Below are 61,688 nucleotides of genomic sequence, written 5' to 3'. Positions count from 1 at the left end.
TGTGTGGCTTAGCATTATCCTCACCTAGAATGTGTTGATGTTACTCTCTTTCAATGTGTGCACACGCCATTAGCAATTCGGTGCATCCCATTTTATAATTGCCCATTGTTTATCGTTTTTAGAAAGATAAAGTTAAAATTCTGTCTTATGATAATGCTGCAGGAAGAATCTTTAAAATATTAGGCACTCCAAAATTGTTGACTTAGTATGATCGGGGATCCTTCAGATTGTTGGGAATAACTAGCAATTCATAGGGCCCCACAAGAGGATGTCGGGACAAGAACGTTTTCATGTTGGCGGTCATGCTTTCCAAAAATGACTCCCTGCATGGTTATACCAAACACAGAGAAAACAAACAAGTTGTAATACAATACACACAAACAAAGTGCACTGCATGAAAAAAATAGATACTAAACGAAAATATTCAGTAATACAAAGAAACCACATACTATAAACAGGAAGAGTCGATAATAAACCAAAACAAATAACAATACATGGAAAGCCAATATAATACATGAAAACACGTGAAAGTAACTGTATCCCCCGCATTTACATGATGGGAAGGAAGAGCCCAACACTCACATCTCACCTAGAATGGGTTCCCAAAACATCAGCGCTGTGAACTGAAGCACAAGTCTTCCTTTGTAATGGGCCACAGGAAAGAAGGCTTAAATTTTCACACTGGAACTCCGTCCTTAAAAGATAAAACAAAAGCCAAATGAGAAGAGCTCTTCTCACTACTTTGTGAAGAAGAGAGAAGAGAGAAGAGAGAAGAGAGAAGAGGAGAGGAGAGCTATATGGGAACAAGTATAATTTTAAAAAAAATATGGAGAAAAAGCTAGAAAAAAGCTTCATTTGTGATTATCCGTACTACACTTTAAATAGTAGATGTGACATGGCCGGAATTTGAAGCCTATCTTCTCAAACTCTAACAAAGCAATTCAAGTAATATACAAAACCATGTTGACAGAGTTTACGGGGAAGACGAATGGATAAATATCTTAAAAGTCGTGGAATCATTTGGAATAATGCAATGCTAGAGAGACTGTTTAGGAAGTATAAAACCTTCCAAGGATTTATAGGTAATTTTCCCTAGTTATATTACTGGGTTCAAAATTACAGCAAGTGACACCCTCCATACCCACAAGGAACGAATTTCCATTCAACATTCAGATGCGGCCATTCAAAGCATAACAACGAAATTAGAGATTAGTAGTAAACCTGAGCATCAAACAAAAAGCAATAGCATTAATTTGAAGAGCTAAAAATGTTAAATAACAAGCATTAATAACATTAATATTAGAGGTGCTTGTACTGTATAAATAGATAGAAAAGATGGCGTAAACCATAAAATGGAATTAAAGTCCACATGCCTTCTCCAGTCCAGGCTGCCTTTGGAGAAACCAAGTGAAAACTACACTATTACACAAGCATTTGTCAAAAAAAAAAATAAAATAAAAATGATCGAGGAGTATTTGATTTCCAAACTTTTGTTATCTTTGTCACTTTGTAAACTCAGGTGAAGATACAATAATGGAGCACTGCAATTCCATGAGACGAAAATTCTAGGCTAAATGCCAATTTCCGGAAACAAACTCAAATGCCGGGTTAGATTGCAGCATGCCTCAATCAATAACATAGTTTGGTGCCACTGCTAAAATCCTGTTCTCACTGGAGGATTTCTTAGTTTTAGTGCCGTCTGAGGTCTCTGCCAAACTTCCATCATCTATGACTATTAAATGTCCTTCCCTTTGTATGAGTCTCTGCATTTAAGCCGGTTTTCATTAATCTCATGCCCTTAAAACTAGATGGGTAATCAACTACATTTGAATGAATTTAATTTTTCATAGAGCATTCCTTGGTCTCATCTTTAATGAACAATGAGCATGCATACCTCAATGATAGCTTTAATGCATGTTACTTCTTCTACAACCTCTTCTGTTGAACTATATGCTCCTTGGGCATTTTGCTGATCAACATACCAAACAATAAGGTCTCCTTGCTTCATCCCAGCCAGGCCACTTCCTGCAAAGGGAATTTAATATAAATGGAAAGAGCCCTTGTATCTTTGTGTTAAAGGTAAAATGTCATTTGCAATTACAATCAACAAACCATGCAAGGGCCAAGGCACAAGGTTTTGATATTCCTTTTATCACTAAAGTAGGTAAATTACAATATCATGTAGTTTTGAAAGTACCATGTGGATGATAGTGCCTCGTGACATTGCTTCCACTATGCAAAAATTCATATCCTTCTCTTATGAACAACTAAATAATTTCTCAAGATTATGCACTTCCAACAGTATTGTTTACATCATCACCATCTAGTAAATCTAAGCAGCAAACTCCATCAAATAAAGGACTGATAAATGTAACGCTAATTTGACATTACATATCAAGCTTATTGTATTGCCAAGACATCACCTGTTACAAATGAAAAAAAGTGGCTGCAAGCAACACCTGCTTACAGGGTATTGATTGTATGCACTTCCAATACCCATAAAAATCTCATCTAGCTAATATCAAGGTTTCAAATGCATACCCACCTAACATGCATAAGCAGCAAACTCATTAGAATAAAAAGTGATGGCTACCGAAAGGATGCCAGTGGTGGATGACTAAGAGGACTACAAATGATAAGTTAATAACAAAAAAATCACATTCTTAATAGAAAGAAGGAAGTATTAAAATCCTGAAATGAAAAACATTTGTTGCTAATGTGATCATATCAATGATATTTCATCCTACCAAGGTAGAAGTGGAGATCTACCATTTTGGGAGTATTAAATTCTATTCAAAAAGCTATGAAACGATAACATTACTAAAATAAAAGACAAGTATGCAACAAAGGTGAATATTCATACCATCTTGCATAACCGACTCTTCATGTTGTCTCAGGCGCATAACCAGAGCTTGGGTAACCCTCTGAAAATGCTCTTGGGTAATAACTAATTTCTTTTTTTGTTGTGTTTCAGACTGTTGTTGAGCTTCACTCTGCTGACCACCAGCTACAATGTCCATAGACATATATGATCTATCTTTTCAGACAAGTAACTCCTTAATGTTTATGTTGATAATAAGGTTACCTTCACTTGCTGATTCCTGTCCACCATTTGCAGGAGTTGCTTGCTCTGTGCCCTGATCAGGTCCTTGACTGCCATCTCCATCTTGGTCTTGGAAATCAGAGAGATCTATCTCACTTGATTCAACACTGCAAAGAGGAATGCATCTTCAACGGGTTATAAATGGTGTAGCAGAACACAAAGAAAGTTACAGAAATTAGACATATTCTTACCTGATAATGGATGTTTTCAGCAGCCTTACCGCCATTCGAACATGAGCAGGAAGCACCTATATTATGAGTAACGGAAAGGAGTTTAAAGTTTCAAAATTTACTCTATGATGCTGCACTTTTAGGATTACAAATACATTAAACACAGGCTAAAGAGAAGCTTCAGGGCACAAGTGCAATGACATCACAAAATATTCTAAAATGATTTGTCTATTTTTAGGATATTTGATTGTATATTTTTAGGGTACACTTGCCTTACAAATATTCTCCTCAATTATAGTTTCATAAAAATAGGCCTATACTCTTGTATTACAAATGCAACAATCAATGAAATACCTTTTCACTACTAATAACTTGTATAATTTTGAGGCACAATTGTCTTCCAAATATTTTCCTTATTTAGTGTCCTACTATAAGTTAAATAGTAGTGAAAAGGTATTTCATTGATTGTTGCGTTTGTAGTACAAGAGTATAGGCCTATTTATATGAAACTATAATTTAGGAGAATAGTTATAAGGCAATTACACCTTAAAAATATGCAATCAAATATCCTAAAAATAGGCCAAAATCATCTAAGACTATTACCACTTCATCCAAGTGACTTCGAGCAATGGCTTCAGATAGCCGAATCAATGCTTCCAGCTGCCTAACAGTCATTCTATAAGCAACTCTGCTTCCAGGAGTACTATCACCTCTGCGAAGGGCTACATATGATTCCACAAGCACCTTCCTTGCTTCTGGGCTTAGCTGTGTGAGGCAAATATCATCTAAGAAACAGAATATGGAATATTGACTGTTTTTAACAGACAAGATAAACTCAAAAGAAGATTATTAAACCTGAGGCTTCAGTGATTTCGCAAATGCAATATAACGCTTCAACTGTGCTGTGGTAAATTCTGGAGCAAGTGCATTTTCAAGTTTTTGATGAACTCTCACAATATGGTGGGCGATGCTATAATCAGTATGCTCATCTGGCTCATCAATCATAACATACACTAGATCAAACCTAGAAAGTATAGCAGGAGGCAGAGCCACATTGTACTGCACAGAATAAGTTGATAGAGAATCAATAAAGATGATCCAGTGAAGATAAAAAAATCATGATATTGTCAAAATGCAGGCCATAGAAACAACATATTTAAGAAACCTACATCTGAAAGGAACATAAGGTACTAATATTACTCTAAATCTGAGTACAAAGGCATAAAGTTTTAATCATATAAGCTAACCTTCAGTGGTTTGGACTTGTCATAGCGTCCACCAGTAGGATTTGCTGCTGCCAAAATAGAAGTCCTAGCATTTAACGTTGCTTGAATACCTGCTTTTGTGATGCTTATAGTCTGCTGCTCCATAGCTTCATGTATGGCGACCTTAAGTTCAATGAGAAGGTTCAGAATACAATCTCAGATATAGAATCAGTATAATAAAAAAAAAAAGAGTACCTGGTCCCGTATATCCATTTTATCAAACTCGTCAATACAACATATACCATTATCGGCAAGCATTAAAGCACCAGCCTGCAAAATACAATTACATTATTTCCTAACTGCAAGAATAAATAAGATATCCAATCAGACTAACATTTTTTATTCAGGATATTTTCTCAACGTATGGACACTCCATAATTTTCTTGTTAAAGACAAACTGCATCATGAAATTAAGTTCTGACTTAGATGACAGAGCCAACTAAATAACTTTCCTTAAAATCCAAAAGCATCACTTCTATTCCAAATTTAAAGCTGCAAGGATGAAATCTTTAATCTTTATACAGCCTGAAAGGTCAAAACAAGCATATCACAGACTAATACTAACATTAGCAGCATCCAACAAAACTTGGTTGATGATTAGTATGCTTTGAGGCAGACCGAACTCAATCTAGATGCAGTTCAAGAATAATTCGGATTACAACTATTTATAAACTAGTGTGACTCAATCTACTGGATTATTATAAATGTGCCTTTTGCAGGCTTGCTAGTCAAACATTTTAAGAAAAGATCAATATACCACAAACTAAACAATGGAGTAAAAATTTCAATTTGTATAAGTACAATAGCTTATCTTAGGAATAAGAAAAAAGAAAAATCCTTTTAGAGGGTGAAAACCATCATAACATTTCCCAGGAATTAAAAAAAAAAAAAGCTTCCAGATAGTGGCAACTAGTGTATCAATTTATAGCATGCTAGCATTAAAGTCAAGTTAATGAGGACTTTGAAGAATATATAATGGACAAACAACATTACCTCAATACAGAACTCCCCGGTCTCTGGTTCTTTAGCTACAGTCGCTGTCAACCCAGCAGCTGATGAGGACTTTCCAGATGTGTAAACAGATCGGGGAACCAGGCCAGCCGTGTACCTGCTTAATTAATATCATTACTAAAAATGATTGCCAACACAAATTGCAAAGGAGCAGATGATTGCGATCAGCATTTATGAAACAGTGAAGCAAGAATAAAAGGGTAATTTATATTCATGGTCTTTACACCAAAGTCAGTACTCCATTCAATTTGTGCATCAATTTAGAATTTGAGGGAGCAATAGACAGAACTATATATATATATATATATATAAAAAACTGAATCCAAAAATCACAATTTGAGCCTACACTTTTAACAGTCATTAGACAAAAAGACGGCTACAGACAAACCTCGCTGTCAGTGTCTCTTTCCCTGACTACAGAGGGCAGGTAAGTTAAGCTTGCTTTAGTTTGCCAGAGAGATGCTGTCCAATTGCTTGCTTAATGTTTCAGAGAAACAAATTATGGAGGTGTTATACGGACTAAATAGTTCAAACTACTAACATCTATCAACTTGTGGTCCTTTGATGCTATGCCAAACTTGATGTAAACTTAATTTAATGGCTCAGATTGATGATACTCACCCCTATGATCTACAAAAGCAAAGTCTTCAATTCTGTTGATAACATGATTTATCAGGAGCTTGAGACTAGATTGAAGGAAATCAAAAGAAGTTAGTACTGCCACCCAAACAAAGTGGATTACTACAAAGTACAAACATTTAGTCCATATATTATAAGAGAAAGAAGCCAACAGCTAAACCTCATTGGCACTGTTCAATTCCATGATTCTATAAGAACAAGGAACTTGAACTAGCTTTAGTTTATCAGGCATGAAGTAAAAATCTTTTTTTTAATGTTTTTGAGAAAAAAAAATTATGGAGCTGTTACATGGGCTAAATAGTTTAAACTCATGGCAGCAAGCAGCCTTTGGTCCTTGATGTTATATTTACTTGACTTAAACTTATATGATGGTTCACGCTAATGCCATCTTGCCCTATGATCAACAATAGCAAAGATTTCAATCATGTTGGTGACTTAATGTAGTGGGTGGCAAAGATTAAAGATTCATGGAAATCAAAGAATTTAGTGCAGCATGTCAAATAGGTTGAATACATACTTAGGAATGACAAAATCAAGGCAGAGAGATGAATTACATCATTCACATTAAACAACAACTTCAGCAATGAAAAAGATATCAGCATACTCACTTTAAAAATTGAGACTTTGCACAACTGGGATCTCCAACAATACACAAATTTATATCACCTCTGAGGTTGATTCCTTCATGAGTTACCTTGTGAACACCTCCCAAAAGCATTAGGAGAACAGCCCTCTTGATTTCTTGGTGACCAAATACACTAGGGCATATGCTATCAACTAGTTTGTTAAAGAAATCAGGGATGTTCTTCAAACTTCTAAACTCCTCCTCTTCTTCTTTCTGAAAATCACAGTAAGTAATTGGATCAACTTTTTGTGAGGAAAGGCATATAATTGCGTTCAATAAAAGATACAAAAACATATGGATTTCATCCATCAAGCAAATAACTCTGGTAGTCTTTATAACATGGAAGGTGAACATTTCAAAGAAGACATATAGGAACAGTCAACACATTTAAAAGCAATCTAGTAAACATAAAAAAAGTGAAAGAACCTTTTACATTTTTGCCTAAACACAGAAGATGCAGGGGTAAGTTGATATTATTTTGTTGAGTGAGATGCAACGGATTATATTCCCATATAAGAAAGTGCATTAGAAATGAACCAGAGGAAACTAACAAATGAAAAACAAAAATACAGCCATCTTAGATTACAATCATTATGCATCTAGGAAGGATAAAACCCATACCACCTTTCACAACCTAATATTACAGCATAGACTACTGAAGATCACATAACTTAATTGGGGTGGCAGAGATATAATAAAGAATTTAACCAGAACCAGAGCTTACTGTAAATTCTTGTTTATCATAATCATCTCCATCCATCTTCCTCTCTCTAGAAAAATCACCATCTCTTCTACCATCTGACACCTGAGAACTCAAGAGACGAGAAAATAATATGCAAACCGAAGGGTGTTGAGTAGCAATATCATCCAGACAGCTTAAAGAGTTTGACTAAGATTTTAGGACAACTCAGACCTGGACTGAGTTAGCAATAAAAGCAAGGCGATAGGAGAGATCTCTGACTCCCAAAGCCCGGAGACCCCTCACACCTCCATGACCACCAGATGGGTTCTGATGCTGTGGTGCTTCCCTCCGGCACTCTGCTCTTTCACCAGGAGAAGTTAGTGCCATTACATCTGGCACCGCAACAACAGTTCCCGTAAAGATGACCCTACATAAAAGCAAAATAAACAAAATCACAGTAGAAGCCAAACAGAGCATTGTCAAAACACATGATCCAAGCCAAAAATGAAATTACGTGTCTCCGGCCCTTGCATGCTCAACAATCTCATGTCGAAGTATGACATCCAGGGACCGAGGAAGAGAGCCAGCAGGTATCTCCTTGGATGTTTCCTGCATCCGAACTCTCTGCCAATCTGTAAACTTGCTCTCTTGCCGGAGCAAAGCCCATTTTGTACGATTTGAACATGTGGCATTCAAGCATATTATGGGCTGCAAAACCACATGATGAACATTAATCACAAAAGCTATCAGTAACATCAACAAATAGTTGAACAATGAACTCTGTCATGCTTTATAGGACACAGCCAGAAGGCAATTGAACAATAAGCATAAGAAGAAATTTGTTGTACTATAAAAAATCAAGAACAATTTGATCCACCTCAGTATATTTGTATTGCTGTTCCACATTCTTGATGACTCCTCCGCAATCAAGGCACTTAAATGTTCCCAGCAAAAGCTCAGGGCGCACCTCACTTGTCCTAGTTACAACCCCCATAACCGATGTCAGCTTACCAATCTCCGATGTTGTCAAATCTCTCAATCTGCAATTTATAATAACCTTCATTATAATAAATTATAAGGAACAAACAAACAAACCAAAAAAGAAAAAAAATCACAACTTTTAAGTGGCAACCTCTTCAATAAAGGAATGTTATAGAAAGCTATGTTAATGTCACGAAAGGAACCATCATCAGAGACCAAGGCGGGTCTATTCTCACTTGATTTATGCTCCATTGCAAACCTCTTGCAAGCATTCCTTAAACTTGGCTCAAATCTGACAAACCTCCAAAAAAAAATTTAGTCTTGGACATTCTTCTCATCTGAATAGCAGAAAAACTAAACAGGAATTGAAAAACAGAACCTGAGATACTCCTCAGAGATTGCTTTCTGGAGCACCTCGTTGAATTTCATAACATGGGTGAAATCCACATACATTGTGGTGGATTCCTTGTCCCGCATGGCGTCGATCTCTGTCTCATAGTACGGCTCCGCAGCATTCGGATTAAGCTTGAACCTTTGATTGATCAAAGATCAACGGATCACACAAAATCACAAAGTGAGAAACCAGAGAAATTGAAAGCAAACCCTAGGAAAGTGGAATGCCATACCTCTTGAGGAATTCCAGGAAAATGTTCTCCACCCTCACTGCCTTCTCATCCACGAAGAAGCTCCCAGACTCCATTGCCACCCTTGACCTCTTCCTCGACCTCTCTCTCTCTCTCGCTCTCTCTCTCTCTCTGGATCTAAACAAAGTGCCCTCTTCGGTGCACTGGCGGGAAATTGGAGGAGATGGCGCCAATATAGGACCATTTTGGCGGGAAATTGAGGCGGTGGGACCTACCGCCCTCTTCTCGCTATAACGATTACGTGGCAAGTAGAGATTCACTAGTTATGATGTTTGCTGCAACGAATGGTTCAGATGATCATTCCATGGCAAAGATCGAACGGTTCACAATTCATCATCGCCGATTACAATCGTGCGGTTAATGTCAAACTTGGCGAAACCCTAACCCTAGTCCTTAAAACAGAGAGCACATCGCGCCGCCGGCAGTCTGGTCTTCGCTTTTGTTCCGGTTCCTCGATCGAGCTTTGCGTGCCACGATGGTAAGCACTCAGATATTCTGAATTTGGTTTTGATGATTTTTCGTTCCTTTTGTTCCTTAGATTTTGTGTTTGTTGTTAGATTTAAAGGTATGCATTGTTCTCTTGAGTTTCATTTTTAGGGAAATGTTTAATGGTCAAAATGTTTTTGCTTGTTTGATAATTTTGGTTTAGTGTTTTTGATTTCTTTGATGTAAAATTTTATGGATGGTGGTGTTTGATTTGGGCAATGATTTTGTTACTGTTTGTTATGTAATTTTCATCATGTTAGTAGTATCAAGATATGAACTTTTGCTATCAATTGATCAATGTGGACTTTTTGATTGCTTTGTTTTTTATTGTACATATAGGCTTGAGTTTCTTGATAATATGAGCACCATTTTGGTTTAAAATTGGATGTTTGATGAGTCCTCCTTTATTGTTTTTGAAAATTTTTCATTATGTAAAATTTAATTATTATAACCTTTAATTTAAGCATAGTTTGTATCATTGTTGTTCTGTAATTTTTATCATTTGTTGTATTATGCAGATTTGAACTCTTATTTCTTAAAGATCAAAACTAATCTTTTAACTGCTTTGTTATCATTGGACATATAGGTCTGAGGTTCCTGATAATGCAAGTACCAATTTGGTTTGATGTAGAATGCATCTATCTTAAACATTGTTTCTACTTTGATTTCTCTTTCATTTTTGTTGTTTCATTGCGATACTTGAAACGACTCTTTGCATTAATTTTCTTGATCAAGTAAAAATTTGGCTCATCAGTTAAGATGCTTTTTTGCTCCATTACAATTTGAATGAGTTCAGATGACAAATTTTCTTGTCTTGCTTCTAGTCATGTGACTCATGTTTTTCCTTGGTTAAACCACACAAACAAGAACTTGTGGACTTTTCGTTGTAATGAAATTTAAATATGTTATTAGAATGAGCCAAAGGAAAATTGTACAATTAGAAAGTTCTCTTGATCTACCTTCTTGTAAATTTGTGCAGACGAAGAGAACTAAGAAGGCTGGAATCGTAGGAAAATATGGTTAGTGCAATCATAAACCTCCTATCCTTTGGGAAAAATTATTTTTGGAGGCTAATTAGCTTTTAATTCTTTTTCATCTGGCTTATCTTATTGAATGGCATCTGTATTTCAGGTACAAGATATGGTGCCAGTTTGCGGAAACAAATTAAGAAAATGGAAGTCTCTCAACATGCAAAATATTTCTGTGAGTTCTGTGGAAAGGTATCACCTCATTTTCTTCTTCAATGGGATCTGTTCTAATTTCAATTTAATCTTGTCTATTTATCAGTTATCTTTGATAATATCACGGGCATAAATTTGACAATTAATATCCTATGTTTAATCTGATATAGAAGAAAGAAATAAAGTAGAGATGATGGCTACCCTTTTGTTCACTCTTTCACTGATGCATGCTTTGCTTTTGTTCTACCAATGTGATTGTGGCGTTGATTTGTAGTATGCCGTGAAAAGAAAAGCAGTTGGGATTTGGGGATGCAAGGACTGTGGGAAGGTGAAGGCTGGAGGAGCTTATACTTTGAAGTAAGTTGCTGTTCCTTAATTTCTGATGATGAATTCATCGACATGTATTCTTTTGTATAATTTATTCGTCCATGTCAGTACCGCCAGCGCTGTTACTGTGAGGAGCACCATTCGCCGCCTGAGAGAACAGACTGAAAGCTGATTGCCAGTATGGAAACATCAAGGACTTATCTTCTCTTTCGTTTTTTTTTTCAATAGTTCAGTTAAGCAAGAGGACGTGCTTGTTTCAGATTTTAGTTAACATTTAATTATCGGCATGAGACTTGGTAGTATTTCGGCAATATTGTCCTTTTGGAATGGAGTGAATTCCTTAGTTATGTTTTCCTGTTGGTTTTGTTTCCTTTGCTGAGACTCGACATTTATATGACCTCTCTTGTTATTACCCACCACTAATCTACTTTTTTTTTTCATCGACAATGAACCTGATTAATTTTCAATACATAATGCAGCTTTAAAGCACCTAGATTTGATAGGTCTACATTATTCGTATAAAGTGAGAGATTCAGACATGTTTTGTTATTTTTTCTTCATTTTAAGGACTTTGTTGACAGTAATTTTATGCTTATTTGGTTATTTGTCATGGTTGATTGACTCACTCAAGGATCTAATTTAGGTTGTTGCAAAGGACCTTAGAACTAAGAAAATTAATTGCAATTGGTTTAATATATATTAGAAATTTGAGTTAATTTAATTTTTTTTTTTTGTATATTGTTGTTTTTTTTCTTATATTTGCTGTTTGAATCTGTGATTTTAACTTGGTTGGATAAACAGTGATATTAATTGTCATTTGCTGCCTATTAACATATAAGATTATATTATTTTTTTCACCTAGCTAAAATATATTTTAGATTTTTTTTTAAAACAATTCATAAGTTGAATTATGCTAGGTTAATGGATCTATACCTGTATATTTTGCTGTAAAACTATATTTGGTGGATTACAACAGTTTAAAAATTTAATTAAAAAATTTGAAAAACTCAGAATTAAAAAAACACTTTGTTAGTTTTTATTTAATTTATTTTAGTTAACTAGCATCTGAAACAAATTTTGATAGTTGAAGATGGGTTGAAATTAATATAAAGTATTATTTTAATGTATAAAATAATGTATCTATTAAACTATTAAAGAAAACAAACAATCCTATATCAGTAATGTGAAAAACATGAATTTGAATATATAAATGATGTTGATCTCATGTGTTTAAGTTTTTAAGTTAAATCGTACCTGATTTGAGTGATTTCGGCTCCAAAGCCACTGACAGCCCATCTTCAACCCATCTCCTATTTTTTGATTCCTGAAAGTTTCAAAACATCACGATGTATCCTCGACATTTGAATTCCTGAAATTGGATGTTAATTCCTGTTTTGTTTTGTTTTTTTATTTTAGTTTTTTAAAATAAAACTAATAAAAATATGTTTGACACTTTCTTATTGTTTTAAAAAATTTTAGCAACAAATCTAATGATTTAAAAATAAATAAATAAATAAAATAAAAACAATATTTTTATGTTTTTATTTTTTTTAAATTTTTTTCAAAGCCTGAAACCTCTCTTCTCTTCCTTTTTTGGTTTTTTATTTTTAGTTTTTTAACTTATTTTTTTAAATTAATATCAATAGTCTAAAAAAATAATATTTTTAAGATTAATATTTATAATTTTTTTATTTGGTATGTTAATATTTATAAATTGATTTATATAGTATAAAAAGTTATATTTTTAAAAATATTTGTGGATCTTAATGTTTGACTCCCTAATTTTTATAAACAAAGATATAACATATAATATATAAATATTTGTAAAAATCTATTGTTTGAACTATTATTTGATCTCTTTAAACTTTTTTTTTATATTATGTCTTTAATCTTAATAGCTCTTTCTCACCTTTTATTTTTATTTTTTAAAATTGGATAGGTCCAATGTAAACATATTTAATAATAAAATCAAGTAAATTAATATGAAAAATAATTTTTTATAAAAAACAAAATTTATGAATTTTAAAAAAATAATAATAAAGTATCATAATAATTTTGTGTAACAAAATGTATTTTTGTTTTTAATTTTTTAAAATACATAACAGTCAGTATTTTCAACTTATTTTGTGTTTTTTTTTAAAAAATTGATAACAAAGTAAAAATAAAAATGATGCCAAACAGCCCATAATGAGTCACTCAACTTCGATATTGAGAGAATTGGTTCATTTCCTTCTCCATCAAAAATTCCAGCTTTAACACTGTTCATATAAGCATTGCATGCCTGCGAGATTTTGCGCCCATGTTTCCGAAAATCAGCACTGACAAAGTGTCTAAATGCTGATAAACTCGCACATATTAATGAAAAATATTTCATACTTGAATATATAAATCTTAGAACTCTCAACATCCCGATATGATAAATGGAGACTAATACTTAAATCACTTGATTTGAGTGGTTAACTGCATTGATTTAGATCTCTCAAGGGAAAAAAAGAAAGTTACAAGTTTGAAACTCATGTAGAGTTAATAACTTTGTAGCAGTTTGGACTTCTGTGTGGAGCTCAATACGCAAGGCTAATTGCGTAAGACATTAACTTCCTGTTTGGTGCTCAATAACTAGAGGTTTGTTTCTTTTGTCAAAAATAAATAAATAAATAAATTGGAGACTAACCCATGGAGGCCATCTTAAAAAGCATAGCATTATTATTATGCAGGATTCAAGGAATTTCATCTTCATTGTATTGAAGGAATATAAATACCAGGCTCATTGAAGTATGCCTTTCATTGAGAATAAAGGCTTGTATTGAGACCAACACTTGAAACATTGTAGACATTAATGAGTTCCACTTTTCAGATCTTGAGCCTTTCCATGTGTTCAGGAGCTTAAGACGAACCACACCATTTTTGTATAGATTTGGATTTAGTTGATATCTCGGGAGTAGAAATAAGCCATTTGCATAAAAAGAGTAAAGAAAAATTCCGATTATTTTGACATTGCTTTTTCACAGCAAAGACAAATAATGCTAAAGCAGTTGCATACTGAAGGTGATCTGGATAGTCTGCGGGGAAATAAAAGGCGATGAAAAAATGAGTGATTTTATATAGTCCCTTTTGGTCCTATGATTGTAGCTCTGAGATGGTCCATTCTATCTTCATAAACTCATACCTAGGGTATTTCAGTGATTAAATTTAATGTTTTGTACGCTGGATTAACTATATCAACTCTAGATAGGGAGTAAATATTACTGTTGATAACCAAATTATAGCCAATTATCAGTTTGAGTACCACATTTTAATTTGTATCAAAATGGTCCCCCATTTTCATTTTGTTTCAAAAAGATACTACCCAAAAGATTCCGGTGAATTTATTCAGACGTGGACGCCAGCAATCCAACGTGGTTGCCGGATTTCCACATCACCTGTCGAGTGGCATGTGCCACGTGGATTATAATGCCACATGTGCCATCCTAACACCACATCAGCCACCACGTCAGCCCCTTCTTCTTCTTCTTCTTCTTCTTCTTTCTTCTTTCAAATATGAGAATCCTGAGAATCCATATCCTTCCTCTTCTTTTCATCTCTCACGTTCAAGAATCATGAGAATATAGAGCAAGTCCGTTGAAAGATCGAGGAGAGGAAGGTACTAAACTGTGAGTGATCATTCTGTCAAGAGCGGGTGTATGATGGAAGGAAGGAAATCGCATTCGACTGCCGGGGAAGATAGAGAGGGAGGAAGAAAGCCCTATGGCTCCAGACTGGGAGATCAGGATCCCTGAGAAGAAAGCCCCAACATATAGTAAGTAGTGTTTGACTTATGCTCAAAGTTAGGGTTTTATTTGTATATTTGGGTTTATGAAAGAAGCATGCGCTATTTTGTTTTGATTTAAGGTTTTTATTTGTATATTTGGGTTTAGAAAACAAGGTTGTAATATATTGATTTGATTTAGGGTTTGAAGAAGAGGGGTTATGCTGAACACCTAGGTCTCTTTTTCTTTTACCTTTTCTTATTCATGTATTATTGTGTGTTTATGTCTAGATTTTTTTTATCACATTGGTTATTAATTTATTGATTAGCTTTGATTGTGTATGTTGTTATTTGTTTTTCCCTTATTTAGATTTCTTTAGTTTTGTTTGTTACTATCATAGTTGGCTTGTACTCTTGTTTCATATATATATATATATATATATATATATTTTCAAGCAACCCACTAATCTTGGTTATTGATAGCTTTGATTTGTTTGTTACCTCTGTCCTGTTAGTTATAACAGACAGTTATAAGTGGACTTTCATGAGTGACCGACAAAAGGTACATGCTTAAACCTTTAGTATAATTAGTTTATAGTTTTATTATAATTGCTCACTGATGCCACTTTCTTTTATTTACTTATTTTTTTATGTCTTCTTCGTGATTGTTGGCCGCTGGTATATGAATAAATTAAAACATAGGGACTTATACCTTCCATTGAACAATTATTCCTTCAAAGTGAACACAAATTTTGTGTAAGACATATTCACACCAATTATAAATAAAATCATAAGGGAAAAGCTCTTAAAGATCAACTTTGGGCTTGTGCTAGGGCCAGCTATATTCCAGCATTTAATCAAGCAATGGAAAATCTGAAAAGGATGTCTGTAGATGCATATAAGTTCTTAAAAAATATAGATCCTCATCACTGGAGTAGAGCATACTTCCAAACACAGTTCAATTGTGACATGTTATTAAATAACCACTGTGAATGTTTTAATAGTAACATCTTAGAGGCAAGAACAAGGGGTGTTATAACCATGAATGAGATGATTAGGACACAACTCATGAAAAAAATCCAAAAGAAAAGAGATGTCATAAAAAAATGTGTCGCAAAACATTGTCCGAAGGCTGTAAAAAAATTAGAAAAGCTAAAGCAAACAAGCTTGTTTTATAGTACAACATGGTCTGGGGGAGATAAATACCAAGTTTTGGGTAATGATGGTCAATTTGTAGTTGATGTCAAGGAGAGAAGTTGTACTTGTAGGCGATGGCAACTAACAGGATTGGCATGTGCTCATGCAATCTCGTCCATATTTTATAACAAAGAGAAACCTGAGGATTATGTAGACGATTGCTATAAGGTCACCACATTCTTGCAAACATACAATCACCTCCTAAATCCAACCCAAGATAGTGTTTGTTGGCCTAAAAGTGCTGAAAACCCAATGATTCCACCTGAGCTAGCAAACAAGAAGAGAGGTAGGAAGCCCATGTTAAGGAGGAAAGAAGCAGGTGAGGAAAATGTTGGATTCTACAATGGAAGAGTAAGCAGAAAGGGTACACAAAAAAAATGCAGCATCTGTGGTGTCCAAGGCCACAACAAGAGATATCATGGGTTGCAGGTATGCCCACATTGGTTCCTTTGTCTCTGTTATATCTAGTGAATGTTTTGTATTTTTACAATTTGTATTTCTATTAATTGTCAGGGAAATAATAGAAGGGAAACTACACAGGAGGTTGAACAAATAGTTGGAGAAGCAAATGTTAATGATGTAAGTTTTATCTATTGATTAAATATAGGATCATTTTAGAGTAATTACTAATCTGAATAAAACTTTGTTGGTTTTACTGTCTATGTTAGGATGACACATATTGCCCAATGGAAGCAATTGACCCTCAGGTTCTTGGTGAACATTTTGCATATGTATGATTAATGTCTTTCTTTTTTTTTTTTTTAATTACAACCTCAACCTCTTCTGCATATTAAACGAGAATGGCTATTATTGTTGCTTGTGCTATTTATATTTAAAATTATATTGCAGGTTGATCTTCTAAGCAAGAAGATTGGAAATGAGGAACCTGTAGCTGAGAGTAATGTTTCAGAATCAGTGTCACAGGTATGTATAGTATAAGAAACAGAACAATGCACACTCATTGCTTGAGCTGAACCATGTATTTTTTTTAACTACTGCAGATGGTTAATATTTCTGTGCAAGCTTTTCCTGGTTTAGCACCTGAAATTCAGACTAAGGTAAAGAGGACAAAATTAGACACTAGAGGTGGAAAAAAGGATAAACTCAATGAAAATAGGAGCAAAGATGTACATGATGCAAGAGACACAACCTCAACAAAGAGACCCCCTCCAAATTTAATGATACCTTCCTTGCGGTCACAAATGAAGAACAAATCTGTTAAAGATAGGAGCAAGGAAGAAATTGGTACAAAGAAGAAAAGAATATGGGTTCCACCTAGTTCTTCATATGGAAAGAACCAATGAAAATTGTTGTATTTTCTGTTTTTTAGAGACATGAAAACTAGCTTATGTGCTTGTTGTTTTGTATAACCATGTTTTGGTCTAACTATGGCTAATTTTGTATAAATGGCTAAATTATAAGGACAAACTTATTGTAGATCTTTTGTAAATTCTTATCTGAACAATGAATTCATAGTATTCAGTGGGAAGGAAATCTTTTAAACTACAACTTGTACATTGCATTGCTTTGTGGTATTTGTGTATATACATACAGATAAATTTCTTTTGTTGTTTTTTTATCAACACCAGGTGCTGTTAATTTTCAATCAACAATTACTCAATAATAGATATAGTTAGTGTTATTATGTATATTTGTATAGATTATTTTCTGCAGGTTTTTTATTTTGTGCTCTTAAATTTCAATAGTTACTAAGGTTTATATGAAGACATTAATATAAATTTTAATGTCTATGTAACAACTTCACAACATTCTCATTGAAAAAGAAATGTCACACAAATAATTAGGATATTATTAGATCATTAATTGTGCTAAAAGGATATCAACTACATTGAAGTAATTTTACAGAAAAAATAGACACAATGAGCAAAAGTAAATGCAAAAACAATATAAATGATATATAAATGATGTTGAGACATCTTCATAACTTTGATTTGTGATTATTTGCTCGTAACTCCCACTAAATCAAAGCAAGCTATGAATACATAAATCTGAAACCTAATGAAAAACTAAGCTTTGAATACAAGCTCTGGAGTATCACAAATCAGTTGCTTTTAATACTCGGGATCACACCCTTATAGAGCACTCACAATTCAACATGCTCTGGATTATCAAGATTCTCGAATGTGAGGAAGAAGAAGGAGAAGAAGGATTTGGATTCTCAGGACTTGGATTCTCATATTTGATAGATGAAAATGAGAAAGAAGAAGAAGGAGAAGAAAGGATTTGGATTCTCGGATTTGAGAGATGAAAATGAGAAAGAAGAAAGAAGAAGAAGAAGGGGGCTGACTTGGTGGCTGATGTGGTGTTAGGATGGCACATGTGGCATTATAATCCACGTGGCACATGCCACTGGACAGGTGATGTGGAAATCTGGCAACCACGTTGGATTGCCGGCATCCACGTCAGAATAAATTCACCGGAATACTTTGGGTAGCATCTTTTTGAAACAAAATGAAAATGGGGGGACCATTTTGATACAAATTAAAATGTGGTACCCAAACTGATAATTGGCTATAATTTGGTGATCAACAGTAATGTTTACTCCTCCAGATAGCCACATCAAATGCATACATGGACTTTGATGGAGCTACGTTATGTCCACATGTGAAACAAACATGAAAGGCCACGTGGCTCCCCCGTCGACATGTCTTATCATGTGTGCGGTTGACGGGATAATTTGGAGTCGATATGGTTAAACGGGGGTATATGTCATCAAAATTTCACCGAAATTCAGTAAATATCTTAGGTAAATACAAATTAAAACAAAATGACCAAAATTATATAAATTGAAATTCAAATCTCAAAATAATAGTACTATACTAACTCAAAATAATTGTTACCTATTTACTTGCTTTTATGAATCTATTTACTTTTATGAATCTATTTACTTTTATGAATCTATTTACGACAAATGAGATTTTATCTCATTTTTCTAAAACCACATAAAGAAGTTGTGTTGGTATAATAATAATAATAATAATAATAATAATAATAATAATAATAATAATAATATTATTATTATTATTATTATTATTAATCTTAATAATATTCTTTAATCGGATCTCTAGAGATTTATCCCCAAAATAAAATAAAAAAATAAGTATGAGATCTTGGTTAAAAATAACCAGTTAATAATCAATAAAGAATTACAAAATAATTGGATCTTCAAATAAAAAGAAGAATAATTATATAACTAAATAAAAATCCAAAATCTTACAAATAAAAAAACAAAAAGCTCAAAAACTAACAAGTAAAAATATTCCCAAAGATGAAAGACCTGTACTCATTTTCTCTCCAACAAATTTTTAATGAATAATTTTCTTCAATTCCTTCATATTTAAAATTTTCATGATGGTCTTTTCATCTTTGCCGGAAATACTTCAATATATACTTTCAGGTTTAATTACTGTCATTTAACCTGAAAATATTTGTTATGAATAATTTTTTCTATTGCTAAAGCATCATTTTAAAGCTTTTGATACTCTTATTTTTTTTTCTCAATATTTTAGGTGAATAATTGTGTAAATAATAATTTTTTTATACAATAAGGGGGCAAATGCCTCCGTTTAAAAGTTTATCAATAGATAAATAGATATAATAATACAGTAATTATAGTAGTTTATTGGCTTTTTAGGGACGAATTAAACCATACATGAATAGTACTATAGGTGCATGATTTCAAATCCATACTTTGTTCATAGAGTACCATTACCACCAAACTACGTGTTGGTTATTCATTATTATTATTATTATTTTAAAAAGTCATCATTGTCAAAGCATTTAATGCTATCATTTTACAAACGTCTAATATTTCCATTTTCCTAGTGGCACTTATGGTTTTGAAAACTAAATTAAAACTTGATGAGGACAATTGATAAATTATATTCATATGGTAAATATAAAGTTAGTCAAAGTAAATCTTTATCCTCAACATTATCATTATATACGTGAATTAATTAGAAATTCTCATACTATTTCTTAACAAGCCATAACAGAGAAATCCTACTAATAGACCTTGATTTCTTACTCACCAATTTCTTATCACACCAGAGCTAGGATATAGAGATTGCAACCATCAAATACATAAAACCCAAATTTAATCTAACATAAAAGTTCAATTATTGGAGAGTGATGCCCAACAATAATTTTTTTAATATATAAAATAAATAAACTACAAATTCATTAAAAAGCAAAAACAGATACAATCATAAAAAAAAAAAATAATTAAAAAACAGCAAAGAAACAAGAAAACATAAGCCCCTAGGTATAGAAAGGATCTCCACCTAGGGATTAGACGATACTTATAGACTAGCTTGTGATGTCATCGAGGGCCATCATCAAGGTTCCATGCATGGTGAATGGAATGCTCTGAGAATTGGATACTCCTAATTGCAGTGGATGAATCCTCTAGTTTATGTCTTTTGACTACAAGAGCTATGGAAACTCAAAAGAGGAACATGTGGCTGGTTTTCATAAAGAAGGAAAATAATGAATTCAAAGAAGAAAGAAAAATGCATTCATTTTGGCCACCAAATTTGCTAAACAATTGCCCTTGTGAGCAATGAACATGATAGCCTGTGCCAAGGACCCAGAGGTTAGTTATCAAGTTTGAGGGGTCCTGAAAAACCCTAGAATTTATGCAAATAGTTCCAAGTGGATGTTATAATAGGGCAATTGATGAACAAATGGTCCACAGTTTCGATAGCACTGCAGTAAAAGTTGCAGGTGGCTGTGGGCAACCTATTACATGCCCTAGCAGAGAGATTGTCGAGGGTAAAAATTTTGTTGTCCTAAGAAAGTCATTTAAAGCAATTGTTTGTTTGTGGACATAGGCATTTAAAAATGATTGGTGTGATCTTGCATCATTGTCCTCGATTAATTAGAAACCTAAAAAAAGACAGCATGGAAAATTGACCATTTGGTGTCAGTTTCCAAATCCTGATATCTTTCTTCTCTAGCACAAACAAATTGATCTTGTCACGTATTTCCTCCAACAATGGGTCTAAGTCCATGTTGGTCTTCATGAAAGTTGCAATTAAATCTTTAATTGTACCCATGGGTGCTTCTTACAAACCAAGACTTCTTTAGGCCATAGGTATTTTGGAGACTTATTAGTATGCCAATTATCATGAAAAAAGAGAGTGGAGGTTCCATCCTTAAAGATAGATTGGGCAATTCTTGAAAGCAACTAGTGGGCATTGAGGGGCCGTTTGGTTGCAAGGAGTGGAATGGAAAGGAGTGAAAGAGTAATGAGAATGAGGGAGATTGGAAATATTTAAATATTAAAGTAAATTAATTATTATAAATAAATATTTAATTTTAATAAGTCACCAAATCTCAAATTTTTTCTGTTAACATCAATAATTAGCAAATAATTAACTATAATAATTAATTAATTACCAATTTTAATATACTTTTAAATAAATATATTATGAATAATAATAATAATTATTTTTTTAGCCGTTAATATTGATTAATTTCCACATTTATTATTAATATTATAATAAATAATTAATTAGCTAATCTATATAACCAATTACAAATTGGAGATAGGTATTTACACAAGGGTAATATAGTCATTTCATGAGTCAGGAATCAAGAATCCCCCCATTTTTCTCATGATTGTGAATACCCCTCCACAACCCCTTCACTCCTTCCTCAATCCTCTCCCACTCCCATTACTCCACATCCAAACAAATGCTTACCCAATGTAAAGAGTCATTCCCACTCCACTACTCCAAACCAAACGCCCCCTGAATACCGTGCTAAAGAATGGGCTTCTTTGTTGTCTTCCAATTTGAGGTGTGGACCACTCTTATTTAAATTATTTTTGTGATTTTTTTAAATTTTATTAGTTTTCTTTTAAATCTAATCTTATCCTTTCAGTAACCATCCACCCAGCATTCTAGAGCAACCTCCCATTGTGTGACCTTTTAAAAAAATTAAAACTAAAAAGAGAACTTTGTAACCTTCTCTCTATCATTGCTATAGCATTGTGGGTGGAAGAATCGAGAGGTTCTCCGTGATCACGACTGTCAAACAAGGATCCAAGTGACTTCCGAATTCAAGGTTAATCTATCACCTGGTTTTTGTGCCATGGGATTGTTTTGTTAGGTAGTTTGGGAGTGTTGTTTGGTGTTACATGTTAGAGGTTCTTTGCATGTAGGTTCTTCCTGTTCTTTTAAATTCCTCTATTAAATACGGTTCTATAGCTTTTTAATGCTAGTGGTGTTGAAATCTTGTTACTGAAATGTTAAACTTGATGAGAGATATCTGATGCATCCTATGATAGGTATAGATATCTTAACGTTTAGATGCTTTTGGCCATTTGTACACACTATCATTTTCAGTGTTGTGAAAATATTATATACATCATAGTTATTGTTCATGTGCTAGCCATCAATCACCTTGTGGCTGTAGAGCTAATGACTTTTTTTTAACTCAAGCTTTTGCTATTTGTTTCAATAGAAATATTCATCTCTTGAAGGTAATCGATTCGGATTCTTAAGCCAATTTCATTCATCCTTGCATATTCTCCTGATCACTTCAATCGGTCCTTTTTGTATCTGTCCAATGGTTTGGCATTTAAAAAAAAAAGTTATATGATAACAATTATCTAAGTTCACTTTCAAGGCATTTATTGGACAAGGTTAATTTGACATGGCTATTATATTAGAATCCTGGCCCAATCAATGCATACTTAAGTCATGTCTCTGCTATACTTTTGCATGTTAAGTGTTCTTCTCACATCCTATTAAACTTTAGATGTAGTTAGCTTTCTTTTGTTTTGTTTATTGATGTCCATGCATCTTCTTTGAGTACTTGGGTTTAATGAGTGGGACCGGTTTTCATGCTTGAATTTTTTTTTTCTTAGTGCTTGTGATTTATTGGTATGCCATGCCTAGTAACCATAGAAATTGGTGTCTTATAGGTAGATATTTTTATCACAGGTGGCATCTATCCTTTGTTAAAGTCACCAAGCTAATGTATTTATTATTCTTTCATGGCAAGCATACTGTGCGTTGAATCTGACATGGTTTACAGATGCTATAATCTTAGTGAAATACTGAAAAAAATAGGAATTTGTTTTATGATTATAGGGTCCTTTGCCGAGCTTTGATTTAGTGTTCGAGTCGAGTTTTCTTGAGTTTGGAATCAATTTGGATTTTTGAAATTTTGTGAACATCAAGTAAGTATCTCACATAGAAATCTTATTATATGTATATACTCTAGGTTTTTTTAACATATGAAATTTTTTATAAGAGTATTGTTATTTATTTATTTATTTATTTATTTATATTTTAAATTATTTATTTATTATTATTTTTGGAATTATTTTAAATTAATTTTAATTTCACATTAACGATATGTTATTTTGGTTTAGAATTATCTGAAAGGTTTAATATTTATTTACCTTTTGAATTTCAGATATTTATTTAAAACCTGAATTTTTAATTCATTTATTTAAATTCAAATTATCTAATTTTTAAGTTTCAGATATTAATTTAATTTATGATTAATTCATTAATTTAAATTCATATTATTTATTTTTTGAATTTTAGATATTTTATTTAATTTCTGATTAACTAATATTATTATTTTTATTATCTATTCATGTTTGGATTCCATTAGCTGGTTGTTTTGATATGATAAAAATGGGACCACGTGACTGCAAATTTCTTGTAATTTGGCCATCTGAATTTTATTAGTTTATTGTTTTGTGAACATGAGGTATTTTGACATAGAAACTAGTCCCCAATTAACTATGCTATAACTCTGTCACTGGGGTTTAAACACTGACCGTGTCGACATTTTCTCTGATATAGAAATTATAGTTTCCAACCACTTTTCGTCGATGAAGAATAACAGCTTCTGATAATTCTGGCTCAGGTCACCGAGGGTAAAAATATGACCTCTGATAATTTTGTATCTGGTCACCGAGGGTGAATATATGAATTCTGTGATTTTGTCTTGGAAATAGTTGTTTGGGGGACCTATATGCTCAGTTTTTGACATCTATGTTTACTTGAAATAAATTTGTTTTGTTGATTTTGCATTTTGATAAATTATGATTTTGTGTAAGTGATCCATATATTTTAGGGATGTAAGTGGGGTGGGGAATCCCCGTTCGCCGCGGGGCCCACCCCGACGAGGCGGGGATTCCCCAAAACTTCCCCCCCGCGGGGAGGGGAGCGGGGAAAAATTCCTCCCCGCCTAGCGAGGCGGGGCGGGGGCGGGGAATGGTCTCCCTGTCCCACGGGGATCTCCGCCCCGCTCCCAACAGGGAACCCCATTGGGGCCCGCGGGGATTCCCCGAAAAAATATATTATATATTTTTATTATATTTATTAAAGATTATTTCAACATTAATATAATATTATATATATAATCAATAAATATTTATTTGTTAATATTTTTAGTTATTAATAAGTTTTAGTATATATAACTTTCATATTTAATAGAAACTTAATTTAAAATAATTAAGTTTAAATATAATTGTAACAATAAATTTAAAAAATAACGTTATATATTACTTATTTAGTGGTGGACTTGGATTCTCAATATAAATGATTTGGAGAAAGAGGAAACAAATTGATGGAAGCATGAAATTATTGTGCTAGTTTTGAATTATGAATTTTATTTAATGGATTTGTAATTTTAATTTAATTTTAAAATTTATGTTATTTGTATTACTTAATTTGTACCTTAATGTTGTTGTTTCATCAAACATTATATTATGACTTGTTAGGAGAAATATTTTGTGTGAATTTTTATTTTATATATGATGTGTATGTTGTAAAAAAAACTTTGGTTGAGAATTTTTATTTTATTTCATCATACATTATATTTTTTATTTTCAATTGTATATAGCATCTTTAGCATATGTGTAACATAAATGCATTAGAAATATTATAGTTATTTACAGAAAATTTTTATATTAATGTTTTGGGCGGGGCTGGGATTCCCCGTGGGGCGGGGATCCCGGTGGGGGAGTGAGCGGGGAGGATTTTTCCCCAGCGGGGAATTTTAAACCGGAGAATCCCCGCCCCGTGGAGAGCGGGGATGGGGATGGGGATCCCATTCCCCGCCCCGCTCCGCCCACTTCCATTCCTACTATATTTTTAGTGGGTGCTTCATGGGATGTCAAGCTCATAAATATTGTTGATATCTCTTTTCTGATTAGGAGTGGAGGTGAGTGGCGGATAGCTTAGCGGGGATCGTTGGGCCATCGCCGATTTAATTAGCATGTAATAAGTCCCATTTGTTGTGGGCCTAGGTTTTATTTGAATAAGCTTGTATTGACTGCGCAAAACACTTAGTTTGTTTCTTTCAATATTGAAATATGTTCTTATGTTCCTAGATTTGACCTTTGTTTTGTTAGATATTGTGATTCTTGAGAAACATGTTTTGAGGCCTTGTACGCCTACTTTGTTTCGGCCTTTTAGGTGTGCGGCCATTTGTTAACACTCTGGGCCTGGCGAGCCGGGTTCGGGGCGTGACAAATTTAGTGGCATAAGAGAGTTCTTAGTTAATCTTGATCCTAGTATTCCTGATAGACCTTCTGATTTAGACTGCTAGGGTGACTTTTGTGTTAACTATGCATTCTTAGAAATTAGATAAACTTTTAGAGTTTTATCTGATTTTGATTGGGTTTACCTCACAGATGGCATCCCATAGAGCATTTAGTAGGAGTGTTGTAGAGTTGTTTGGGCAGACAACGGCTTCTACAGACGTCCTCACTGAAGAGGGGCAGAAAGGATGGCAAAGAGAAGAAGCTATGACGGAGCTAGTCCGAGAAGTGATAGGGATGGTGCTAGACTAGAGACAACTACATGCGTCAGCACCATCCCCACCACCGTCATCTCCTCCTGCTCCACCTATTTCCCAGAGCCTAAAGAGAAGACTATTATGGAATTTAATAGATCTAGTCCACTACTATTTGAAGGTACTACCAATCCTGATGAAGTGGAAGCTTGGGTAAAAGAAATGGAGAAGGCTTTTGCAGTGATGAAGTGCATTAAAGAAGAAAAGCTTAGGTTCAGAGTGTATATGCTCAAGGGTCTGGCAAACCATTGGTACAGAGGATAACTTCTCATTCGTTAGGGGTAAGAGTTCGAATCTTGGGAGCAACTGAGGGAAAGCCCTTTTTTGTAAATACTTCACCAAAGGCAAGATGGTGCAGTTTGAGAGGAAATTCATTAACTTGACCCAGGGAAAGTATGACCGTTGATGGGTATGAGATGGAGTTTGACTGGCTTTCCAAGTATGCTCCAAAGTTGGTTAATGATGATCAGAGCAAGGTATGGCGCTTTGAGGGAGGCTTACAAGCACATATTCCTAGGGGGTTAGCCGCTTTACACTGACTAGCTATACATAGGTGGTAGGGCATGCTAAGTCATTGGATACTGTTTGGGGTGACACCAGGGATCAAAGCAAAAGATTTCAGAAGAAGAGAGATAGAAGTTTTGACAACCAGGAAAATCGTAAGTCTTGGAATGGAGGAAGGCCTAGGTCCGATACAGGTCAGAGTAAGTCTCAAACAGTGAGTAAGCCACCAGTTAAGAGACCTTGAGGATTGCCACCTGCTTCTTCCCATTCTAGCCAGTGGACGTGCGCATAACCCTAAGGATTGTAGGAGTACTATAGGGGCATGTTAGAGGGGTGGCAGTCTAGAGCACCATATTGCTGAGTGTCCACAGCTACATTCTTCTGGAGTATAGAGATCATCCACTGTTCAAAATTCTAGGCATGTACCAGTACCAAAATCTCAAGCTTCTGTGGATCAGCTTGCAGGAAAAGGAGGTGGTCAGTGAGCAACTAGCATCCTTAACTCAGCCAAAGGGCAGAAGGCCGAAGACACGGGGTGAGTTTATGCATTGACTCAGGAGGATGCACATGCCTCAAATGTAGTGGTGTCATGTATATTATTAGTTTATTCAGTATATGACTTTGTCTTATTTGATTTTGGAGCTACACATTCATTTATCTCGTCTGCTTTTATTTGGAAGCATATTTTGCCTGTTACTACTTTTGAGTATGATTTGTGTGTTGCCACCTCTTTGGGAGTTGATGTTGTTCTTGATAGAGCTTGTGTGAATTGTTTGATTATTATTGCTGGTCATGAGTTGTTAGCTCATCTGTATATTATGGAAATGGGTGATTATGATATTATTTTGGCAATGGATTTTCTATCCGCTTGCCATGCTGTAGTAGATTGTCATGAAAAAAGGGTAGTCTTTAAGATCCCTAGAGAAGTAGAATTCACCTTTCAAGGGAATGAGTATGCATCACCGCCTCGTGTGATTTCTGCTTTACAAGCTCAAAAATTACTCTTGGGTGGGTGCTTGGGATTTCTTGCAACATTGGTAGAAGTTAAATTAGAAGGACCAGTGTTAGAGGATATTCAGGTGGTTAGAGAGTTTTCTGATGTTTTTCCCTGAAGATCTTCATGGCTTGCCTCCTGATAGAGAAGTTGAATTTGTTATTGATTTGGTTCCGGGAATGAGCCACATATCTAAAGCTCCTTATAGGATGGAACCTGCAGAATTGAAGAAGTTAAAGAAGTAACTTGAGGAACTACTTGAGAAGGGATTTATTCGCCCCAGTATTTCTCTGTGATAACTAAGGATGGGATTTCTGTTGATCCCAAGAAGATAGAGGTTGTTATTGAGTCGAAGAGGCCTACTAGTGTGACAGAGCTTCTCATTTTTTTGGGGCTAGCCGGTTATTAAAGACAGTTTTTGGAAGGATTTTCAGTGTTGGCATCACCATTGAACAGACTCACCAGGAAAGGAGCAAGTTTTTAGTGGTCATATTAGTGTGAATAGAGTTTCCAAGAGTTGAAATGTCGATTAGTGTTTGCACCCATTCTCACACTCCCATCTCCCTGTGGAGGGTTTATTATATATAGTGATGCTTGCAAGACTGGTATGAGGTGTGTCCTAATGCAGAATGGGTATGTGGTGGCATACGCCTCAAGGCAGTTAAAGCCTTTTGATGTAAATTATCCCACTCATGATTTGGAGCTAGTTGCAGTAAATTTTGCTTTGAATATTTGGAGGCATTACTTGTATGGAGAGACTTGTGAAGTATTCACAGATCACAAGAGCCTTAAATATATTTTTACTCAGAAGAAGCTAAACATGAGGCAGAGGAGATGGTTGGAGTTATTGAAAGATTATGATTTAACCATTAGTTATCATCCTAGAAAGGCAAATGTGGTAGTTGATGCCCTTAGTAGAAAATCTTTCAACAATATTGCTACATTAATCACCTCCCAGAAGCCTATCTTGGAGGATTTGAGATGACTGGAGATACAAGTGGTGTTAAAGGGTACCAGCATGTATTTGGTGAGGTTAGTGGTGAGACCCACTCTATTTTAGAGGATTAAAGCAGCACAAGAAGCAAACGGCTATTTGCAGAAGATTTGGCAAGAAGTGGAAAGGGCCACCCAAGTTCATTTTAGAGTTTATGAAGATAGCTCAGTAAGATTCGGGGATCGGATTTGTGTTCCACATAACTTAGAGTTGAAAAAGGAAATCATGGAGGAAGCTCATTATACCAGCTACTTAGTGCATCTTAGAAGCACCAAAATGTACAAGGATTTGAAGGGTATCTTTTGGTGGAATAACATGAAGAGAGATGTCCCACATTTCGTGGCACAGATACTTGACTTGTCGGTAGTTTAAGGTGGAGCATTGGAGGCCAGCGGGACTTCTACATCCTCTTCATATTCCTGAGTGGAAGTGGGAATACATTGCTATGGATTTTGTTTCTGGGTTTCCTCGAACTAGTAAAGGCTTCGACAGTGTGTGGGTGGTGGTGGAAAGGTTGGCCAAGTTTGCTCACTTTATGGCTATCAAGACTGGCATAACTTTAGACAAGCTAGCTGAGCTGTACATTGATTAGGTGGTGAGGCTTCATGGTGTTCCTGTCACTATTGTGTTTGATCAAGATACTCAGTTCGTGGCACACTTCTGGAGGAGTTTACATAAGGCCTTGGGAACCAAATTGACTTTAAGCACGACTTTTCACCCGCAAACTGATGGGCAATCTGAGAGGACAATTCAGATTCTGGAGGATATGCTTCGGGCTTGTATGTTTATTTTGGTGCTTTTTGGGATTGACACTTGCCTTTGATAGAGTTTTCTTATAATAACAGTTATCAGGCAAGTATTCAAATGGCTCCTTATGACACTATATGGCAGGAGATGTAGGTCATCTATTTGTTGGGATGATGTGGGAGAATGAAAATTGTTAGGGCTAGAGATTGTGCAGTTGATAGTGGAGAAAATTCATCTGATCAGAGATCGTATGTGAACAGTTCAGAGCAGGCAGAAAAGTTATGTAGAAAATTGAATAAGAAGCTTGGAGTTTCAGGTGGGTGATCATGTGTTCTTAAGAGTAGCTCCCACTATAGAAGTTGTTCGTTTAGGTGTCAGAGAGAAGCTCAACCCTCGATTTATCAGTCCGTTTGAGATCTTGGAACGTATTGGTGATGTGGTGTATCGTCTTGCATTACTACCTTCACTGTCTTGAGTTCATGATGTGTTCCATGTTTCTATGTTGAAGAAGTTTATTCCTAATCCTGACCATGTGATACAGTTCTCCGACTTTGAGCTTAACAATAATTTGATGTATGAAGAGAAACCTATAAAGATCATGGATTTCAAGGAGCAAATATTGAGAAGGCGGGTCATTCCTTATGTTAAGGTTTAATGGAGCAATCACACAGAGCGTGAGGCTACTTGGGAATTGGAGTAAGAGATGTTGGAGAAATACTGTCACATTCGATGGGCGGTGAGAGTTTAGAGGACTAAACTATTTTTGAAGAGAGAGTGGTTGGGGGGACTTTGCGGACCCCACTCTTATTGAAATTATTTTCATGATTTTTTTAATTTTATTAGTTTTCTTTTAAATCTAATCTTATCCTTTCAGTAATCGTCCACCCACGTTCTAGGCAACCTCCCACTACATGACCTTTTAAAAAAATTAAAATAAAAAGAGAACATCTTAGCCTTCTCTCTATCATTGCTATAGCGTTGTAGATGGAAGAATCGAGAGGTTCTCCGTGATCACGACTGTCAAACAAGGATCCAAGTGACATCTGAATTCTAGGTTAGTCTATCACCTAGTTTTTGTGCCTTGGGGTTGTTTTGTTAGGTAGTTTGGGGGTGTTGTTTAGTGTTGCATGTTAGAGGTTCTTTGCATGTAGGTTCTTCCTGTTCTTTTAAATTCCTCTGTTAAATACAGTAGTGGTGTTGAAATCCTGTTACTGAAATGTTAAACTTGATGAGAGATATCTGATGCATCCTATGATAGGTATAGATATCTTAACGTTTAGATGCTTCTGGCCATTTGTACACACTATCATTTTCAGTGTTGTGAAAATATTATATACATCATAGTTATTGTTCATGTGCTAGCCATCAATCACCTTGTGGCTGTAGAGCTAATGACTTTTTTTTTTACTCAAGCTTTTGCTATTTGTTTCAATAGAAATATTCATCTCTTGAAGGTAATCGATTCGGATTCTTAAGCCAATTTCATTCATCCTTGCATATTCTCTTGATCACTTCAATCGGTCCTTTTTGTATCTGTCTAATGGTTTGGCATTTAAAAAAAAAGTTATATGATAACAATTATCTAAGTTCACTTTCAAGGCATTTATTGGACAAGGTTAATTTGACATGGCTATTATATTAGAATCCTTGGCCCAATCAATGCATACTTAAGTCATGTCTCTGCTATACTTTTGCATGTTAAGTGTTCTTCTCACATCCTATTAAACTTTAGATGTAGCTAGCTTTCTTTTGTTTTGTTTATTGATGTCCATGCATCTTCTTTGAGTACTTGGGTTTAATGAGTGGGACCGGTTTTCATGCTTGAATTTTTTTTTTCTTAGTGCTGGTTGGTGATTTATTGGTATGCCATGCCTAGTAACCATAGTAATTGGTGTCTTATAGGTAGATATTTTTATCACAGGTGGCATCTATCCTTTGTTAAAGTCACCAAGCTAATGTATTTATTATTCTTTTATGGCAAGCATACTGTGTGTTGAATCTGACATGGTTTACAGATGCTATAATCTTAGTGAAATACTGAAAAAAATAGGAATTTGTTTTATGATTATAGGGTCCTTTGCCGAGCTTTGATTTAGTGTTTGAGTCGAGTTTTCTTGAGTTTGGAATCAATTTGGATTTTGGAAATTTTGCGAACATCAAATAAGTATCCTACATATAAATCTTATTATATGTATATACTCTATTTTTTTGAACATACTGTAATTTTTACGAAAGAGTATTGTTATTTATTTATTTATTTATATTTTAAATTATTTATTTATTATTATTTTTTGAATTATTTTAAATTAATTTAAATTTCACGTTAACGATATGTTATTTTGGTTTAAAATTATCTGAAAGGTTTAATATTTATTTAACTTTTGAATTTTAGATATTTATTTAAAACCTGAATTTTTAATTCATTAATTTAAATTCAGATTATTTATTTTCTGAATTTTAGATATTTTATTTAATTTTTGATTAACTATTATTATTATTTTTATTATCTGTTCATGTTTGGATTCCATTAACTGGTTTGTTTTGATATGATAAAAATAGGACCACGTGACTACGAAATTTCTTGTAATTTTCCCGATTTGTATTTTGTTAGTTTATTGTTTTGTAAACATGAAGTATTTTGACATAGAAACTAGTCCCAAATTAACTATTCAATAACCCTGTCACTGGGGTTCAAACACTGACCGTGTCGACATGTAGTACTCTGATATAGAAATTATGGTTTCCCACCGCTTTTCGTCGATGAAGAATAACGGCTTCTGATAATTCTGGCTCAGGTCACCGAGGGTAAAAAAATGACCTATGATAATTTTGTCTCGGGTCACCGAGGGTAAATATATGTATTCTGTGATTTTGTTTTGGCAATAGTTATTTGGGGGACCTATATGCTCAGTTTTTAACATCTGTGTTGAAATAAATTTGTTTTGTTGATTTTGCATTTTGATAACTTATGATTTTGTGTAAGTGATCCCTATATTTTTAGTGGGTGCTTACTTGGTTGTCAAGCTCATAAATATTATTGATATCTCTTTTTTTATCAGGAGTAGAGGTGAGTGGCCGATAGCTTAACATGGATCGTTGGGCCATCGCATATTTAATTAGCATGTTATAAGTCCCGTTTGTTGTGGGCCTAGGTTTTATTTGAATAAGCTTGTATTGACTGTGCAAAACACTTAGTTTGCTTCTTTTAATGTTGAACATTTGTTCTTATGTTCCTATATTTGACTTTTATTTTGTTAGATATTGTGATTCTTGAGAAACAGGTTTTGAGACCTTGCACGCCTACTTGGTTTCAGCCATCTAGGTGTGCGGCCGTTTGTCAACGCACTGGGAATGGCGAGCCAGGTTCAGTGCGTGACATGATGTGTTCTAAAAATAATTAAACTTATTTGCTAAAGACCCACACTAGGAGGTGTCATTTATGATTTTCCACCACCATTTCTCGAGGAGTGCATGGTTAAATTCCTCCAAGTTGATTATTCCCCACCCTCCCTATTCTGGTGGTTGGCACAGTTGTTTTTCAATTAAATAATTAACATTTAAATTTTAGTATATCCAGACACCTATAAGGAAATATCTTTTAATAAGTTCAATTGATTTCACCACCCAAGTGGGCTAGTTTAAAAATAAACATCCACTAAGTTAGTGTGGCAGACAAGACTGAATTGATTAGGGTTTTACCACCAATAGATAGGAGATTTGTTTTCTAGGTATATAATCTTAATATGATACCATCAATTAACTTCTCCCATTCTTAACTACTGCGGTGATTTCCAGATATCGGTACTCCCAAATAAGTTATCAAAAAGATACTAGATATCTAGTTCAAGATGTTTAGAGCATCTTGGTCTAGTGGGATTCCAAATTTTGTGGAATAGAGGCAAGTCTTATGAAAGTTAATGGTCAGGCTTGAGATGCCTTGAAAGAGGTATATGATCAACATGATGCTCCTAAGACCCTCCGTTCTACTTGCTATAAGGATGATAAGATCATTCACATATTGTAGGTGGCAAGTGTTTCTGTCACACCCCGACCTGCGGGCCCATAGGGTGCGATATTAGCCTCGACAATCCGAGAAGGGATACACTGCCACTTAACCCTTTGGTCTCCGCAAGGTTGACCAAGCAAACTCGGAATCAACAATAATAACCACAAGTGTAGGGTAGAGGAAAATGAAGACACGTAGTGGAAGTAACAACAATAACAACAACAAGAAACAATACTTAAACACGAGAGTTTAAGATGTGTTCAAATACACAACCATGCAACAGAGTTTTCAACATACTAATGGATCCAAGACTCATATAACATGTTCATGACCGAAACAACATACATGAACTAAAAGATGAATACTAGATGGTATGAGGCTAGCGAATGCCCTACACGCTGCCACACTGCCACACTTTGCCGCACTACTGCCTACAATAGCCTGGGAAAAAGAAAGAGGGGTGAGCAACCTAAGTTACTCATTAAGTGGGTTAGCATAGCTCTACAAGAATATACCAAAATACATGGTACAAAATCATCCAAATAAGGTTTTATCGATAGTACAAATAGTTTAGAAAATAAATACATATAACAGTAAATTTTAACATAATAGATAGTACAAAGAAAGTCTTTTACCCGAACTAAGGTTTTTCAATAATAAATCCATGAAGTACCAAATATGGGTTTTATACTATAATCCAAGATGATCAACAAGTCAAGCCTTTTACAATAATACATATAAAGCAGCACAATTCCATATATATTTTTATAACAAACTATATAATACGAGTTTCAAAATCCATAAAACATAAGACTCGTCGTCAAATCAAATCTGTGAGAGATTGCCCTCCTAAAAGTGATAGTTGGGCTTCGCCCCTCATCACAGTCTAACAATCCAAAAGGTATGATATTGTGAGAGACTGCCCTCCTATGAGCAATAGTTGGGCTTCGCCTCCTCATCACAATCTAAATATAACAAGGATCTTTTACAACAAAAAATTGGATTTACTTCCTAATCAATCGATCAATGGTCTCAAAAACTCTCTAACTCTAGCCATGGCCGCAGCTAGGTTCAGAGCTTTCTAGGTACTCATATCTTTCACATTGACCCATTGGTCCACCGTGTGGTGACCCTGGCTTTCCCGATGAACATCTAATCAGGGCTCTACACTCTCACCTGAAATGGACCAATAAGTCTGCCGGTCTTCTACACCACCTCAATAGGCTGACCATGGAAACCGCCTACTGCAGTAGGATGTCATAAACCAAATAATACAAGCATGCATCTCAAAACGAGGAGTCCATAGTGCGGGACAATAATCAATAACCAAGAATAACTACAATTTCCACAAGGAAATGATGAAAATACAAGCACACCCAAGTTTGTGAAGCAAATCAATTAACAATTTACAAAACAAGCATCATCTTGAAAATTCTTTCCCTTGAACAATAATATTTTGCAAGTATGAAACATCAATAAATAAACTCATTTCAAGTCAATCAAGCATCGATTCAAATATAAAAGTCAAATATAAAAGCCAATAGAGCTTAACTCAAGTAATAAAATATAATTATAGGTACTCTCCTAGTAGAATTATGCATAATTAATCCCACTTACAAAAATAAATCGCCTAGGCTTTGGCATGATTACTCCTCAGCGATCTCTTTTCCCCCTAGAAGAGGTTCACCACCTTGCTAGCTTCAAGAAAGGAGGAAGGAAAGATGGAGCTTCCATCTATCAAGGAGAGAAAACATCATCCAAGGCCTCTTATCCAAGAGAAAATGAAGGAAGGGAATGAAAAGACAAGCATAGACTTGAAAAGACAAGTGACATGGTTTTAAAAAGATAAGTATGGTTTTTGGGAAGACAAGAGGCATGGCTTTTTAAAAGAGAAGCATGGCCTTGAAAAAACAAGTATGGCTTTGAAGGGACAAGCATGGCCTTGAAAAGACAAAAGGCATGGCTTTGAAAAGACAAGAGGCATGACTTTGAAAATACAAGAGGCATTGCTTTTGAAGAGACAAGTATGGCTTTGAAAGGACAAGCATGGCTTTGAAAGGACAAGTATGACTTTTAAAAAGACAAACATGGCCTTAAAATGACAAGTAAGGCTTTGAAAAAACAAGCATGGAAACACAAGAGTCCTAACACAAATGATCCCCCAAATGGCCCCAACTAGGGTCCTAACACAAGGTAATCACCCAAGAGAACTCACATGCAAAAGATTCACACGAGAAAATGGGTCGAAAACGAAGTGAGGATGTAATAAAAAAAAAAGTCAGAATACCACAGTTTCCATGCCTACTTTGCAGTAGACCATAAAGAAATCTAGTTGAAAAGGAGTACGAGAACCTTATGCGGAGCACATCAGCAGCTAAGATAAACAGAAGTGGAGAGAGAAAGAGAGGACCTCCTTGTCTAAGTCAACGTTGGTATCGAATATAGTCATAAAGGAAACCATTGACAAGGATGGAGGCTTTATAAGTGCCCTACAAACTATCTAACCATTTCCTCTAATGCGGTCCAAATCCCCTGGCATCCAAAAAATTCAATAAGAACTCCTAATCTAGCATGTCAAAGGCTTTGGCAAATACAACTTCAATGACGTTGCCTGGAGTGCCCCCTTTTTGGAGACTAAAGATTAATTCCTCGGATACCACCATGTTGTCCATGATACATCTGCCTTTGGTGAATGCAGATTATGACTTGTCAACTAGCTAGTCAATCACTTTGGATGGTCAGCCATTGGAGTTGATCAGGAGTTTTGACAAGTAATCTGTAATAGCCATTGGAGTTTTTAGCTTTAGGATAAGCACAATATGCACCTAGTTGATCCTTTTTAAGTTTGCAAAATTATTATAGGAATCATAGCACAGTTCAACCATGCCATAACCTACCACATCCCAAAATCTCTGAAAAAGAGCATTGGGAATCCATGTGGTCTAGGGGCTTTATCAGCTTCCTACTCAAATATGGTAGCTCTGATTTCTTCTATAGAGAAAAGAACCTCCAAGTAGGGCAAGTCTACAAAAGATTTGGATGAAAGAAGTCTAGACTAATTAATTTTGAAACAGTATGGGTTTTTGGAACTGAATTGCAATTGGGAAAGGGTGATGAAAGGCTTGCTAATCTGGCCTTCAATTACTTAAGTTGTATTATCATGCTTGACCTTTTGGATGAAGTTAAGTTTTCGATCGCTAATTGCAATATTGTGAAAAAAACCTAGTGTTTGCATCTCCTTCTTTTAGCGAAGTTACTTGCGACCTTTGTCTCTAGTAGGTTTGTTACTATTGTTAGGGATTGGTTGAAGTCTAGTTCTTGCTCCTATTCCTCCAGTTGAACCTTACGAGATTCCTTGGTTGTATCTAGGGATTCTAATGATTGAAGAATTGTAAGTTCACATGTTTTGATGGTTCCAAAGCTATTTATGCCCTGAGTTTTAGCCTTTTTATAAGCCAAGCAAGTTTTTTTAAGAGATGATGAATGACCCATTCCTACCATTTGTGTCTCATTCAATCACACTTGTATTAAACCCTAGAAACCATCGATTGAGTACTAAGAAAGTTTTAATTTGAAGTGCTTAGGTTTGAATGTGCACCCTCCCTATTCCAGGTTAGAAGGGGACATGGTCTGAATGATTTATGGGGAGATAGACTTGTTGGACTTTGAAAAATTGGTTTGGTCTAAGATGACTAGGAACCTGTCCAGTCGAGCCTACACCAAGGTCTCTTACCCGTAAAAAATGGCAACATCCCAATGGTGGTTCTATTAAATTTAAATCCCTAAGGAGGTCCTAGGCATTATGGATATCCTCCCAATTTGAATTTCAAGAATTCTTATCATGGACAAAGAAAATCTTGTTAAAGTCGCCACAAATAACTAGGCCAGCAAGTTATCGACCTTGCCTTCCCAGATTCCCTTTTAAAAATTTGATTTATGGGCTCTTGAGTTGGCCCATACACTATGATATGGACTTAACTACTTTGGTCGCATTGGTTTGTGAACTCCATAGTTAGATAAAATGACCCTAAGTGGATTGGGGTGCTTTTGAACATAAACCTGTACCACTCGATAATCATCTTTCTAGAGGATCCATGGGCCCGGCCTAAGAAACAAACGGACGTACAGATCCCGAAGAAGTTGACCTTTCTACCACCAATTAAAAGGCAGATAGATTGATTAACATCCACTGATTTTGCCTCTCAAAAGCAATATATGTCATTGTTGTGTAGGTCAAGAAAATCCCTAGCTAAGTGTCTCTTTGATAACTTAACTAGACCTCTTACATTCTAAGAAATAATGTTTAATGGGAGGGTTGTCTAAATGGGTGCCCACTATAGACTCAACTGTAATGTTGACTGGCTAGCATTAAGGGTTTCAAAATGTTTAATGCGATTGAAGCATTCTAATTTTTGATTTGAATGATCATCTAAAATAATGACACATGCCATACAATATTATTCTAGCCCGAATATTAGACAAAGCAAAAAAATAAATAGGTTGGAAGGGTTACATTCTGGGGAATGTCTAAAGATACCTTTCTTATGTATGTTGATTTAATGGTTTTCTTGGGGTGCCATCTATGGGGAAGCGTTGTGTGCTTTGTCCCTTTAAACTAAGTCAAATTAAGGCCCTTGTAACTAGTGAAACTCCTGCCATTGTCATCTAGTGGAGCCTAAGACGCTCCATCTGTTGGGCCTTAGTTGGTAAAATGTCTTCATGTAGAGCATCCTCAGCCAAGTGCTCCTTTACAGCCTCAGGGAAAGTAATGTTCATGATGATTTTAAGGACAATGTACCAGATCCCTAATATGTTGTGCCAAGTAAATCCAAGTGGAATGAACCCTCCCGGAGGTAGTTTGGATGCATCCCGATTAAAATATGGTAACTGATCCCTTGTAGAAGAAGGCCCTTAACTACAACTCTCTCAACCTCTGAGTACAACCGGTCTTAATATAGGTGAAACTGATGGTTGTTAGCCAATTAGTTCTTGTGGGCTAAGACAATTGGGTTTGGTTTAAATAAGGCTCAGGTTCATTCATTTTGTTGGGCTTAGCTAACCTAATTGAGTTGCTTCCCCTAGGTTTAAATTCAGTCATCAGATCTAACTCATACACACTAGATTTAGAAATATGTGGTTATGTTGAATCGCACTCAATTAGCCCATGAGATCTGGCTAAGAGATCTACATTGCACCCAACCTAAACTGGTGTAATTAAATCACACTTAGTATTAGTTGAATTTGGAGCTCCTCAAAATTTGGACTCGTACTCTATGGGCCATTGTACATGATGTCGGTAGGATGTATCTTGCTTTGAGAAGTCAATACCATTCTTTCTCTACACCAATTGATAGTCAACACCACTATACATGGTTGTTTATATAAAAAAAATAATTAATTAATTAGTCAATTAATTATTATAAATAAAAGATATACATATATCAAATACATGCCCAAATTTAAATCAAAATTAAAACATACAAATCATAGGATCAGCTAAGAGCACAGATCTCGAAGAGATCTAAAATATTCAAATCCCAAGATCGGTCAAGAGCACTGATCTCGAGGAGATCTATAATATCAAAATCCCAAGATCAGCCGAGAGCATAGATCTCGAGACAATCTAAAATATTACAATCCCAAGATCAGCTGAGAACACAGATCTCGAGACAATATAGAATATCACAATCCCAAGATCAGTGAAAAGCACATATCTCGAGGTGATCTAAAATACACAAATCTTAGGAACGGCTTTACACACAGATCTCAAGATGGTCTAGAATATTCAAATCCCAAGACTAGCTGAGAGCACAGATCTCAAGGCGATCTAAAATACACAAATCTTATGATCAGCTAAGAGTACAGATCTCGAAACGATCTAAAATATTAAAATCTCAAGATTAGCCAAGAGCACATGTCTCGAGGTGATCTAAATTAAAATACACAAATCTCAACACCGGCCAAGAGCACATATCTTGAGTCGATCTAAACTACACAAATATTAAGATCAGCCAAGAATATCTCGAGGCGATCTAAAATACACAAATATCATGGTCGGCTAAGAGTACAAATCTCGAGACGATCCAAAATATTCAAATCTCAGGATCAAGCAAGAGCACAAATCTCGAAGCTGTCCAAAATACAAGATCAACCAAGAGTACAAATCTCGAAGCGATCTGAATGTCTCAAACCTCACTAACACCCACGAATACAAGTCACGAAACAAATATATATATATATATATATAATTTTACTAAATAATAATAAAATAATAATAATAATAAATAAAATAATAATATATAAAAAAGAAAAAAATAAAGTAAAAAAATAGATTTAATAACATTAAAAAATTCAAATTAAAATCAGATAAATATAATATATATATATATATAATATAAAATATATATATATAAAATTAATAAAAATATAAATAATTTTTAAAATGTGGGGCGTGGGGGTATTCATCATGGTTCCCCAGGATCAACTTAACTGCCCATGCCTCACGATCAACCACGACGAGGTTTGGAATGCTTTAAAAGGAGAGGCAAGAGGAAGGTGGGGGAAGAAATTTGAAGAAGGAACCAGCCGAAGAAAAAAAAAAGATTTTGGAAGAAGAGAAGAGAAGAAGGTGTTGATATCTTCTCTCTCCACATACCTACATATATATATCTATAAAAGAAAAGTAAAAAAACGTTGTTGTTGCCTGCCGACATTGCTGCCGATGTTTCCTGTTGTTACCTGCCAGCTGCTTGCAGTTGTGGTCATTGTTGTTGTTGACGTTGCCACAGCTGTTGTTGCTACCATTGCAGCTACTGTCGCTATCTCTTTTGCAAGATGAGAGAGGGAGATTGAGAGCAAGTGAAAAGAATCCCAACCATTGCTCCCTTTGTCATGCCGACCGGAAGATCTGATGGCGAGGACGAACAAAGCCACCGCCGACGAAAGGAAAGAGGTGTCGCTGATGGTGCTGAGAGAGGTCGAGAACCAGATCATTGGGAATAAGATGAAGAAGTTCGGTTACCTCTATCTCAGCGTCATGCCTCACATCATCGTTGCCGTAGTGTCTGCCCACTACCCTAATGTCATTGTTCAGGCAATGGCAGCTTATGGAATGGATGAGGGCGTATGAGCTGTAATAGATGTTGGCGATGTGCCCATACTTTGATCAACTATGTTGTCCTAACTACTGCTAAGGTTGCTGCTCTGCAGGCTAAGATCCTAATAGATGAAGCTATGGATTCTATCAAACAAGGCAAGGGTTTCATTGGCAAGATTAACCACAACCAAAGCAATCGTTTCCCAAGCATGGTTCAAACTCTAGATGTCATTATCTTTGATCTCCTCATCTTCCTCAAGCTTCAACAATAACGCTGTTTGTCGAAAAAGATGATATTTGGCTGGGAGTTCAAGGTTAAGGATATATCTTAGGGTGACTTCAGTAACCTCAAGACTAAGATTGTTAAGATAGAGATGCGCGTCTCATGTCCTGTTGTGTCAAGTTCAGCCTCCCTCGAAACCTTTCGCTGAAGCTCATATCAGTGGATGCCTCCATATGATTATGTAGATCACCGTCCTCATCAAAACCCTCAATAGCCTTGGTGCTATCGCTGCCATCGCCTGTAATTTAGTCTGTTGTGTTCTCTTAGAAGGATGTAACCCTACAGGAGTGTTGGTGGTGCACTAAGCATTGCTGTGAATGGGGCCGCTGTGATGGCCCGGATCTCATCGTTGATTATGGTGGCAATATGACATTGCTGATTCATGAGAGCGTGAAGGCTGAGGAGGAGCTTGAGATGAAGCGAAGTGAATGAGATTTTTTATCCCAAGGCTTTCACGTTTGACCCTGAACGAGTGCATGGTGCTGTTGATGACCCGAAGATGGTTGCTGCTAAAGTCCATATGCTAATCAATAATCACACAGCTTATCATGCTCTTGGCTACTTATCATAAGAGACTTGCAGACTGTGGCATTTTCTTTGGACCGCAATGCCATAGACGGCCATGATGGGCGCTACTATATTGTGAATGACCTGGGTGATGCCTAGACACTCTCCGCCATACTGTCATTTAAGATGAGTCTCTTTGGATAGTCTTCAAATGAGACATGGTTATCACATGAACAACTTCAAGACAATTGATAGCCGTGGTGTCAATGTCTACATTGCCAATGGTGCCTATTAACAATTCAATTCATAATGAATATCATCATCCATGTCCTTCATATCCATGATTGGAAGCCCATAGGCAGTGCCATGGTCAACAATTCACCTTCTCACCATGGCTGGAGAGCAATAGACTGATGGTGATGTCGTTTGCATGTTTGACTCAAGCCATATTTGGGTTGATCATTGCTCACTCTCCAAGTGTAATATTCACCATTGTGTTGACCGAGTTAAATGAAGCTTTGGATACCCGATAAGCCCTCCCCCACATGTTTGGCATTATTACCAAAAATTGTGGATATGGTTAAGGCTTAATCTTGGATTAGTGAAGCTATGATTGAAGTTGAAATAATTGAAGGCCAGCTTCCTCTTCAAAGCATTCTTCTCCTTCAAAGCAATCCAACCTTTCTCTTGGAGGTTTTGGCAACCAAAGAAGGTAGCAGCTCGGTTCTTCTTTTTGGAAGTTCGGTGACTGAAGACACCTCCCCGCTAATGGCTCACCGGCAAGCTTGGAGGTAGGCCTTGTTGTTGTAGAAAACTTAGGGTTCATGCCTAAGCTTACAGCCATGGTTCTTGTTTGCTCTTCCATGTATTAGAGCATGATTCTTGTTTTGTTAAAGCTTTGTTTAACTTTTACAATGGTATCAGTGATGTTATGGTAGGTTTTTATTAGTAGCGTGAATTTTGTGTGTCTTGTTTTGCTTATTGGTAATTGAATCATGATAGTATTTGTGTTTATTATCTTGGTTTTTTATATTTTTGTATAAGCATGCATGCCCTACAAAATCCTTATCTTTCTTAAAGAAGTTCATTCTTGATAAAATCATTTTCACATGAGGATGTGAGCTTATAGCCAGTGTGTAATTCATTTATAATTATAAACACTTTTGTATGCATGACATCCTATAAACATGCATTTTAGTGATGTTTTGAAGCTTTGGTCGGCCATGAAATCTTGAATTTTGATTATCATTTTGTAATTAGGAAGAATGTCTGACAAAATCCACTTTGAAAACGCATGGCCTTAAAATGCTTTTTCTTTTTATTTTATTTTATTTGGTGTTGTTGAATTAATGTTGTGGTTTAAGTGAGGTTGATGTTTAAAAATTACCATATTTTTAGATTCATCCTCTTGGGGTTTTAATTATTTTGATATATTTATAAGTTCTGATTTTTTTTTAGTCTTGTGTATTAGAGTTGTTGATTGCTTAGTTTGACCTTATTCAGGCATGGGTTTTAGTTGTAAGTTTAGACTTGGCCCAAGGTTTGTAATCTAAGTATTGCTTTTTTTGTTGGGTAGATCCTGTAGTGAGCCTTAACTCGCGGCATTTGGTGAACCCAATTCCGTAGTCCAGAACCAGGTTAGCTCTCACACCTGTATAACTCTGCATTCCTACCATGTTGTTAATTTTATAATAATTTAGAAATTTATTTATTTATGTAAATATGGTATTATTTCTGTTGGTATTTCTATTATTATTCTATTATTTGTTATTTATTTATTTATTTATTTTATTATTTCTAAAGTGATTTATTTGGTAATTCTTTGTCTATACTCTATATTTCTGTGGTTTTTTTTAAGTATATCTCCATTTCTAGGAATTTGCTCAGCTAGGGGAGGAGTAAATGCTAGCCATGTGCAAATGTTTTCTGTAGTAGCACTACTGGACATGCTTGTCCGTTGTGACTACAGTCAAAAATCTGGCTTCGGTTATTGATATTATGTTTATTCCGACTTCACAATCAAAGATCTAGCTTTGAGCCATTTATTCTATTTATTAGTCAGGGAGATGGACACTTCTGGTGTCTTACCGTATTATTCATATTTTAATTAATTTCTATATTTCTATCTGTTATTTTATATCTATAATTACTTTTTGTTCTCTGTCTGTCTTTTTATTTCTATATCTGTAAATTTCTGGTTATCTGTATTTTACAATCCTAGTGTGCTTTTTGGCTCATGTACTTTGTGAATTTATTTTTGTAGGAAAAGATTAAGCTTAGGACCGGGGGTTGTTCTGAGGTCGTGTTCATGTAGTTTGTTGTATGTGTGAGGCCTTTGTATTCCATTTGTGTTCCTGATTTTTGTTTGTTAAGCATGGCAATGTATCTTTGTAGTGTTGCTAAAGCCCGTACTTAAATTATCTCTATGTATTATTATTGGTTTGTAATTTTGCATTTTATTGCTTTCTGCTTGTTTGTTGGTGATATTTCTCACTAGATCTGAGATCTGAGGCCTTGCACCCAGTGGGGCCCAGCCTTGTTAGATGCGGTTGGTCTGTCAGTGGGCCCAGCTTGGGGCTGGAGCGTGACACCAAGGGCGCCGATGAGCTTATAGATGTTGTCCTAGGCTGGACAACCATCACAATTTCAAACAACTACTTCACTCATCAAAATCATAATGAAGTCATGCTTTTGGGTCACAGTGATTCTTATGCTAGGGACAAAGCCATGCAGGCTACCGTTGTTGTTACTGCAGCTTCTGGAGTTCTAGTATCAACCATTAGAATTATAATAAAATCAATGTATCCTTAAGATGTTGATGGTCTAAAAAAGAGTGTAAACCTCTATTTCATTGTCAGCACTGTCGTGACGATCATATATGTGTTATTCGCTACAACATAGTAGACAAGCTTCTTGTTGTGCAATACTACAAGAACCTCAAAATACAAGCTCTCAAACAAGATAAAAGTGAACAAGGACTAGAGATTATGTCGACCTGGAGCTTGTCACTCCGCCACATCATTCGAAGAATCAAATGGTTGGTGGTTGCAAATGCTTTGATTTATACTGTCAAGCTTGCCTCAGCAAGTCTATAGCACATAATCGCGTTTCGCTACCACCTCTGTGGCACCCCCAATCATCAAATTGATCTGCGAGTACAATGTTTGGTCAAGTGTCAATACATATTCATTACTAAATTGCCGCCATTCTTGAAGAAGAAAAGTGCTGAGAATAGAGAGCTCGCCATAGTTACTAATGGGGAACCATACATGCCTATTGAGAGTTACCAGTCCCACCCCACCGACGAGAAGTTTCCAGTGATTGTGATCATGCAATGCAAAACTTGATACAAATGCAGTAATAGAGGATACAATTATCATAAGCATTAATATTAATGAAACAATCTTCTGCATGTTTCTGTAGTGATTGTATTTCAAAACAAATTACTGAATGATAAATTAATTGAGCTTGCCTTGTTTTGAGCTGAAGAGAATCATATGTATATGAAGATTAATGAGAGCACAAATGAACATACATTTGGTCCCTCCGTTCATATTTCTGGATGACATTTGATAATGTATTGACTGTTGCACATGCTTTGCAACTCTTTGAAATTACCAAATATCAACCCAACTTAGGATTCTTCAAGTTTGAGCTATGTGAAATTATTGCATCAGCAATCCAATGTAGTCTCAAAGCCTTAGAAAATGATATTATGAAGAACAGAGGATAAATATGTAAAAGCCTTAAAAAAGAAATAAAAACTCCTTAATTTTTGTGACTTATGCATGCATGATCATGCAAAGCAAAGTCATGAACCACTATTAAGAAGTGCATACACTTTTCATTTATTCATTTGCCGCCATTAAAAAAAATCATGCTATGGACGTGGTGGCCACTTGGCCTCTTGGCAGAGATGGCAAACTCAAGAAAAAAAAAAGAAAAAAAAACTCATAGAAGACGCATCGCAATTTCTAAAAAAATTAGAAGACACATGCCATGTGGAATCAAAAGGACACTTCATTTGAAGTAAATGTTAAATTAGTGTTATCTCTTTGGTTTATGTTTTGTAAATAGAGACTGTTTATTTCCAAAGAAGTATGAGGGGAAAATTTATGTGGTAAAAAAATCATGATAAAAATACCCATTTGAAGCAACGAAAAAAATGTTCATCTCGAGGCCGCAGCAAAAAATTTGTTTTATAGAAATATACAAATTCCAAGACGGTAATGAGATGTATGTGACAAGGCGGGCAATAAAGCTTGATACATGGTGACGAGGCGCAGGCAATGATATATGATATATGATATATATATATATATTATATATTCACATATAAATGATGTGATAAATATATATATATATATATATATAATAGAATTGGTTGTAGAGGCCATTTAATTCTTGGAAGGGATGGCAAACCTCCTCATTATTATGTTGTGGTCTCCATCGAGTTGTCGCAAAGAGGCTCCACAATTTTGCTCTTCCTTTTGAACTATAGCTGGGATTTGATGTGTATATTAGAGGTAGCTTATTACCCAGGTTATTGCTGGGAGAGCTCTATCTGTGCCCATCAATAACCGCATGTTGAGGTTTATATCCTGGGGAAGCAAGGTTGCTAGTCTGAGTTGCAAGAGGGCGTTTAGTTCTATAGTTAGGGCTTTTGAGTTGGGCTTCATCACATCAATAACCATATTCTAGCCCTAATAATAGACAAGAAGTTTCCAAATGTAGGCCCACTGCCCACTCCTAGAGGAACCACAATAAGAGTTCGACTATGTTGAGGTCGTAAGGAGAAAAGCATTGGAGTTCTTCTAAATTCAAGATTTGCTTCGCTGAGAGGGAGGAACACTAGGGCCTTCTACTAAGGTTGCTAAGTTGTTGGTGGTTGATAAGTGCTTTAAAGTGCAATTTTTATATATAATTTATACTACATTTAGCATAAGATTTTACATGATTAGCTCCAAAATAGTACATAATTTCATTCTTTTGTTCACCACAAGCTTTTATTTCATCTTAGGGCAAAAGAAGCAAATATAAGGGCTTTTCAAAGCAAAACAAATCAACTTGCTGATCTAGAGCATCACTACGGCTCACAACGACCGTGGTGACATCTAATCCATACAACTCTACGATAAACCATGTTAGTGTGGAATCACATAGAAACACAAAAGTCATAACAACCTCTACAACAGTCATTGTAAATCATAATAGGCATGACCAATCCATAGAACTTTATGATAAATCGTGCCAGGACGTGACTTGTTGCCCAAGCAATAGAACTTACTATAGCCATCACAACGGTAGTGGTGAGGCTGTGGCGGACTCAATACTATAAATACTCTAGGGTTTTCAATCAGAAGAAGGGTTACTTTTACTGAATTGAGTAGAGACGGCCAGATTTTTAGAGACCTGTGTGGTTAGAGATCAGTTTCATCAAGATTTCAACGTATTCCTGTGAGTTTCTCAAGGGGAAATCAACGGGCATCAATAGTGAAGGGTGTGCGAAGAGATTTGGCATCATCTTGACAATCTTGGGATCCTCTCAACCTCAGCCATCAGAGATCTATTGGAGGAAGTTAGTTGCCTTCCTTTGGATGATTATTATTCATTGATCTACACTTATATATCCATTAGAGGACCCCAATTTGAGGGGAATTTCATGTCAATTCATCGTGATTTTTTACTTGTGATTCTTTATTGATAATTCTTTCTAGTATTTTGTGATTCATTGCATGTATGTTTAATGATATATTGTTAATGTGATGAGGAAGATATGCCACACATTAGGGTACCCATGCTTTGTTAGATCTATGCATACGCTAAGAGATTAGATATTGCTAGATTTCTGGATTAGGGTTGTTTTAGCCCTTTCAGTGGAGTTCTTAAACTTAAAGTGGATGATGTGTTCTCCGCAAGTGCATGGGTCGCACACAAGTAATACAGTGATACCCCATGAGGGGTAGGGTTGTCGAACCACAGGGACTGGACTTGAAGTACTAGTTGATCTTCTAATGTCTAACAAGATCACAAAATCAAGGTAAAGATGATAACTAAGAATCTTAAAGGAGGAAAGGATGAATGGTAAGGGCTAAAACTGAACTAGGTGAGAGACGCAAAGATAGAGCAAGTGGAATTATCAGGTAGATTAGGATTGAGTATTTCAACAGCAAGATAGCAATACTTCGAGAAGATTCCTATGAGCTATCGTATGTCAACTGACCTCTAATGCCTACCAGACACATTCTATGGTTCTTGCTTGTGCTCAAAAGCAATGTTGCATCTATGGTTCTCAAATACACCAAGTTTTCTAAGGTAATCGTGGTTTCATACACATCGAGTTTTGCAATCACACAAGGTAACTACAACTATGGTAATCCACACACCAAGTTTTACCTAAGCAAACTCCGTAGATCATTAGGAGAAAGTATTCCAAACATACAAAGCATCAAAGTTCAACATCTTGGGACACCATGGATGGTTAGCCCCTGAGGGATGGGTCAATATGGAAAAACAATAATAGATCTAAAGAAAGAAAGACATGACTCCCTTCTCTTCAAGATCGCCTCCAATGTTGAGCTCCATATGCTAGCCCCACTTCTCTTGTGCCTCCGACTCTACTCATGCTCTTGCATAATAAATTCAGTCCTACCCCAGAAATGTGAAAGGGTAGACCATGGCAATCACCCCCAAGAAGAAGAAGAGAGGATCAAGAGAGGATCCAAAAGAATGCCCTAGATCTGACTTAAAAATTAGATTTTAGGCTCGACAAGCCATGGGCACGGGGGTATTCATCCCACTGAATATCACTGGATTGTAGTTTCCAAGCTCGACACACCCTGAGCGTAGGGGGTGTTCCTCCCGCTGAAAATCACTGGATTGTTTAAACAATTGAATTACATAATTCTAGCATCGACACGCCCTTGCATCGGCTCCTAGCATGACCTTGCTAGGAGTACACAAACTATGTCCCTTCTTCGGACTTGTGCTACAGTGATTTACTACAATAAATGCTACAGTAACTCAACTACAGTGATTTTGCTACAATAACAGTATGAATCATGTTCTTTTGCACAGAAAACCTATTTTCCTGCATAAATAGACAATAATACCCATTGTAGAACCGAATCACAATAAATAAACGCTTACAGAAAAGATAAATACATGAAAAGGGTATGGAAATATATATATATATATATATATATATGAAATGCACTCATCAGTGGGCATAGGAGACTATGGTGGAAGTGATTCCATCTGAAGTTTATAGTGTTTTAGACCTGTTGCCAAAAGATTGAGACTAGTAGGCCCTTGAATTCCCTTTGTCCAATACTAAATCGAATTGTCACCTCTCAACGTTATTTCACAAGTGACTATTGAGGGAATCGTAATATGATTACCCAAACTCCTTCCAATTGCACTTAATGATCCTTAAATGTATTGTATTAATTAGTTTGTAGAAATAGAATTAAGAAACACCGTAGACGTTTAGGCTATTGATTAAGCAAAAAGGAAGTAATAGGAGCCTCTCGTCGTTTCCTGAAGAATACGACCCTCGTGCTCACCCATAAGGTATTAATTGATGACCCATGCGCTTGCAGTATGCACAGACCTTAACCCACACGTCTATCAGTGGTAATGGTGGTGGTTGCTAGTGAAGGTGAGAGAGAGGGGCACTAGGGTGTGCCCATCTAGTAGTTGACGGTGGTGGTACTTCTACTTCTTCTAAGATAGCATGCACCATTTTCTTCGTCTATTGCATGACCATGTATTTTTTCTTTGGTGATCTGGATGATCCTTGGGTGGGGCACTGTAGTGAAACATAGTGTGACTAGTGCATGAGCAACAGAGGTAGACTATTAGGTGTCTACATTCCTCTATCTTGTGGCCAGGTCAAAAGCACCTTGCATAAGCTTGTGATGATTTCGGTAAGCATCGACGTTGGGCATTCAGTCTAGCAGCTTCTCAACCTCCCTGTTCAGTGGAAACGATTGGGATCTTGGGGCATGTTCCTCCTTTTTGGAGCACCATCGTCCAACTTGAACCTGACTAGTGCTCCTTGTGTGAAGCTGTGGGACACTGTAGTTGTAGATGTTGTCATGGCTGCTCCATCAACTCTACAATCTAGCTTCACATTGGTATGAAGCTCCCTAGGTCTAACTTGTTTATCGGCAGTTGCTGAAATTGTTCATCAGGATTTGCCTGGGGTTCCAAGGTGACTTCTTGTTGGTGCCACTATGAGCTCCACAGTCAGCATTGCTCAGGAGCTCCTTGAGCAGCATATCAATCCCTTAGTTTTTTGGGATGCACCCAAGAACAATTTTTTGTTTTTAAACTAGATGAATCATATTTCTATAGTTAAAAGAAAAAAATAAATAAGCGCATATGTTTCTAAAGTGGATATATATATATATATATATGCATGTGTGTGTATCGATTCACAAAATATATTTGTGTGTGTGTATCCATTCACAAAATATATTTGAAATTAATATGCTTATAAGATCAGCTAGCCAATTTTGAATAGGAAAAAAAGAACACATACTAATAATTAGTGCATCAAGAGAGATTAATTAATACATATCTTACATATTGAGTTTGTTGCCTTGAGGACAAATTCTTATTTCTTAGCTTTCCCTAAAAATGAGACTTTAATGCTTGACAAATTAAATGCATCCTGAAAGAAACTTTAAAAATCTTACATTTTAAGTTTTTCCTTTCCTATTGAGATAGTTGATTGGATAGTAAAGGTTGAGTGAGAAATGTGTCCTCGATCATTTATTCAAATAAGAAATCAATCTAGAGGTATGCACTTCACAATATGCTACTTAACGAAAAGCTACATCTCTTTCTTGAACATGTGAATGTATTTCCATTTTTCCTAATAATTAATATATTTATTTTTTATAGCATTTATATAGTGGTGAGATCTATTGAGATCATTGATATAAGTTCAGTTCCTAGTAGGCGAGAGCAAGTATGTCTAGAACTATGCTAAATGCTAGAAGCAAGAGAGAAAGTGGTTTTATTTATAGCATCAATAAAAATAGATGGAGAAATAGTTGTAAATTTATACGTTGTGAATTGAGTTACATATTAAGCTAGTGATGCTCTATTGATTAAAGTAAACAGGGCTTTTGTCAACCTTGATCTCATCCGAACCAAACCTCTATACCTTTATTACTCTTGGATAGTCACTATGGTTACGTTCTTTCTTGAACACTACTATGCCCCACAATGTCCAAAAACTCAAACTCAAATAATAACATCAAAGCATTGGAAAACCAACCAATTGTTACCATTATCCAAATCTTGGCTATCTAATCTTTGTCTATTAAATAAAGTCAAGATAAAATTTGGCTTATCCAAGAAACACAATACTTTTGGGATGGAGCTATTAAATGGGGTGCTTGAGGGCAACATGTATCTTCATTATTTTGTGGTGGTTGCTGGCATTGGAGGTTGAGGTGGATGACATGATTCCAATAGTTTTCGCAGTACACTATGATCATGTTTTTATTTTTTGAAGATGTAAATCCTATTTGGTTCACAGTACATTGGTATTTCTCCTTTTTTTTAAGTTAATATTAACACAGATATTGAGTTGCAAGAAAAATTTTTGATCAGTTCTAAGAATTGTAGTTAGTTTTGTTAATTGATACATGGTTACTTTAGTTTAGGACCTAGAATTGTTGAAGAGAAGGTGGAGAGAAATTGGGAGAAAGAAATTGGAAGAAAGAAAACATACATTCTTCTATTGTTTCTAAACTATTGCAATGCCATTATATAGGTTTGAAATATGTACATAGAAGCAATGATATGAAATTGCACATATTAGGTAACTTAGATCATAGAAATTAGCTAGCCCAAAAGGAATGATATGATTGTCTCTATAAAGTAATTTACATCCTAGAAATTAGCATAGTCAATATTTCTAGATCCTCAATTGAAGTAATCATATATCAATTAGCACCCCCCCTCAAGTTGGAGCATGAAGGTTACAAATGCCCAACTTGGAATGTAAGAAAAGAAATTGAGTTAAGCCAAGAGAATTTGTGAAAATTTTAGCTATTTTCTCATAAGATGAAACTTTGATGGGCGCGATAAGATGTTGAAAATTTTCTCTAACAATGTGGCAATCGATTTTGATGTGTTTATGTTCATCCATGGAAAACTAAATTTGCAGTGATGTGAAGAGATACTTGAATGTCACAAACAAAAGAGTTGGTTCTGTTAATGCGATGACAAAATCATTGAGAATAGAGCATAGCCAAGTATCTCACAAGTAGCAAATGGCATAACATGGTACTATGCTTCAGTAGATGAACGAGACACAACTTATCTTCTAGGAAAAAGGACTATCTCATAAAAATATGCAGTATCCTATGGTGGAACAGCAAGTCATCAGGCAACTAGCCCAATCAGAATAACAGAAACCACAAAGAATAGTTGTACGCTAAAAGGAAGTAAAATTCATTGACTAGGTATAAAATTTCCAATGTTGAAGGAGTTGTTGAGTAGCAAGCATATGTGGTGCCCTCGGCTAATGCATGAATTGGCTCAAAATATTCACAGCATAAATGGTATTTGGACAAGTGATAGTTAAATAAATAAGTCGATAGACAAGATGATGATAGATGGAAGAAAAATTAAAGGGGTGGGAACTTGTAAGACCTAAGTCTAGACCTGTCAAAATGGGCGAAAGGGATGGGCTAACCCACGGCCCACCAAACCCCTACCATTTTGTGGAGCAGGGAGGGCTGGGACAACCCAACCCACCTTGGTCTATCGGCTAAATGGGGCAGCTTGCCAGAATTATTAAAAAATAAATAAATAAATTAGTATATTTTACAATTCCTACCAAACATATTAATATATTTAACATAACATATAATACATAAAAAGATTGACTAAATCCAAAAAAAAAGGGTATAAGATAAAAATACCCAGTACTATTACAATGTTTGTTAAAAATCTTCAAGATATCAATTCATTAAAATGTTCTTAATCTCCTTTTCTCTCTTAAGACATACAACAATGAACATTAAAATTCATCAACCATCATATCATTATAATCTTCTTCTCCATCTCCTCCTTCCTTTTTATCTTCATCAAAGTACCTCAAGAATGTTTGATCCCTCACCGGATATAGTTGTTTTAATATTTGTAAAACACACACACACACACAAGTATAGAGTTAGTTAAAAATTAGATTTAAAATAACAATAATTTAATATTACAGCTATGTGAAAAATGTAAATAATAATTTGTAAGTGAAATAACTAATGTTATACCATGCAACCAATTATGGGTGCAAATGGAAGCTTGTACTTTTTCAGGAAGGGTACAACTTCTATACTTGTTGAGCACACAAAAACTAATAAAAAAGCCAGTTCATATGCAACAATTGTTATTGGGATAGCCAAAATATCACCTACCATTAAGGCAAGGATTGGGATCATATGCTTATGATTCTTCCAATACGCAGCAACATCCAAATCTTCATAATATGAAAATTCAAGCTTTGGGTCCTAAAAAAGACCCAATTGAGATTTCTCGCCATTTGTAATTGATTGGTTCTCAAATGCTTTAATTTCCTATAATTAATAATTAAGATATGTTACCATTAAAAAAATAAAAATAAATTGGAGAATAGAGTTTACAAAAAAGAAAGAAAGAAAGGGTTAGAATAGTTACATCAAAGATTCTTTCGCCCTTACTTTTAATTCCTCCACCACTTTGTGTAGATGTAGGTGCAGTGATAGAAGAAGAAGATTGTAGTTGTGAAGGACTTGACTTGTTAGCCTTAGAATAATGCTCAAAAAGCTTGTAAAGCTTTGTTCTCACAAGTGACACCTTCTTTTGTCATGTAGTAGGATCACTCTCAACCTTCCCATAAAAGTACTTGGATATTGATAATTTAATTCGTGGGTCAATAATAGCCCCAAATGCAAGCACCATATTATACTGTCTCCAATACTTATCAAAGTTTTCTTTCATCCACCTACACATATCACTTATCACCACATCTTCACTTAACAAGTTTTCTTTTAATAAAACCTCAATCTTCCAAACTTACATAAAATACAAGTTTGATGTAGGATAAGAAGAACTGGAGATCAAGTTGGTATTATCATAAAATGGCTCCAAGAACTCATATATTTTCTTTATTTTTTTCCATTCTTCACTTGAAGGACAATATTTATAATTTTTTATCATTCGATTAATGGAGAGAAGCAAAAGCTCTTCTATATTTAGTGACACTATTCAACATCAAATATGTCGAATTTCAACAGGTAGCCACATACAGTCACAAGCCAATATTAGTGTCAATGTTACAAATTGATTTGATGCATTCTTTAAATTTTTTTCATTCTATTCTGAATGTTTCGCATATTTGTCAAATTCTCTGGTTTTATGCAAAGCATTACTAGCAACTTTCAAATCTTCTTGGATAATGAGATTCAATATATGAGCAGAACAATGAACATGAACAAATTCACCATCACAAGAAACTATCATTCAAAGAGAGCTAATCTTTCAAAATATCTTTCATATTATCATTGTTGGATGCATATCCAATGTCAAAGAAAATATTTTTTTTTTCTCAATTCCCCATTCCTTCAAAAATTCAAATAATTTTGCTGCCAATTAAACTCCTAAGAGTGGAGGTGGCATTTGAGCAAAGTTAAGATTTTTTCTATTCAGTTGCCACTTTTCATCAACAAAATGTCCCACCAAGTAAATGTAGCCCTCACTAGTGTATGTAGTCCACACATTTGAAGTTAAACAAATTCTCTTTTGAATATGACCGAAAACATGCTTAAGTTTCTCTTTCTTCCTCATATATATATTCTTTTAATTTCACTAACAAGAGTGTTTCTGGAAATGAAAGCACCATTAGGATTTACATATTCCGTCCAAGCTTTATTGCCATCATATTCAACAAATGAAAATGGCAAATCATATTTTATAATGGCAGCATCTAATAAGTCATGTGCAATCTTTTGGTTTATTTTCTTAGACCTTATCTTCCTTTCATGATCAAGGAATATCTATCCTATATCATTGAATTTTAAACATTTTGCAATTATCCTTGTGCCATTAAATATAAAAGTCCCATACTTTTTATCCCCATGTTTATACTCTTTCTTTCATCCCTTTCAATCTGTTATTTGTAAGTCATCTTGACCTATCCCTTTCTTTATAAAGAAATTCCAAATATCAAAAAAGTCTTTGACTTTTAAATTGACTCCTTAATAGATTTAGTATTTTCCAATTTTTCTTCATCTAAGTGAATACTTTGATTCAAAAAATTTGATTTCATGATTTTCCCTTTAATCTGCAAATATATATGAAAAAATAAGGAAGAGCATACATAATTCATGATACATTTTAAAGAACCAAAATATCTCAACCCAAGTGTCATGCAAGTAATTTTGCAATCATAAACCAGTTCTCATATAAAAAAAATCGATGTAATTTCCTAAACAATCCCTCTACTTTTTCAAACATACCCTTTTAGTCCCTTTACTTTGAATTGTAATCTTTTGTTCTCTCTACAATTTTAATTTAGCCATGTCAGCCCTCCTAAACCCTAAACCATCAAAAAGGAGGGGCTGACATGACTCATTTAAACATGGTAGAGGGACTACAATGTTATAATTTAAAGTGAGAGACTAAAAAGGTATGTTTGAAAAAGTAGACGGACTATTTAGAGAATTATACCAAAATCCATTAAATAAATAAATAAATCTAATAGAAAAGATAGCTTGTAAAAGGTGAAAACTAGGATAGATTACAACATCAAGTAATCAAACAACTGACAATGATTGACATCTATAATGGGTTACTGACCAACATCCTCTTGTCTTAATAACTCCAATTAATTGCCTAAACTAAAACAAAAGTGAGCAAATAGATTCACAAAATTAAGTAAAGAAAATAATGGGAAGGCATAAATTGAATGCCTAAACAACAATCTTGAAACAAATTGATAGAATGGTATATAAATTGAGAATTAAATGGAAATATGAAAGAACAAATATCATACAACTACCAGTAGATTGAAGGCCTTGATAGTGAGACTCAAAGGCTTTCATCCAAGAAAAAAGAGAGAAAGAAGAGGAATTGAATCAAAGAGAGACTTGGCGAGATGGAGATGTCAGATGTGAGGGTGTTCAGAGCTAAAAAAAAAAAGACAAAATCCAAAGGAATGGATTTGCTGGGAACTCAAATCAAAGGGGATCATTAAAGTGACAAGAGAAATGGAGGGATGGGATTATGTTGAGATTCATCTTGCAGTTGATGATCCTTGATCGATGATCTCCATTAGTAATCTTATTCTTTTAGATGTGATTGATTGGTGTCTGGTGATGCATTACAGCCATGTGATTTTTTTGTAGCATTATATTAATTATTTACCCTACTTAAGAATATGTTATTAATTTAATAATTTTTATGATTTTTTTAATTTTTTTATAAATTAATGGCGGGTCAGCATGCCCAAAACCAAGTCCGACACATCCCAAACCCTGTAACCCAAGCTGGTTGGCCCACTTAGGCCTACTTACAAACAAACCTTAAAAAGGCCAGCCCAACCTACCTATTTTTGTTGGCGAGCTAGGCGGGGCGGCCCGAAGGACTAAACCCGAATTGATAGCTCTACCTGAGTCATCCAATAGGACAAGAGTACACTTACGTCGAGAAATATATATTCCATCAAGAGTTCGATCTAGTTCAATACCAAAAAAAGATATTTTAAAGGGCAAAGATTCTTAATATGAAATTGTTGATGTAAATAAGACTCAACGGAGGTAAATAGATGAGAATCCATTTTTGAGATGATGACATCATCAAGATAAACAAGTACAAATATATCAATATCACCATGTTGAAGAAATAATAAGCTATGATATTGCTTGGGATTATGTGAAACCATAATTAATGAGCACAGTAGAGAACTTGGAAAACCGTTGGCGAGAAGCTTGCTTTAAATCATATAGAGACTTATGAAGATGACATACAAGAGTCTTCCCCTTACCCTGATACCCAGGAGGTAAATATATATATACTTCCTCTTCCAACTCACCATGAAGAAAAGTATTATGGCCATTGAGTTGATGAAGAGACTAAACTCTGATGGCAACACGGTAGTGGGTTTAGCAACAGGAGCAAAGATATCATGATTGTCAACACCTTCAACTTGGTTATATCCCTTTGCAATGAGTCAAGCTTTATGATGTTCAATTATACCATCATTATGTCATTTAATTTTGTACACCCATTTTGATCCAATTGGTTTCTTTCCATGAGGGAGAGGAACATTAGACCAAGTATTATTCAAAACAAGAGCAGTCATCTCAGCCTGGATGTCGTCAAGCTAAGCTTGGTTTTGCTTTGCCTCTCAAAATGTTGTAGGTTCATGAGTTACAACATTTAAATATAATACAAGCTTGGAAATTAAATCAATCATATGTTAAAAAAGTATTCAAAGAATGAGCTGTATATAAGGAAGAACTTATAGATGAGGAGGAGTAACAAAGATGGGCATAGTTACATGATAGTCTTTAAGTGAAGAAGGTCATCCGATTTGACATTCCATTCATTGAGTGACTGGATGCAGGCCTTGGTTTAGTGTAGTGATAAGCTCAGGTGTAGATATTGTAGAGTTGTGTGAATGGGTACTTGTTAAGGAATCTTCATCTAATGAGACTATATGTGATGGAAATGTGATGGGTTGTGAGTCAATTAGTTTTAAGGTGAAAGGAAAAATGGTTTCATGGAAACTGACATCTCGACTTACAAAATTTGTTTAGTGGATCATTCATAGATTTTGTAGACTTTTTAACTTGGTGGATATCCCAAAAAAACACCATGAGAGGAGTATTTGTCAAACTTATCACTAGGACTTAAATTTTTTGGCATAACAACGACATCCAAAAACATGAAGATGAGTGTAAGAGGGGTGTTTGTTGAAAAGAAGTTCACAGAGGCGTTTTACCATGAAGAACTTTAGTTGGAAGATGTTTCAATGAGATATGCAGCAGTTAAAATACATTGAGCACAAAAACATAATTGAATTTGTGATTGAAAACGAAGGGCATGAGCAACATTAAGTAAGTGCCAATGTTTTTCGTTCAATAACACCATTTTGTTGGGGTGTCCAATGCAACTAAATTGTTGAATGACTCCTAATTGTTATAAAAATAAAGTGGTAGTCATTAGAGAATTCTCTAGCATTATCTGGCCGAATTCATTTTATGGTTTTGTCAAATTTCCTGTTAATCATGAGAAAAATCAGGATTAAAAAGTTTACATTAGATTTGAGGTTCATGAGAAACACTATGTGGAATGTGAAAAATCACTGAATAATGTTAAAAAATAATGCACTGCATATAATTCTGGTGTCCAATATGGGCCCCAAACATCAACATGATGAATTTTATTTTAATATAAATAGGTTTGTAACAGAAAAAGTGTTGTCTAGAGAGTAAGTAGGGTGACCAAGTCTCCAATGCCACAAATCAAAAGCTTGTGTTGCGGTGGACATGGCGGCAAGATGAATTAGGCAATTCTCCAAGATGTAAAGACCATCATGCAACAGTCCCATGCCAATCACTTTCTTCATATGTTAGTCCTGTAAAAGACAACAATTTGAGATTGTAGCATAAGAGAGTTGGTGGGTTGACTCGCTAAGGGATAAGAGATTGAAATGAAAGTTAGGAATAAATAGAACATTAATGATGTATCCAGGAAATAAAGAGATGGTGCCAATGTGAGTGGCAAACACTTGAAAATTATTAGGTAGAGTAATAGGTCAAGGTTGAGCACATGGTGTGGATGTAAGATAAATGGACATATCAGAAATCACAAGATTGCTTGCTCTAGTATCGATAATTTAAGGAATACTATTGGTACTATAATTCATTAACAGTTAATTGTACTTATAAAATTTTAGAAAAGAACTACTATTACCAGGCTAAAGTAGTGCCAACAGTTGAGAGATTTGGTCCAGTGCCAAAGTAGGACTAATTAAAAATAATGTAGATTATTGACTACCATGAGCACTTGATGGGGAACCCATAGGTCTTATAGAAGGAACTAACAAAATTCATGGTGGTGTGGGCCAATTGGATTGTGAAACTTGGTGGCTTTTTGCTCTGGATGTAAAATTCATCAATAAGAATTACTATAACTGTTGAGGTTACAATGATCACAATGATAATGAGGACGTTGACGGCATTGTGAGACACCTCCATTAGGTCATGGTTGGGCCATCAATGTTGAGTGGTTAGGAGAAAAGGAGTGAAACATAACTGACGTTGTCATTTTTCTCGCAATAACATAGAATGAACTTGCTCAATTATGGGAAGAGGGTCTGTCAAGACAATTTGCCTTCAGACTTGGGCAAATGATTAATCTAAGCCGTTAAGAAATTTCATTAAATGATCAGTAGTGTAATTTATATAAAGATCATTAAGAGCACCATATATACAATTAGGGTGAGTTGTGAATAAGGAAGCTCATCCCATAGTGCTTTTAATGGAATATAATTATCAGAAATAAAGTTATTGCTTCTGTATATTGAAAGATCTCTTGACACAATTTAAGTATACAAGAAATATTCTTTTGCGAGAATCAAACCATGAGATCATGCCATATAGCATAGGCAATATCGACCAAATAATGATAGCCTTGAGCAAAGAATCTATGAAACTAAGTGGACATGATTGTACCATTTGACTGTAACAAGACCAATAAGGAAACATTAGAGAAGTGGGAATTAGGTTGTTTTAGTGTGCCATCAATAAATCCTAGTTTATTTTCACCTCCAATGTAAGTTGGATACCATGACTCCATGTTGGGCAGTTGTCACCATCAAGAAGCGGGGAGACAAGAACTTGACCTGGTTGATTAGCGGGATGAAGGTAATAAATAGAATTAATATTAATGGTGGGTATGTTTTAAGGAGCACTAGATGGAGTGGACATCTTGAGAATTGCTAAAATGGATTGCACCATGATATATTAGGTTGCTACAATGTTTAACAAAAGGTAAAGGGAAATTAGAAGAAAGAAAGCATATGTTCTTGTATTGTATCTAAACTATTACAAAGCCATTATAAAGGCTTGAAATAAGTACTTAGAAGGAGTGATATGAAATTTCTCCCATTAGTTAACTTAGATCCTAGACATTAGCTAGCCAAAAAGAAAGATATGATTGCTTCTATCAAGTAATTTAGATCCTGGAGATTAGCATAGTTAATATTCTAGATCCTCAGTTAAAGTAATCATGTGTCAATTAACAAGTTTCACTTTGTATAAACCCTTTTGTTGGTGAAAAACATATCAATGTCTTTCTTGGTGTAAATAAAGATCAAATTAAAAATGATATTGATGATCTTATATTCCATTATACTCATAATTATTACAAGACTCCAATATATATATATTGAATAGGCAGAAAAGTTACATGGGAATTGAACTACTCTATTCAAGGAGTGTGCGCTGGTGTTGAGATGCCACTCACCTTCACTATGTGCGACGGGAGCTTACGTCTCGACCATACACAAGGAACTCTGTAGCATTGCTTGTTGGGTGCCTTTTTCATCTCGAGCATTGAGCTTCCCGCATGTGATACCCTACACAACAAGGCAAGTGCCTCTAGACTAAAGGTCTTTTGCCAAAATAATTGAAATATGGGACAAGATCATTTAAAGCCTTTTGTGGGTGAAGAACAACCTTGAAAATAGTTTGAAAAAAAAATTACTTATATATAATTCCAAATATAATAAGCCAATGGCCTTTGGTTTAGCGCCATTGACCTCACTGCAAAAGACTTGTTATGGGATACTTGTTGCCCAGGTTCAAAACACACTAAACACAGTTGGTGCCAAGGGTTCTTGGTTGTAAGTGCGGGGTTGCACTCTCTATGTTAGTTAGGTGAGGGTGCATGGCCTTTATTATGCACACGGCTCTGAATGTCCATATGTTTGTTGCATTCCATAAAAAAAGTATAAGAAAAGGTAATTTAGAAAAAGATATTGCTGACCATGATTTCAAATCACACCTAACTTTAAAGTTTGAGAAAAATAATATAAAAAGGAGTTATGAGATTTTGGAGTATTTTTAATAGTTTTTAAAAAGAAATTGTAATAAATAAGATGAAACATGAAAGATAAAAAATAAAAGAATTTAATGTGACGTTTGGCTGAGGTAATAAATCATTTGAGGGTAGATAAACCACTATAATTGGTGCACCACTATACTTGCATGTCTCTTGAAAACTCCCTTGTGGGAAGGTGCTTGTCGCCTTTGTCAAAAAAAAATTTGATGTGACTCTAAATATCATTGATAATAATTAAATGACTTTGTGAATTATTAGTGATTCATAAAGATATTGATGGCAAATAAAAAGAATTCAACTAAGTCTTTTTCGAGTAATCAACTTGTGGAGAACCTCGTTGATGACAAGACTCTTCAATCAAAGTCACGTGAGAGTAATCAACCAACTAACAAACACATTGATAACAATACTACAAATCAAAGCCTTATGATAACAAATAAGATTTTGAGTCAAGCGAAGTATAAGGAAGAACCATTGGATATGTTACCCTTTGCAATGTTGTGTCATGTGTCACATACATTTTCGAGCACTCCTTTTATATTTATTATTTTTTAAAAGATAAATTATGACTTTGTTTAGAAAATGGAGTACAAGAAGTAGCTGGAGAAAATATAGAGTTATAAATGATGAGGTAGAGACAAACAGACAAAAGTAAGTAGCGTCCCACTAAGGATGAAAATGCCATAGATAAACAAGCAAGGATAGCTAAATAGGAAGAAAGGACTGTAGATATCTCCATCTGTAAAGGTGGAACCAAGAATCTAAATAGAATTAGCGGGTGTCGAGATTGTTTACCAATTTGTCAGTATCACTCACTTAAGACTCAAGTAATTCAAGACTTCTCTTGACCATGCTAACTAAATCTTCTAGCTTCAGTAGTCTTTTAACTTTAGAAACTTAGACCATGGCGGTATCTAATAAAATAGTGTGGTGATCCGTTAATCAAGATGTTAGCTTTGGAGGTGTTAAAAATGGAATTGATCCAACCCATCTACGTATACCAAAGCTATGCGCCTTAAGAAGATCATTGAGAAATTCTCAGTCAACCATATTATAAGCTTTGGCGAAGTCCATCTTGAGGATGTTGCCATTGATCCTCCTTTTTTACAAGTTAAAAATGAACTCTTTCACTATTGCAATGTTGTCAATGATGCATCTACCTTTAATGAAAGGTTGATTGAGTGATGTCTACCAACGAACCTAGAATCTTGTTGAGGCGTGTCACCAGAATTTTGGCATAGGATTTTTAAGGTTGAGTTAATCCAATAGATCGGCTGGGAATTTGTGGTTTAATCTGGTGTATTGCATTTGGGGATGAGAGTGATGCTTGCCCAATTAATTCTTTATAGGTTGACATTGTAAAGTTTGAATAAGTTGTCTTGATCAATGTCTCTAAAAGAAGAATAATGGAAATCCATCAAGCCCAGGGCTTTATCTACTTCAAAGTCAAAGGTGACCTTTTTATTTTTCCTTGGAGAAAGATGTTTCCAGTTGGGAAAGTTCAACACTTGTCTTGGCTTTAGCAGT

At 35.1% G+C, this 61,688-nt stretch overlaps 2 protein-coding genes and 1 long non-coding RNA gene across 3 annotated transcripts; 2 read left to right on the top strand and 1 right to left on the bottom strand.

Annotated features, from left to right (window-relative positions):
* Positions 1–1,325: 1,325 nt before the first annotated feature.
* On the bottom strand, positions 1,326–9,249 carry LOC120281001 (DNA replication licensing factor MCM6). Its single transcript, XM_039287957.1, has 18 exons — positions 9,103–9,249; positions 8,856–9,008; positions 8,628–8,768; positions 8,373–8,535; positions 8,010–8,203; positions 7,727–7,922; positions 7,538–7,618; positions 6,797–7,026; positions 5,532–5,646; positions 4,734–4,808; positions 4,521–4,661; positions 4,129–4,332; positions 3,877–4,038; positions 3,295–3,350; positions 3,086–3,210; positions 2,864–3,007; positions 1,895–2,025; positions 1,326–1,763 (listed from the first exon to the last, which is right to left on the bottom strand). Exons 1-18 carry the CDS (start codon positions 9,174–9,176, stop codon positions 1,626–1,628), a joined length of 2,523 nt encoding a protein of 840 aa, XP_039143891.1. The 5' UTR covers positions 9,177–9,249; the 3' UTR covers positions 1,326–1,625.
* A 226-nt stretch (positions 9,250–9,475) lies between these two features.
* LOC120280161 (60S ribosomal protein L37a) lies at positions 9,476–11,561 on the top strand. The gene is made up of 5 exons (XM_039286906.1): positions 9,476–9,598; positions 10,586–10,625; positions 10,738–10,826; positions 11,062–11,144; positions 11,223–11,561. The coding sequence occupies exons 1-5, from the start codon at positions 9,596–9,598 to the stop codon at positions 11,284–11,286; spliced, it is 279 nt and encodes a 92-aa protein (XP_039142840.1). The 5' UTR covers positions 9,476–9,595; the 3' UTR covers positions 11,287–11,561.
* A 30,090-nt stretch (positions 11,562–41,651) lies between these two features.
* Positions 41,652–43,791, top strand: LOC120281010. Its single transcript, XR_005542477.1, has 3 exons — positions 41,652–41,824; positions 42,610–42,670; positions 43,297–43,791. It is a non-coding gene; the product is annotated as an uncharacterized LOC120281010 (long non-coding RNA).
* The last annotated feature ends 17,897 nt before the right edge of the window (positions 43,792–61,688 follow it).

Source organism: Dioscorea cayenensis, chromosome 17 (assembly GCF_009730915.1).
Source record: "Dioscorea cayenensis subsp. rotundata cultivar TDr96_F1 chromosome 17, TDr96_F1_v2_PseudoChromosome.rev07_lg8_w22 25.fasta, whole genome shotgun sequence".
Lineage (NCBI taxonomy): Eukaryota > Viridiplantae > Streptophyta > Magnoliopsida > Dioscoreales > Dioscoreaceae > Dioscorea > Dioscorea cayenensis.
This window is presented reverse-complemented; position numbering and strand designations above follow the sequence as displayed.

Coding starts and splice junctions, on each gene's coding strand:
- LOC120281001 (XM_039287957.1), bottom strand. CDS start 9,176: ATGGAGTCTGGGAGCTTCTTCGTGGATGAGAAGGCAGTGAGGGTGGAG. Junction 9,009..9,102: donor TTCCTGGAATTCCTCAAGAG/GTATGGCATTCC, acceptor GATCAATCAAAG/GTTCAAGCTTAATCCGAATG. Junction 3,211..3,294: donor CTGAAAACATCCATTATCAG/GTAAGAATATGT, acceptor TCCTCTTTGCAG/TGTTGAATCAAGTGAGATAG.
- LOC120280161 (XM_039286906.1), top strand. Junction 10,626..10,737: donor TGGAATCGTAGGAAAATATG/GTTAGTGCAATC, acceptor TCTGTATTTCAG/GTACAAGATATGGTGCCAGT. Junction 10,827..11,061: donor TCTGTGAGTTCTGTGGAAAG/GTATCACCTCAT, acceptor GTTGATTTGTAG/TATGCCGTGAAAAGAAAAGC.